General features: G+C 35.0%; 1 protein-coding gene across 1 annotated transcript; it reads left to right on the top strand.

The window, feature by feature from the left end:
- Positions 1-46,972: 46,972 nt before the first annotated feature.
- CALB1 (calbindin 1) lies at positions 46,973-71,868 on the top strand. Its single transcript, XM_010353851.2, has 11 exons — positions 46,973-47,241; positions 47,771-47,847; positions 51,473-51,547; positions 60,944-61,027; positions 61,126-61,182; positions 64,195-64,272; positions 66,687-66,742; positions 66,828-66,867; positions 66,994-67,047; positions 69,767-69,838; positions 70,170-71,868. Exons 1-11 carry the CDS (start codon positions 47,163-47,165, stop codon positions 70,281-70,283), a joined length of 786 nt encoding a protein of 261 aa, XP_010352153.1. The 5' UTR covers positions 46,973-47,162; the 3' UTR covers positions 70,284-71,868.
- Positions 71,869-72,089: the final 221 nt, after the last annotated feature.

Below are 72,089 nucleotides of genomic sequence, written 5' to 3'. Positions count from 1 at the left end.
TCATTAGAGTAACCACACACCTCTCTATTTATTTTACACCACTTCCCTCACAAGAACTTCATGTTTTAATCCATTGGTGTTCTCCTTTGTTCCCAGAAATGTCATGCACTTTCATGCCTTCTTGACTTCAGGCAGGTTTCTCGCCTTATACCTCACAGTGCTCCCTTCTGCACTGGAATATTATCTGCTCACAAATAAAAAGTACCTATTTTCAAAAGTTAACTCAGATGACATCTCCTCTGAGAAGCCTTTCCTGCAAAACACATAGAAGGAAGATCTTTGTCTCCTCTCACTTACTTTGTTCATAAGTTGTAGTAGTAACTTCAATGTGGAGGGTAACCCTGGCATTCTTGGCAGAACCAGTACAGTGATTCATAACTAGAAATGAGTTACACAGAGCCTACTTCCAAAGAACTTATTTCAGGGCAGAAAGAGGAAACGTCTAGAACAAAAGAGGGATAATATATCAGAATTTACTTCTGGGTCCACTTTTGATGGGACCCAGAAGAAGATGGGCCCACCCATCTTCTTAGCCTTCCACAGGATCTACTACCTGTGTCAGAGACCATTTGCCCATGTGGTACTGTTAATCAAAATGGTTCAAAGAGCCCTCTAGATTACTTTACATTTCATGCTTGTATCAAAACATCTCATGTACCCCATAAATAAATATACCTACTACATACCCATGAAAATTAAAAATTTACAAAACAAAGAGCACTCTAAATTATCACTTTAAACAATGTGACACAACCGTGAATGTTCAGGATACCCTAGTGCATGATGCACATAGCGGTCAGCCCTATAGTCCTTTTAGGGGATGAACTTCTTGTTAGATATGTGGATATTTGTACCAAAGGGTCTGACAACAGTTCTAGCAGGTACATGCAGCAACTGCAGGTAAGAATTAGTTGCCAGTTTGCTTACCACGTTGTGACAGAGATGGTAATCTTCATGAAATATTCTATTTGCTCTCCAACACTCCCCAGCCTGTTTGCATCTAGGTAAAGACATGTAACTACTTTTAGCCAAATAAATAAGTGCAAAATAGGCTATGCATGATTCTCCAGTTTCTCTCTTCCCTTATTACAATGTCTGAGTGGAGACCACTAATCTAAATAATACTGCTACAAGGTCTTAGTCTCCATCAATCCTGGTGCAGAGCCCTCTGTCAACCATGATGACACATTGCAGAGCAAGAAATAAACTTTTGTACATTAAGTCACTAAAATTTGGAGGTCGGTTGTTACCAACAACACAACTTACCCTAGCATGACTAATATATATTACTCAAACATTGGATTTTGCTTCAGTCATCCTTGAAATAATATTTCAACAGACATTTATTGAGTGGCTATTATGTACCAGGCCCTCTATTAGGTATTTGAAGTCAATTAATGTTTTTAAAAATGCTGTCTTCTGGAGTTTATATTCTAATCAAGAAAATCATAATTGCTATCAATAATTGTGACAAGCACAAACAACTTTGACAGTTGATATTTTCATAATATTAAGAACATGACTATATGCACTTTTTTATAAAACACAAAATTAGAATATGCTTATCTTAGCTGGGAACATAATACTTATTTACATTTTATTCAAGTCTTGCTCTAAATTATTTAAAATGAGTAGCCTCTTGAAAGGAGCACCAACAATTTTAGAAGTCTGAGAAAAGGTGAATGAAAAAATAAATAGTCCCTACCTAGCCAAAGGCTATTGTCATGCCAAATATAGTAATCAGTCCATAGCCAGCCAGAGAAGTCAGTCGTCATCAGCTTCCACTCATTATTTTAAAAGCACGTAGAGAGCAAAGCCAGATTTCTTCCTGTCATTTGCTAAGGCAAGTCACTGAGTTGAGGGTCTCAAATCCAAATGCCTATAGTACAGGAATGAAGTAGAAAAGGAAAGTAAACCAGGTGTTTGTTTTTAAAGTATCAGCTGCTAAAACAATAACCATTTTTTAATTTTTACTAAATTATGGCTCAAAAATATAATAATGCAAACGTGTTATAGTGTAGATTATATTTTAAATTGTGCATTAGACATGCACATGAAAAGACAGAAGTTGCTAAGTATTAATTTTCTTTTTTCTAAATCTTGCTCCTTTCTTTCATACCAAGATGACCATACCTGCTTGCATATTTTATGTGGTACATGCAGTACAGAATTTAGCCTTGAATCTTTTAGTAGAGAGTTTGATTGAGTTTTATTCAACAAATAGCTATTCACAAACATAAATATATCTCAACATGTATGACATCTTTGTACAATGTCTTTTACCATTAAGAAAACTGCTGCACAGAGATATTTGTAGAATTTTAATATTTTAGGCCTTCTATTTAGTTTTCAGTGACATATTTCTGCAATTCAGAAGATCCTTTGTTTGCATGATTAAAATTAATTGAGAAAACTTAATTGAAACTAAGTGTTAGCTTATTTTTATAAACTTTGAAAACAGAGAGTATTTTCTAGAATTCAGTCTCAACTTCAATATCAGAGGGAATGTAGTTTAAGCCATAACTTTCACCTGTGGAAACCACTTTCATCAGAAGAATATAGACCAATATTCCTCGTCAGATGGGTTTCCCTAAGATTCAATTTTCCCTAAAAGGGGCACATTAAGTCATTTGTAAACACTTGTGAAGGTCCTTTCATGGCATATATATACATTTTAACATCAACCCAAAAGCCTGAGATGTATCCATTAGTCTCTGAAGATGAAGCAAGGATTTTCCCCAGATGGCATGAGTCAGTCAATTTCTTTCACTCTTAAAAACACAAAAGTATCTTCAACAGGCACAACTAAAGTGGTACAACTGAGTCACTAGCCTCTGCATAATACAACAGAAGACTTAAGTGAATGCTGCTTCTAGCACATAAAGTAAGACATTGAGTTATCTACATTTCAAGTCACAGAAGCATTTCCAGCTTGAGTGTCACTTACCCCAACCAAGGCAAGCTCTTCCCCCCCCCCCCCCCATTTAGTACAAAGTAATTCCCGGCAAATTGGAATGTATTCCTCCAAAGTTTCCCCACTGAGATTTTTATCCCAGGAGTTTGATGTTAACATAGATTTCCACAGAGGTTCCAGCTAGAGTCACTCCCTGGTATTTCTTGCCTAATCTTCATTAAGCATTGCAAGACTTGTTTCAACAAGTCTTCTGTTTTCTGATGTTGTGTCTCTCATGGGCTTTATTTCCAAAAGTTACTAAGTTTCATTTATATTCTCATTTATAATACATATAAATGTATCTAACCAGGTGATATTTGTTTTATCTGGGTTTTCATTGGCTGCAATAAAACATGACAAAAATATTTTAACTTCTTCCCTCAACTTATCCATTAGCTTCTTAGCTGTTTCTTCAACACCTTGAGCTCATATTTCAAGTTGGAATGAACTTGCCAATTTAAACAATTATTTATGTTTAAGACACACAATTTCCTGTGTCTTTATACTCTTTGATAAACTCCCCATCTATAAAAGGAATTTCTGATGGCCAAGGCAGTTTTTGTAGGTAATACTAGAAAAATTTATAGCAACATTACTCAGATATTTTAAAATTCAAAAGCAAACCAAGTAAAAAAATTTCAGAACCTTTTCTCAAATCATTATGTTTCTCATCAAACAAGGTTTCCATTAATCAATCATATTTCTTATTGTGATTGCTTACGTAATAGTATAAGAGCTGTATTTAAAAAAAAAAAACACATTTTGCATATTGAACAGATAGGAATAATCTCACTTTTGGAAAGAAATATGCTCTATGCCATATGCTCTCCTCTTAGATTATTATTTGTTTTCTCTCTTTTGATAAGGTATTTGTAAAAGAAATCATCTTTCCTTCTGCAAAAGAACATGACAATACAAATGCAATAATATATGGCAACTGAAATTCAGTCTCTTTATTAGGAGGGCAAAAAGGAAACTACAGTTCACTCTACTGCTGAATTTGAGCCTAGTGATGTCAGATCTTCTGATTCTCCAATGAAAGGCAAACCCTGAATTTTCTATAAAATCACCCAACTTTTACAGGTTGAGAACTAATTCCTATTATGTTTAAAATACTGTTCAGTCTAAACAAAAGTCAGAACAACATTCAGCCCATGGTTGGCTTATGGTGGGTCATGTTTTTACGTCACATAAATTCAGCCCCTTGTCCAACTTCCCTACATCTCACCTCAGATTGGGCCGCAGAGCCTGATTTCATAAATTCTTAAGTAAATCAGTTATGTGTGGCCATTTTCCGTCAAAAGTACTACATGACATTCAAAGAAATAGTGAAAAAAATGAATTTATCCAATAATTTATCAATGTTACATTAACATACTATCATTAGCATACACTGAAATATTTCAATGTGTTAAAGGAATTTTAATCAAGAACAATCTGTCAATCATGGCCTATACAACCTGCCTCACAAATTAATAGAACCAAGATCAAAACATTATTCTTGTCCATTAAAATGAATAATTTTTTTCATCACATAGCCAAAAACAGTCTGAAGAGAACTTGTTTTACAAATCCTACACAATAGTTTTTACAAATCCAGATACATGCACAAAAAATATCAGACTATTTCATTCTACAAGAAACAATGTGCAAGGACTGGTTTTCTGACATTCTTCTCCAAATAGGGAGACAAACTAGAAAACAAATTATTGAATCATAATGAACTATCTGTAAGGTCTTCAAATTCAACTACCATTGAACATGTAAACATTCAGGGCCAATAAGGCCCAGGAGATAAAGCCTTAAGGAAAGGCCAGTTATTCAGCTTGGAGAACCCAAAGGTAGAGAGTAAAAAAATACATTTGATGAAATATTATAAATATATAACATATCAAAAATGTTTTACACACATACACAGTTTGTCTCCAAAAGACAGAGCATATTATGTACTGTACTTTAAAAAAATAAAAAAGAAAGAAAAAAGAAAAAAAAAGGTCTTGAAAGTTACATTTCCTGTTAGCTACCAGGATCCAAGAATATCTTCTCTTAAATTCAGAGAGAGCCTTGTATATCGTTAAACATTTAGTCTCAAGGATGATATTGTATCATACAAAAAAACTGACCAAATGTGATCATCCCTTTCTTCTAAAACAAGACTTTATCCTGGGATGCATTGACAGACATCCTGAATTCCTGAAGTCCCTGAAAGTATGGATAAAATTTTGTGTATATGTAAATTTTTCTAAGGACAGAGCTTACAGTTCCCATGATTTTTTTTAAATAATTGAAAACATCCAATTGGTTTTAAATCATTATTGTGCTAGGAGCTGTAATGAAAGAAAGAATTTGATCAGTATTTCTGATTAAGAACCTAAGATAACCAAACCTTATTTTAAAAATAGCTTTCAAGTAAGTCATTAATAATTATTTGGCCAGGTCCTCATTAAATGTGCAGTAAAGAATTAGGGCTGTTCAATAAATTCATTAGAAAAAGTAGTGAAGTATTGAAAAAATACATGGATTGAGGAGCAAGAGAGACCTATGTTCTATCCAAGTTCTGCCTCTAATTAACTACATGACAAACAAGGTACTTACACATTCTGAGCCACTATTTCTCCCTCTGTCAAAGGTAATAATTCCTACCTCAACAATGACTACCTTACAGAGTTTCAGAGAAATAAAAATTCTAACAGTTCCTGTGCCCAGTAGTAATTCAATAACAGTAAGTTTCCTTTCTCCTTTCTTTCCTATTGAATAAATGCTCCTCATGATTACCTAAAATATTTACCACACTCATTCCTGGTAACCGTGAAAGCCAAAGCTAGGTAACTTGTAAAAGTGGCTACAGGATGTAAAACATCTCAACAATATCCACCAAAATAAACAAAGGGAACTTAATATTCTTTCAACAATGCTAAAGCCACGGAAGGCCCCATTCATGTGACAACTCTAAAAACTATTAACAAATAGCAATAAATATTTGACCGAACCTAGAGAGTAAACTGTCATTTATAAGCCTAAGGTTGAGTCACAAAAGGGAAATGGAAAACATTTTCAAGGGTAGTATTCCCTACCTGGTGGAAAAGACTGAAGAACAAAATTATGAAGTCAAGAGAGTACTTTTCCTGACCAAAACTGGCTTTGGGATGCAACTGGAGAGAGTAAATTGAAGGATTTCAGGACACTCACCAGGGCACCTTAGATAAAGGGTGTGGCCACAGTGTTTGCACCCAGGGGTCCCTTGGTATGGGCAGCACACAAAATAAAGTGGAGTTTTGCCACCTGAAAACATCCATAACTATTCATGAAGTGGGCAAGTGTAAGATGAGACCTGAGGGCAAAAATTAGACTACATTGGCTCCCAATGCCCACCAGAGAAAAAGCTGCCATTAATCTGTATGGAAGCAAGAAAATAAAGATCAATGCCCTTACGTATGTATACTGCCAAATTTCTATTTGAGACTGTACTTTATATTTTCCTACTTCAGAGAAATTAAAATGTTCTTTCTTTCATAAATCTATGATAATAGTAGACAGAAGTTTCTCAATTAACTTATACTGCAAATTTAAAAATTGACAATATTATGTCTTTCCACAATTTTGAAAAATCTTATTCTCTTTGAAAACACAGTCTATAACTACTAATCCACATAGCTACCAAAGGAGAGCATGCCTGCTAACATTTACTATCAATTAATCTAAATTCATCACTTTAATCATTATTAATATGACTAGACAACAGCAGTTTCCCAAAAATGTGGGGGAAAAAAAACAGAAGGCAAAAAAGAAGTTGAGCACACTGGGTGATCAGAATTAATAACTACTAGTGAATATGCTAATTCTGGAAACAGGACAGAACTTTAAAAAAGTTCTAATTAGAATTCTCAATGAGATTTGAAATATATATATATTGCTTTTTTGAGAGTAAACTGCTAAAAAAATAGAGCGCAAAAGGAGAACAAACACTTTTTAATAATTAGAAAATCGATTGACAGATTAATTAATAGAAGCAATGATTAAGAGTATTGCTCTGAAAGCCAAGTCTATGAATCACACCTTGAGAAATTCTACAAGAAAAGGATTATGATCCTAGAATTATGTATGATATGTCAAACTATCACTCTTGTGTGAAAGTGAACATTTACTCAAGAAACGAATGAATGAATTATAGGTATACAAAGCATTACAAACCTATTACGATTGCGAAAGCTGGTAGCAGATATTGTTTCTCCCCTATGTTGGCCTGACTTCAGCTGAAATTAAAAAAAAAAAAAAAAAAAATTAATGCTATCTTTCCCTGCCAGAGCCCATTCTGACTACAGATGAACCAGGCCCTACCCCTGGTAGCCTTCAACAAGTTAACTAATAAGAGAAGGTCCATAAATCCACCAGCTCTCTCATTCTTTGGACAGTACAACTCTGAAATGTGTTTTCTACACTGGCTCCCACAACTGACCCAGAGAGATTAAGCTGCAGTTACTCAAAATGACAAATGCTTGCTAAGGCATCCTTTACTGGCTTTCCTACTTCTCTTTACCAATTCCCCATTCCCCTATCTACCTACAGTTCCTAGAAACGACTTGCCCTTGAAATCCTGGAAGCCAAGCTGAGATTACACTTCTGCTCCAAACAATTAGTTAAAATGTATAAGAAAAAACTATTGTCAATGCAAGAAAGAAAAACCACAAGCACAACTGGAAATTTTAGCAGATCTACCTGAGAATTTGAGAGAAAAAGGAGACGTAAGTAACAAATGGCAAGTTTGATATAATGACTTGAATATAGGAGAATATTATCAAAGATTTGCCTTTCCCATACAGCAGCAAACCAAGACGACTTCAGAAAAATTCAAAGAACAGATCATTTCTACCTTATTTAAACCATTACAGAGAAGAAGGAAGTTTTAACTGTTAATTTTATGACGCACCTATAACCTTAATTCTAAAAACTAGTCAAATTTGCATGTCTACCTGTGAGCATGCACCCACTCACACACTAACTATAAAGCGGTATCATTTGAGAGTGCAATGAAAAACATTCTAATGAAAATACTAGAAAATCAAATCCAGAATTATATCAAGAATATATTACCACATGACCAAGCTGGCTTTATTCCAAGAAAACAAGGATTAAACAATTTAGGAAATCTAATACTGTAGTTTTTTATGTTGATATGTCAATAAATTAAAACCATACATTTGTTTCTATGGATGATAGAAAGCCATAAAATACATCTATCCCTGTATTATGAATAGAGCTTCCTTAATGTGATTCAGACTAACAGAAAAAAAGAAAGCATCATCATTTCTAATGGTGAAAATGAGGCACTTCTATTCAAGTCAAAGAGAAAATATTTGCTGTCACTTCCATTACGTGACATTGCTCTGAAGTTTCCAGTCAACACAATGAGTCAAGAAAAAGAAGAGAGGTAAACATAGGAAAGCAAGTAAGCAAATTATCAGGATTTGCAAATGATATAATTATCTATCCAAGAAAGGTGAGAGCACCAAATGAAGAACTTAGCAATAACAAGTGTAGTAGATGACTAAATTACAATATTAATACACAAAATTAGTAAATCCTGTTAGCAATAATGTTTGAATGGAACAGCCCTATTCATAGTCCTATAAAAATAAAAACTATAGTATTCCTAAACATGAACCTAAAAAAAAACTATACCACTATAAAATATCGTGAAAAACACTATAAAAGTTTACTGAAAGGCATAAAAAGACTTTCTAAATAAAGTTCATGATATGCAGATTCTTAGATGGGAAGACTCAATTTTGTAAAGATGTCAGATTTTTCCCAACATAATTTATAAATTTAATGCACTGTAGTTCCCTATAGAAATAATGGGGAGAATGGAACTTACCAAACTGATTATTAATTTCCTAAGGAAGAATATATTTATGAGAATAACCAAGACTGTAAACAAAGAAAAATAAGTGAGAATTTGTTCTAATGAACAGCAAGATTTATAAAAAGCTGTAGTAATTAAAACAATATGTCATTGGCATAAAAAAAGACAAATAGATGAAAAAGATAAAATAGAGATCCATAAATATATGAAAACATTTTTATTATAAATGCGCACTTCAAATCAGTGGGGGGAAAAGGATAGATATGTATAACAATTTTGAAACAGCTGGCTGAACGCTTGGAATTAAAGTTTTGTGTGTCTCAGATAAAATCCAGGTATATGAATATTTAAATGATTTTTAACATAAAATTATTATAATAAAACAAAGGAGAATAGTATTTTTAATATTGAAGAAGAAAAGCAAAAAGTTATTTCTTAGTTAATAAAAAATACAGAAACTATAAAGTAATGTAACTAGGTATTTGAACTTTTATAAGACAAAAACATTATGAATAAAATTTAAAAACAAGTAAACAGAAAAATATCACAATATATACAATAGATAACATTCATAGTATATAATGAATGAATAACGTCCTATAACAAAACCCTAATATTATATTATTTAGCAATATGATGATAATATATAATATCCTATTAGGAAAATAGGCAGAGATTAAAAACAAGCAATTTACCAAGTAAGAAAAACAAATGACTGTAGGAAAAATTGTTCACTAGTTATTATAAAAATATCAAGATTCTATTGTTTTTCAACCTGACAAATATGCAGTTTTAAAAAGTTTTAAAATGTTTTAATATATTTTAAGGTAAAGTGCTAGCAAGGATGCAAGAAAACAGACACATATATTTTTGATAGAAATGTAGTTTGAAAATAACTTTCAGGACAGCCATCTCAATATCTTTCAAAATTACATACTATTTAATTGAGCAGTTTATTTCTGAAAATACACTACAAAAATAATCGGACAAAAGTATATGCACAAAGATGTTTATTGAGACATAATAGCAAAGAACATTAACTGCGATGTTGTTTGTGGAAAAACATGAAATGAGTTCTCAAAAAGATCAAGCACCCTTTTGTTTTAACATGGTAAGCAGTCTACAAAATGCCTTTAAGTCGAAGAAGCATCTTACATTCATTTTGTATCATTGTGATTATATACACATAAAAATATACGAATAATTTTAAAGGATGGAAGTAAGTACCCTAAAAAATTAACAGTAAATAACTTGATGAAGTGGAATTACAAGGGGATTTTAAATTTTTATGTTTTTAATTTTTACCATAATTTGTATTACAAAAAAAATTCCATTTTGAAACAAAAATGAATAAGAAATTCCAAATTTTATATATTTGTTTCTTTTTCTTTTTTTTGAGACAGAGGCTCACTCTGTCACCCAAGCTGGAGTGCAATGGTGCAATCTAGGCTCAAGGCAGCCTCTGCCTCCCGAGTACAAGCAATTTTGGTGCCTCAGCCTCCTGAGTAGCTGAGACTACAGGTGACCACCACCACACCCATCTAATTTTTGTGTTTTCTTAGCAGAGATGGGTTTTCGCCATGTTGGCCAGGCTAGTCTCGAAATCCTGGCCTCAAGTGATCTGCCCCCTCGGCCTCCCAAAATGCTGGGGTTACAGGCTTAAGCCACCATACTGGGTCTAAAATTGTAATTTTTTTAAAAAGCCATCTGACTGGCATCTTTATTCCCAACTGTCCTTCCAATGAAATAGCTGGTCTGAATAAATGTTTACATTATCCATAAGCAGTTTAAAATAGGGGAATTTTTTTTTAGAGCTTGTGAATACAGTTGTGACTTAAAAGAAAGCACATATTTGATACTGATCCAGAATATAGCTGAGTTTTAACCGTTTTGAGAAACAATATCTACTAACAAAACATCTATAATTCCAAGATATTTGAAATTCTTAGCAAAGAGACTATGCATACAATAGAAAAATAATCAAGGTTACTATTTTTTTCATTTTTAAAGGTTAATGTTTAGTAAAAGTCAGCAGATGATACAATAAATGACAATATTTTATAGATAAGAGAATGACTGATTTTAATATTAGGCGTTTCAACCAGTTTGGACATAGCAACTCATTGGCCCACTTGCATTTCCTAGCTACCCAAGGAGGTCATTTACAAGATCAAAGGATCTGAGTTTCATTAGATTGATCAAAGATGCCGTGTATGTACGTTCTTTCACAGACACCCATTAGCTTGAATGAGAAGAACACGCTTATGCCAAATAAATGTATTTTCTTTGTTAGTCTGATAGAACTAACATGAAAGTACAATATTTTTACTTGTACTAAAATTTTACTGACACCACAAAAAGACATGCAGAATATTTTTTCATACACAAAGGAGTACTTCTAACACAGTGCATATTAGCCTAGACACAATGTAATTCTATGAAATCAAATCAGCCAGCCAACCAAGTGAACTTTTAAAATAAATATTCTAAGTCTAGAGGTGTAAAAGCTTTTTATGTTTCAAACATATATTTACCCCCCCAAACGCAATAGTTTGTAAAAACAGCACTCTCTGCTGTGTAAATAATGTGCATAGTCTTTGAAAGTTCATAGTTATATAATTATCCTTTAAAGCAATCTCAGGTTTTGTCATTGTAGTCTAACAAAGGAGTTTGTATGAAAAATATAAGAAATGTTTATTTAACACTGTTTATTTATAACAAGTTCTCCAAGAGCAGAAATACTGAGTGGAATATTTTTATCTGGAAGATACAGGACTATATGTTGGAATTCATTTTGAATTATAAACAATTAAATTGTATAAACAAATTCTTTGTTGATGGTTTTCCTTTATTTAGTAAATTAATTTGTGGATGTAACCCAGTCACAATATAATTTTCATAAACAATGTTTTTTGCACCTAAGCCTACCAAATAGCCAAGGTGCCCATCTATTATTCCGATTAAATAATGAAAAAAGCAGCCAATTTGATTTTTATAAAATAGGTTAAACATTTATTTGATTTTAAAAGCAAAAGCAAGTGGATGATTGAGTACATTTCCACTGTCAAATTCTCTGACATCGGTTAACTCTCTCTAATCGTTTCAGGATAAAGTTGTTACTTAAGTTGGGTGTATTGAAAGGTATTGTGGAAGAGTAGATGCACACAATAAATGTGAGGTTAGTCAATTATGACAAAACAAATAGCCGAAGAAGCAAGAGAATACCAAGAGAGCACATGCACCTTTTCATTTAAGCCATTCAATGATAGAGATAAGTCTTACTATTCTGTACTACAAAGGAGGAAACCAGCATATGAAAAATGGAATAATTTTTCCAAACTCACAAACGTGATAAATGTTAGATTCAATTTTAAAACCACAACCCCAAACCTCTTCATGCTGCCTCCACAAGACTCAAGCCAGTAGGTAATGTAGATGTTTTTGACGATATGAATTTATTTTATCTTTATATTTATTTGACTATTACATATGAATAATTGTATTTACAAACCGGTACAAGTAGATGGAGCCCAAGTTTCCTTGGTTAACAAGCAACAGGGTTCAGACTGGAATTGAAAATATGAAAACATTAGTCTACCTCTTCCATGCACTTAGCTAATCTTTTTAATTCTGTACAGTGATGGAAAAATAACAAAATATTAAAAGAATGAAACTCTCTTTCCAGGGTCAGGTAGTTTATTCAAATTCAGAGTACCCTGGGGAGAATTGCTTTGCCTATCCCAGACTAAGTTTCCTAAACAGGAAAGGATGCTAGATAATGAATATTTTATTGCTATCTCTGTTTTTGCTAAGGAGATAATAAAAGGAAAATTGACTTAATTTAGACATTCAGAAGAAATTATGACATTGTAAATAAAATCTCTTCCTCTCAAGAGTTAAAAAATAAATAAACATAGTTATTATGTTGCTCCAAAGTTACCATAACTTGATAGAATAAAAGGAAAGAAGGTACAATGACTGGCTAAACCTACCTGATTCTCTCCTGGGATTTAACAGCTGTTCTGGGATTCTAAACAGTTGCTTCTTTCCCCCTAATATCAATACCGTAGTGGCATAAAAGAGTTACTGCATCTTCTTACAGAGAACAATTTTTCCATCATCCTGATTACTCTAGTACATTGGTTTGTTTTGAACTCCCTGAATAAAGCATGGTATTCTATAGTATTCTAGCTTCCTATTGGTTGTGCTACCCTGCCTAGATTTTATTAAGCAATGCAATCTCGACTTTTTTCTATCAATAAGAAATCACAGACCGGAGAAACTTACTTGCTAATTTACACTAATCATGATGAGGACCATTGAAAATTATCACATTTTGTAGATTAGAAGGTAAATAAACATGATAAAAATTAAAGATACTGCCCAACTAAACATACATTTTCTCAACAATTGCTTGGTTAGGAATTATTTACATAAACATCATTTGATCTAAACTGTACCAAGATAGTCAAATATCACCAAGTGTTAGTATGTAACACTTTCAACCATTAAATCCTTTCTAAGCAATGGGAGGAGACACTCCAATTTTTCTGAGAAAAAAAATCCAAGTCTGCACATTTCTCCAGCAGAGCAAAAACAAGAGGAAGAGGCTTAAATTCTATTAATAAGGAAAAACTCATTTTAAATGGTTATTAAATGCTGGAATAAGGATAGAGAAAGGTCAAAAAACAACAACAACAACAACAAAGATGGGTTTTAAGTAGAGAATAGACTTTCTGTTTCCTGGAAGGATTCAGTTACCATTCAAAGACATCAATTCCTACAAATCTAAGAAGGCTTAGTCTACATTAACACATTAAAAGATGGGCCTTACCTATCTCTTCAATTTACAGGCAAGGAAAAGACACAGAAGGATAAAATGGCTGCTCAACACCATACCATGAATTTGGGAATCACTAAAATCGGAATTTCAGGAGTCAGACCTATATTTTTCCACCTTGGAAAACGTACTTTTCACTATCACCGTTGTCTAACTAAATAAATAAATGGTGCTTGTGGTTTGGGGAACATGGGTAGCAGAGCTGATGAAAACTCAAATCACAATGCTGTACCACTCCAAAAAATATTGGAGCTATGGTTTTGTTTTCACCCTTTTCTCTTTACATATATTTTATGTCACTCGAAGACTCTTTCCTCTTCAGAGGCCTAATTATACAGTCACTGGCACAGCTTGCTTGGATTTGTGAGTTTGTACTAAAGAAAAAGGACTTTGAGCTCCAAATGTAAAGATAATATGAAAGAATATGAAAGAAGCACAAGTTTCCAATTTGTACAACATCAAGTTTTGAAAGTACTATGACTTTTAAAACTACGATCAAGGAGTTAATTTTGTCTCCAATTTGATAAACAGGTTTCTCAAAGAGTTAGCAATCATATTCACCTAATATAAATTTGAATTCCCGCTATTATTTGGAACAAAGATAATTGAAGTTGCTATCAAGGGATTCACCCAAAAAGGCCTTTTTTTTTTTTTTTTTTTTTTTGAGACAGTATCGCTCTGTTGCCCAGGCTGGAGTGCAATGGCGCAATCTCGGCTCACTGCACGCTCCGCCTCCCGGGTTCACGTCATTCTCCTGCCTCAGTCTCCCAAGTAGCTGGGACTACAGGAGCACGCCGCCATGCCTGGCTAATTTTTTGTATTTTTAGTAGAGATGGAGTTTCACCGTGTTAGCCAGGATGGTCTCAATCTCCTGACCTCGTGATCCGCCCGCCTTGGCCTCCCAAAGTGCTGGGACTACAGGCGTGAGCCACCGCGCTGGGCCAGGACTTTTTAAGTAAGTGTTAAAGTTTAGCCTCCTTTCCTATGTTAAGTCCAGCCTGAAGGTTTCACACAGTGAACTGTAACCTAATTGGATGTGTAAAACGTCTGTAATTTATTCTGGTAACATGTAGCTGAGTCCCAACCTATCACAGCAGTCATACTTCAACCACTGACAGGCCGCCAACTGTTCAAATCCTATTTAAATATGGCAAATGTAACCAATCCAGCTGCTTCCGTGCCTCACTTCTGTTTTCTGGACATCACTTTCCTTTTCCTGTCCCCAAGTCCTTCTCAACTATGCAACAGCACTAGAGTTGCTCTGAACCCATCTAGTTCAGCAGGCTGCCCGATTCAAGAATCATTCTTTGTTCATTTAAACTCTGTTAAACTTAATTTGTCTTAAGTTTTTCTTTTAACATAAGTAAAGTTCACAGCAATAAAAATGGGAAAATATATAATGGAGAAATAAAATCTAAAAACAGGCACTTATTTTATGGCAAACTTTAGAAAGAGAAACTTGAAGGTATTTTAAGGCGCAAGAGAACAATAATAATCACGGTAGTAATAATAATAATAGCAAGGTAAGAAAATAGTGCCTTCACTTAAAAAGAAAGACGTTAACAAGAAGTAAACTGGCTAAAAAGTTTATATATACATCAATTCATATATGTATACACACATATGTATGCATGTAGATATATGGGTACACATATATACGTAGACTATATATGTATACATACATACATTTTTGTACATAAATACACATGGTTTATGTATGTGTATGCATACAGACTAAATAGGTAAATCAATCCTCTTCATTCTAATTCTCATCACATGTCAATCCTTTCTCACTACATCCTGAATTTTACATTTTTAAGACTGTTAGCCAACAAAGTTCCTAACCACACTATGACTTTCAGTTGCTTAATCTTTGCCTGCATAAAACATTATTAATAAAAATCATATAAGGATCACAATTTGAACATAAAAGAATATTGAAAAATCTAATCTTCTGGCCATTAACAAACAAAAAGCCCTGCAGTGATATTGCTCAGTAAATCCTTAAATGTAAAAAATAAATAAATAAATAAAAATCCACTGCTTTGCCACTTCTATCATTCTGCAATTCATGATAACTGCAAAGGGAAATAATTTTTCCTTCACTGTTTATACTTTACATCCACCAATGTTAATGAAAATGACACTTGGGAACAAATGCCAAACTGGTCTTTAGGGCTGCAGAGCCGCCAAAGTGACTAGCTGAAAATATGCATAGCTGATGACATGGCAAATAAGTCTCATTGGGGTAATTCCACAGCTCAATAACAACAAATTTGCATTAGCAAATTCTAATTACACTGACTAATTTCCTTATCATCCCCTATGGCAATACAGACCTTTTTCAAGTTCACAGGAATCAAGAGATGAACTAGTTAACCTTTTAAGGGTGTGCACCTTAGTTTTTGGGGGTTTTTCCATATAACACTTTATTGAGATGCCCATCATATAATGTATTTGCTTTTGAATCATATTATATTATTTCTATAATAAAGAGCATTTGGAATTACACAATCTAGAATCTCCAATATTTAAGAATGCTACTACCTATGGATCTCCCTAGTTCCAACATGTGGCTAAAATGAATATATTCTCAAAGGATAATTATGACCTCTCAGATACAGACAAGGGCATAATGGAATATTGTTTTACACACATGTAGGCAAAAATTTATATTTCATTAATTGAGATCCAAATGTTCATAAATCACTCCAAATAATTTGTTATAAATTCACACACACACTTATTTTACATAAAGGCCAATGCTTTCTTTTTTCCTGTCCAGGATACAGAAAAATTATGTGCGCTAAATATTAGAAACATTTTTATAACTGATCATGAAGTTTTTAGCAGGCCAAACACAATATAAACATCGTGAAAACACAGTCCAGCCTCCTAGACTCTTATAAGCTACTTCACACTTCTTTACAACCCCACATCCTCCCTCTGCTATTCTTAATGTTTACTGTGTAGATAAGAAAACACTGCATAATAGAAGGATCATGGAATGCATCTTCAACTTGTGATGCCTCAATGTCACAACTCTCTTCATTAGGGAAGACTTTCTGAAGCTGCTGGTTTCCAAATATCACAGATATTTAGAGTTGAAGGAGACCTTTTAAATGTTACTGCAATTCCTATTCTGATTTTTTAATTTCATGTACAACAGCTAATGATACAGAATATCCCACCTACTAAGATTCCATTTCTGGACAGTTCTGACTTTCACTCTTTTTCTCAAATTTTGAAATTAAAATCTCTAAATGTTTATCCATTGGCCTTCAAGATAACTTTTTAATAAAAGGTAAAAAGACATACAGATTTTTTAGAACATTTCAAGTGCTAAAGAAGCCAACAACCCAGAAAGCCCGTAACAGGTAAAAACAAAAAACAAAAAACAAAAACAAGAACAGCCAACTTTTTGTAGCCAAAGGATCAAAAACAATGGCAGCCTAACAAAACAGAAGACTTGCTACAACCAAAGAGAGAAAACTATGGCACACCCCAGGCCTGCCAACAAAAGCTAAGTGAGGAACATAGACTTCCACTCTCACCCAGCTATAACAAGGTTCCCCTCCCGCTGGGGGTGGGAGGTTAATCAGAGAAGCTGGAGTTGGGGAGCAGGACTTTCATCCCACCTGACAGCAACTCCCACCCCCATGATGTCAGTGGAAGCCACATGTGGGCAGTTAACAGCCTCCCCTTCCCTCCCAACCAGAGTGGTGTCAATGCAGCCTGCGAGGAGCTTTGATTCCCACCCATAGCCACCAAAGTGAGACACGCTACTCCTACTCTAGGGTTTCAGTGGAGGCTTAGGGGAAACTTGCACTTCTACCTTCCAGTGATAGTAATGAGGCTGCAGCCATGTTTGCCCACAGGTACAGTGTCAGAAAAGACCTACTACATCATAAGATTTAAATAAAATCCACAGTGTCTCTACATCATGCCAAAAATATGCAGGATACAATAAAAAATCTCCCATCATACCAAGAATCAGGAAAATCACAACTTGAATGAGAAAAGACTATCAACAACACCAACACAAAGATGACACAGAGGGTAAAGTTATCTAGCAAAGATTTTTAAAGCAGCCATCACAAAAATGCAAAGAAATAGGTCTTAGCAAAGAAATAGGAAGTATAAAACATAAAGTATAAAATAGAACCAAGTGAAATCTCGTAAGGACAAAAAAAATTTTTTTAAATCTCAGCAACAGCCATAATATCAGAATGGAGAGAACAGAGGAAAGTATTGGTGAACTTGAAAATAGAATAATTAAAATTACCCAAATTAAGAAATGGAGAGAAAATAGACTGAAAAAATGTTAAACAGGGTTTCAAATGGTACTATAACAAAAGATTCAACATTCGTGCCATTGAAGTCCCAGAAGCTGAGGAGAAAAAAGGTAGGCCTAGAAAAATAATGAACGAAACAATATTATAGTTGAAAACTTCTCAAATTTGGCAAAAGATATAAACCTACATATTTAAAAAGTTAAATAAAATCACAAACGAGATAAACCCAAAGTAATTTACGCCAACACATATCATACTTAAGCTTTTAACAACAAAAAGACAAAACAGTTAAGAACAGCCAGACACAATATCTTATCTATAGTGGAAAAATAATTAGAATGAACATCTGCAATGTTAAAATAAGGGAACTCTAAGTCTGAAACCAGCAAAGTATGATCTTGCAGCTTAGTTGAATCAAAAATATTTAGATAGGGAGCAAAGAACTAAAATTAAGTGACTAATAGTGTAAAGAAATTGTAGGGTTAGGGAGATTATGAGTATGGCTAATGGCTGAGGTGGGAAAGGCTGGAAAAGTCATAAAGGATATATACCTGGCTCTGCAAATATTAGCTGTAACATGAGCTTCTGTTTCCTAAACTCTAAAAGAGTCGTGCTAGAAAATTTCAAAGATCTCTTCTATAGTAATACTAAGATTCTAAGTTCTACTCACACAAGACTGAAAGTATCCCATAGTAAAATGAGCTGCAGATTGTGTGAGTATAGAAGCATGCATTGGAGTTGAGGAGGTAAGGTTCAGTTGCAACCTACAAAAGGAAAGGTTATAAAAAGTTAGTGGTGGGTTACAATAACCAGTACATCTGCTTGTCTTTTTATCTGTATCTCCATCCCAGTATCAGATCTATGTTGATCTAGTCTCCAGTAGTGAGTTCTGGGATGAATGGAACCAGCTCGAACTGGCTCTCAAAAGCCACTTGTTTAATATTCAGAAAAAAAATTTGCAAGCCAGTTGTTCAACGATTGGTAGCATACAGCCATGGTGGGAGTATTTACACCACAGAAATGGGCAAGTACTACAAAATAGAGCATTTTATTCCAAGAGCAGTTTACTAGTATACTCCTGAACAGCAAGTCTTCTTCCACAGGCTATAGATTTATTCATATTTTGTCCCCTGCCTACCTCTCCAAATTCATATCTCACCATCAACCTCTCTCCATTCCCCCACATTAAATTCTCTCAGCAATACTTAAAAGATGCAGGCCCAGAAGCACTTTATGCTCCCTCTAGGCTCTGTGCTTTTGTACCTGTTGTTCCCTTTACCACCACCACCATCATCACTATATCCACCATCAGCACTAACCCCAAAACCTACCTTAGACTCTACTTTTGCCTAGATAATTCCTAATTGTGCTTAGATACCATCACATCCAGGAACCTCTTCCTGCCATGGTTGACTGGATTAGGTACCCTCTGTGTTCTCCCATAGGACTCTATATTATCTTCCTATAACACATATCACATTGTGTTGAAATTCCTTGTTTACTTCTCTGTTTCCAGCTAAAGAAAAAAATCCTTGAAAACAGGGAGCACCTGATTTAGTATCGCATCCCCAACTTATACACAGTGGAGGGCACATAGTGATTGTTGCAAAACTGTTGCTGAATAAAAACTTTATTAACAAATTCCAGACCAGTATTTGCTTTTCAGTTTCATTATTGCCCATGAGAAACATTTCCAATTATGTAAGTGGAATGGGTTAGAAAATATGATTTGCTTTTGGAAAGTCAGTTTGAAATTCAACTTCATTAACATAAATATACTTCATAAAGTGAAAAATGGCTCTACAAATGCTTGCATATCTACATATATACTTAGTGCATGTTTATCTACTTATAGATAACACTCTGCTTATCGTCCAATAATTTTTAAACAATGCTTATCATCATTAGCATTATAATTATTGGTGCTTTAGTCAATTTGCATTTCCATGACACCAAACACCACGATGCTGAGTGCTGTGCATGTAAGAACATTCTAATTGCTTTCCATCTAACTATCAAGTTATTTGTTTAGGGCTCATCAAGGCTCTCCCTGGGCACATATGTGATAAAAAGAAAAAACAATGAAAAACAACATTTTCCTAGAGGAATTAAATCTTTCAATTTGATTCAGCTCTGAGTATACCAAAACTTTATTATTCCCAGAAACAAAATAGAGAAGAATCCAACTTTCCAATGCTTCCTAATGGCCAGGGAACATTCTTAATGTTTTGTTTCCTGAAAACGCACATACAAAGATCTTGGAATAAAATTTTTTTGTGTCAGATGGATTTTCTTTGTTTCTCTCTTTTTTAAATTTGTTACTGATTAGCATATTTTACCCTCATTTTTGTTGGGACCTTAAAATACTCCTTTTTTCATCTCCCTTGAAGACATTTTTCCCTGGATATTTATTGATTTTATGCCATGGCTAATTGAAAGGGGTTTTGATAACCTAAGAGTCACTGAGACTGCACTCAGCTTTAGCAATCACAAAGTACCTCAAAAATGTACTTATCTCTTATGATCAACAGACCTCACTTTGCTTCATGCTGGCATTGTTTGCAAAGTGGAAGTCAAAAGGTCATTCAAAATGGCACCTGTGGTTAATGAATTATGACCCATGAATGGAAATTAACAATAACCATCCAATAATCATGCACCAGTAAAATCGCCATGGAATTTTTCTAACATAAAGGGCATGGGAATGGTTACCCTAGTCAATTATAATGTATCAGGATTAGATGCATCTTAAGATAAGAATCTTAAGTCTAAACTGAGCACTTTAATATGTTAACCTTAATAGATGCTTATTATAACTGCATGAATCACCAACTACATGAACTGGCTAGCATCCCACCAAGCACTTTACATATGGTTCTTTTTTAATTCTTAGAACAAAATGAGGTAGAAACTACCATTTTTCAGATTTTAGAACTACTCTTGACCAAGGTCACACAATTAGCAAGTAGCAAAATCAAGATTTTAAGTAGGTTTTCCTAATTGCAAAGCCTGTGCTTTTCCTATTACCCTGTAGTGCTTAATCGGGAATAAAAATTATCTTTTAATGCATAATAAGATAACATTTAAAAATGCTGAATTGTTTAAACTCCCCAAACTCTCAAAAAAAGATGTAAGTCCACTATTGATATTGTTACAAATTTTACCCATGTATGCTGTTCTGTCTCCCTTTCTACATATTCAACTTCAACCCACATCCTCTCTGACACTAGGTAAACCAGAAATAAATGCATTTGGAATCTACTATTTTTCTTTCCCTAAACAAAACAAAAACAAGATGACATTTTGGGCTGGATGACTAAAAAATTTATTTTAAAGAAAACTGAAAGTCAAAAAATATACAAAATATTTTTTATATTGTGATATCCTCGCTTTCTCATGTACAAGAGCAGTTAGTTGGCATACCAGCCTGCTTCATGCCCACATTTACAGACTGTCATCCCTAGTAAAAAAATTTGTAATCATGAAAACGGATGAATTGTCTGTTAGCATAAGTGACAGTAAGATGTCAGCATTTTTTTCTTTTATTAACACAGCTATAAACTCTTTTCTCTTACAGGGTTCGTGGGAAAATGTAAAAAGAAGGCAGAGTTAAATGTCCACTAACATGTAAACCAAAAGTACATTCATAAAATACAACAGCATAAACAGGCTCATTAAATTTTTTTACACAGGAGAATCTGATTGGATGCAGCGACTGGGAAACTTGACTTAAAACTTGACTGAATAGCAAGCACACTAAGAATTAGGTACTGGGGGTTGTTAAAGCCCCAGAAACTTGATTATAGTTACTGAAGAAATTTAAAAGTAAAAATAAAGTTTCCTCTCTTTCAAAATTCTAACAATGGGTTTTCTGGTTTTGCATGTAATGAGCTTGGAAATGACCACTCCATCCAAACAACACGTAAAAAGTTAAACAGATTGAACAAACAACTCTTTTTGGATATGTAAGAGCAGTAAGGTCACTAGATTAAACTGCTGCTCCCAAAACTGGAGAAACAGACAGGCTAAAACAGGAAGTCACAAGTTTCTGGAGCAGAGAATCACAAATAGAAACTGTGGAAAGGCAGGAAAACCTGAATTGTAATTGACAAGTTGCTGGAGACTCAGTGCAGACAAGTCTGAGGGTTAAAAACTCCAGAGAGACACCATCAATGGGAACCCCCTACAACACACACACACACACACACACACACACACACACACACACACACACAATATTGTCAGATTCACCTCTAAGAGCTCCCAGATTTCTAAGTAAATATCTGAGAAAAATCCCTTCTTGCTTTTGGCAGGGGTGGGGGAAATTGAACCATTCTGAAATATGCCAGAGCACTCTGTTCTTCTTAACAAAACCTGCCCTCAGGGGAAACTAGTTAACCAGACATTAACTTGCTGGGTTGACCTGGGGAAAAACGAATCTCTAACTCCAACCCACTCTAGCCTTCTATGTGAAGGAAGAGAAACACCCAACTTCTCCAGCCCACTCTAACCATCCTATCCAACCTAAGGGAGGAGGAAAAAACCTGAGAAACATTTGTGAAGTTCACAGGCACAGGCTCACTAAAAGACTGAGACATATTCATGGAATTATAGAATGCTTCCCCTCACCACACACCTTGCCACCACATTATTAAAGGCCTATTTATAGCAGTTTTTTCTACCCACTACATCATGTCCAGCTATCAAAAAAAAATTATAGGGCACACCAAAAGGTAAAAAACATAATTCAAAGAGACAGAGCAAGTACCAAAGCCAGACATGACTGGGATATTGGAATTATCAGACCAGTTATCTAAAACAACATAAATGAATATGTATAAGTTCTAATGGATAGACGGCTTGCAAAAACTGATGGACAACATAAGCAGAGAAATAGAACTCCTAAGAAGAAACAAAAAGAAATGATATAGATCAAAAACACTGTGACAGAATTAAAGTATGCCTTTGGCAGGCTTATCAAATAGACACGACTGAGAAAAGTATCTCTGAGTTTGAGGATATATCAACAGAAACTTTTAAAATTGAAAAGCAAAGAGAAAAAAAGTGAAAAAACAAATAGACTATCCCAGGACTATGGGACGATCATAAAAGACGTAATGTACTCATAATGGGAATAGAGAAAAAGAAACAGAGAAAAGAACATAAGAAATATTTGAAACAACAATGTTTGGGAATTTCCTCCAAATTAATGTCAGACATAAAACCACAGATTCAGGAAGATCAGAGAACACTAGGCAGGCTAAATGCCAAAAAACAAGCATACAAACCAAAAAACAAACTACACCTAGGTATATCATTTTCAAATTACAGAAAATCAAAGATAAAGAAAAAAATCCTGAAAGAAGCCACAGGAAAAAAGCACCTTACCTGTAAAAGGAACAAAAATAAAACTTGTACTCAGCTTTTCCTCAGACATCATGCAAGCATGGAAAAATTTGAATGAAGTATTTAAAGTGTTGAGAGAAAAAACACCAACCTAGAATTTTGTGTCCTTTGAAATTATCCTTTAAAAGTGAAGGAGAAAAGACTTTCTCTGACAACCAAAAAATGAGGAAATTTGTTGCCAGTACATCTGCCTTGCAAAAAATGTTAAGTTCTTCAGAGGGAAGGAAAATGATACAAGTCAGAAACTCAGATCGACATATAGAATAGAAGAGCATTGAAGAAGGAATAAGTAATGTAAAATAAATATGTTATTTTCTTAATCTAACAAATGTTTGTTCAAAATAACAATGGCAACAATGTGTTCAATTATATATGCTTTATATATATATATATATATACTTATGCATGCTAATATATGTGAACTGAATAACTACAATGAATCTGGGGATCAAATGGAGGAATTAGGATTATTTTGTTACTATAAAGTACTCACACTATCTATAAAGCACTATGGTGTTATTTGAAAGTGGATGTGGATTAGTTGTCAATGTATATTGAAGCTGGATGTGGATTAGTTGTCAATATATATTGAAAACTCTAGGGCAACCACTAAAAAAAAAGTTTAAAAAGAAGTATAACTAACATGCTAAGGAAGGAGAGAAAATGAAGTCATATAAAATTCTCAAAATTATAGAAGGCAGAAAAAGAATGGAAGGCAAAGAAGGAACAAATAACAAGGGCAACAAATAGAAAACAATAACAAATATATTAATCCAACTATATCAATAATCACTTTAACATCAATGGTTTAAGAGACAGATGCTGTCAGAGTGGATTAAAAAAATAAAAAGGCCCAACTCTATGTTGTCTGGAAGAAACCCACTTTGAATATAAAGACACATATAGATTAAAAGTGGATGAAGAAAAATATATCATGTAACACTATCAAAAGAAATCAGGAATAGCTGTATTAATTTAAGACAGAACAAACTTCAAAGCAAGGACAATTACCATGGATAAAGAGCAGTACACAATGATCAACGGGTCATTCTGCAAGCAATCTTAAATATGTATGGACCAAACAATATAGCATCAAACTACATAAGGCAAAAAATGATGAAAATGCAAGGAAAGGAAAACTAAATGAATCTACTATTATAGTTGGAAACTTCAACATTCCTCTATTTGAAGTGGACAGATTCAGCAGACAAAAAATTATTAAGGACATAGTGGAACTCAACACCATCATCAATTAATTGATATAATCAACATTTATAGACGACTTCATTTAACAGTAGCAAAATACACATTCCTCTGAAGCTCACGTGGAACATTCACCAAGATAAAGCACATTCTGCACCATGAAACATATCTTAACAAACGTAAAGGAACAGAAATCATGAAATGTCTGCTCTCAGACCACAGTAAAATTAAATTAGAAATCAATAACAGAAAGATAACAGGAAAATAAAAAAGTGTGGAAATTAACATACTCTTCTTTTATTAAGTATTTATTTATTTATGAGACAGGATCTCACTCAGTGCCCCAGGCTGGAGTGCACTGGTGCAATCATGGCTCATTGCAGCCTTGACCTCTTGGGCTCAAGCAATTCTCTCACTTCAGCCTCCCAAGCAGTTGGAACAACTGGTGCACACCACCATGCCCAGCTAATTTTTTTGTGTTTTTTGTACAGACAGGGTTTTACCATGTTGCTTAAGCTGGTCCTGAACTCCTGAGTTCAAGCAATCCTTCTGCCTTGGCCTACCAAATTGCTGGGATTACAGGTGTGTGCTATTATGCCTGAGCTACTGTACTTTTTAATAACACATAGGTCACAGATGAAATCTCAAGAAAAATCTAAATATTTGGAACTAAATAAAAATGAAAACACAACAAAAATTTTAAGATGCAATGAAAGTAGTGCTTAGAGGGAAATTTATAGTATTCAATGCATATAGTAAAAAGCAAGAAAGATATAAAATAAATAATCTAAGTTTTCACCCTATGAAATTAGGAAAAGAAGAGCAAATTAGATCTAAAGTGGGAGAAAATAAACAATAAGAATGAGAGCAGAAATCAATGAACTGAAAAGAGGAAATCTATAAAGAAGCTCAATGAAACCAAAAGCTATCTTTGAAAAGATCAATATGACTCTTGCCAGGTTAACTAAGAAACAAAAATAGAGAACACAAACTACTAATATCAGAAATAAAAGAGGGGACATGACAACAGATCCTGTGGACAGTAAAAGGATAATAAGGGAATTCTTTTTTTTCTTTTTTTTTTTTTCTGCGTCTCGGTCTGTCACCCAGGCTGGAGTGCAGTGGCGCGATCTCGGCTCACTGCAACCTCCGCCTACCTGGTTGATGCCATTCTCCTGCCTCAGCCTCCCGAGTAGCTGGGACTACAGGCATCCATCACCTCACCTGGCTAACTTTTTGTATTTTTAGTGGAGACTGAGTTTCACTGTGTTATCCAGGATGGTGTCCATCTGCTGACCTCATGAGCCGCCCGCCTCAGCCTCCCCAAGTGCTGGGATTACAGGCGTGAGCCACCGCACCCGGCCAATAATAAAGGAATTCTATGAACAACTGTATGCTCATAAATTTGTAATCTAGATTGAGCCAATGAACCAATTCCTTAAAAGACACAATTTCACAAAACTCATGCAGGAAAAAGACAATCTGAATTGACTTTTATTAAAGAAATTGAACCAATAATTAATAACCTTCCAAAGCAAAAAGCACCAAGCCCAGATGAGTTCACTGGTGAATTCTGTGGAACATTAAGGGAAAAAAAAAATGTATGAATTCTCTACAATCTCTTTCAGAGGATTGAAGCAAAAAGAGTATTTCTTAACTCCTTTTATGAGACCAGCATTACCCTAACACCAAAAACAGACAACAACATTATAAGAGAAGAAAACTACAGACCAATATATCTGGTGAACATGGATGCAAAAATTCTCAATAAAATACCAGCAAACTGAATTTAAGAACACATCAGGCGGGGCGTGGTGGCTCACGTCTGTAATCCCAGCACTTTGGGAGGCCAAGGTGGGCGGATCACGAGGTCAGGAGATGGAGACCATCCTGGCTAACACAGTGAAACCCCGTCTCCACTAAAAATACAAAAAATTAGCTGGGCCTGGTGGCCTGCGCCTGTGGTCCCAGGTACTTAGGAAGCTGAGGCAGGAGAATGGCATGAACCCTGGAGGCGGAGCTTGCAGTGAGTGGAAATAGCCTCACTGCACTCCAGCCAGGGCGACAGAGCAAAGATTCCGCCTCAAAAAAAAAAAAAAAAAAGGAACACATCAAAAAGATAATACTCCACAACCAAGTCGGATTCATCCCTAAGGTGCAAGTTTGGTTGAACATACACAAATTAATCAAAGTGATACACTGCATTAACAGAATGAAACATAAAAACCACATGATTATCTTTATAGATAATAGAAAAACATTTGACAAAGTTGAACACCCATTTGTAACAAAAACTCTAAACAAAATAAATGTAGAAGGGAACTTCTGCAACACAATAAATGCTATTTATGAAAAGGCCAGCGATGTCATATCAATGAGGAAAAACTTAAAAGCTTTTCCTCCAATATCTGGTAAAAGGCAAGGATGCCTACTATCACCACTTCTAGTCAACACAGTAATGAATTGTAAGAGCAATCAGTGTCAAAAGATAAAGGCATCCGAATCAGAAAGGAAGAAGTAAAATTACCCATTTGCAGATGATCTTATATGTAGAAAATGCTAAAGACTCTACAAAAAAAAAAAAAAAACTATAGAAACTAATAAACAAATTCAGTAAAGTTGCAAAATGCAAAATCAGTATACAAAAATTAGTTGCTTTTCTTTACACCAATAATGATCTAATCAAAAAAGAAATCCAGAAAACAATTCCACTTAAAATACATTAAAAATAAAATGTTTTGAAATAAATTAAATCAAAGCAGTGAAATATCTGTACACTGAAAACTATAAAACCTTGATAAAAGAAATTAAGGAAGGCACAAGTAAATGGAAACATATCCCAGGTTTATGGATTGGAAGAATGAATATTGTTAAAATATCCACACAACTCAAAGCAATATACAGATAAAACATAATCTCTATCAAAATTCCAATGGTATTTTTAAACAAAAATAGAAAAAGAATTCTAAAATTAATATGAACTATAAAATATCTTTTTAGTCAAAATAATCTTGAGAAAGAACTAAGAATCATCACACTTTCTCATTTCAAATTATATGACAAAGCTTTAAGTAATCAAAACAATATAGAAACAGACACTTAGATCAATGAAACAGAAAAGAAGTCTAAAAAAAACCCAACCATATGGGTTGATGTATGCAGCAAATCACCAAGGCACACGTTTACCAAGGTAACACAAATCTGCACATCCTGCACATCTACCCCAGAACCTAAAAGTTGAAAGATAAATACATTTTTTTAATGGGCAAAAGATCTGACTGGACATTTCTCTAAAGAAGGTCAAGAGGTATATAAAAAAGTCATCAACATCACTAATCATCAGGGAAATGCAAATCAAAACCACAATGAGATATCATCTCTTACCTGTTAGAATGGCAATTATCAAAAAAAAAAAAAAAGAATGGTGATTATGAAAAAGTCAAATGATAAGTATTGATAAGGATGTGAACAAAAGGACACCTTTGTAAACTGGATGGTGGGAATGTGAATTGGCACAGACATTATGGAAAACAGTATGGAAGTTTTTCAAAAAACTAAAAATAGAACTACCCCCATGATCCAGCAATCCCTATTCTGGGTGTATATCCAAAGAAATTAAAACTGGGATCTCAAAGAGACCTCTGCACTCCCATGTTCATTGCAGCATTATTCACAGTAGCCAAGATATGGAAACAACCTAAGTGTCCTTCAATGAATGAATGAAAAAGAAAATTGTGAATATTTTTCAGACATAAAAAAGAATGAAATCCCATCATGTGCAGCAACATGGATGAAACTGGAAGATATTATGCTAAGTGAAATAAATCAGGCACAGAAAGACAAAAAAAAAAAAACTCAACCATATATGTTTAGCTAATTTTCAACAAGGGCACCACACATAAGCAATGGGGAAAGGATAATCTTTCAAAGAATGATGTTGGTTACATTGAATAGCCACATGCAAAAGAATGAATTTGAACCTTTATCTTATACCATACACAAAAATTAACTCAAAATGAATTAAAAACTTAAACATAAGACCTAAAACTGTAAAACTTCCAGAAGAAAGCATAGGAATAAAGCTTCCAGACATTGGTCTCAGCAATGATTTTTTAGATATCACAAAAAACCCTAAGGCCACGAAAGCAAAAAATAAGTAAGTGGGACTATGTCAAACTAAAAATCTTCTGCTCATCAAAGAAAAAAACTGACAAAATGAAAAGGCAACCTACATATTTAAAGAAAATATTTACAAACCACACATCCAGCAAAAGAATAATATCCAGGATAATATAAGGACCACATACAACTCAACAACAAAAAATAAATAAATAATTCAATTAAAAAATACACAACCTGAATAGACGGAAGAAATACAAATGGCCCAGAGGTATATGAGAAGATTCCCATCACCACTAATCATGAAGAAAATGCAAATAAAAACCACACTGAAATACCACCTCATACCTATTAGAATGAATATTATCAGACAAGAGATAAGTGTTAGAAAGGGTGTGAATATATAACCAAAAGAAATGAAATTTTCTGTAGAGATATTTGCACTTGCACGTTTATTGAAGTATTATTCACAATAGCCAGGATATGGAAACAACCTAAGTGTCCACTGATGGGTGAATGGATAAATAAATTGTTGAATGTAACAAAATATAATATAACATATACACATACAATGGAATATTATTCAGACAAAAAAAAAAAAGAAGATCCTGCCCTTTGCAACAACGTGAGTGAAACTGAAAGACATTATGTTAAGGGATGTAAGTCAGACACAGAAAGAAAACTACTGCATGATCTCACTTATATGTGGAATCTAAAAATGTTGAATACATAGAATAGAGTATAATGGTGGTTATAGGTGGAAGGGGATGGGGAGATGTTGGTCAAAGGGTCCAAAGTTACAGTTATGTTGGATAAATAAGTCTAGAAATCTAATGTAAACTATGATTACTATAATTAATAAATACTGTGTTGTGTAATAAAATTTACCAAAAGAGTAAATTTCAGGTGTTCTTACCACACATATATACACACAACAAGGTAATCATGTAAGAAAAATGATATGTTAATTTGTTTCACTGTAGTAATCATTTTAGTATGTATAGGCATATCTTGTTTTATTGCATTTATTGCATGCCTCAGATCCTGCACTTTTTACTAATTAAATGTTTGTGACAACTTTGCTCCAAGCAAGTCTATTGGCACCATTTTTCTAATAGCATGTGCTAGCCTTGTGTCTCTGTGTCACATTTTGATAACTCTTGCTGTGTTTCAAACTTTATTATTATTATGTCCGTTATGGTGATCCGTGATCTTTACTGTTACTAGCATAATTGTTTGGGGGCACCATAAACCATAGCATATGAGATGGTAAACTTGATCTTAGCCAAAAGGCCAAGAAGCGATTGAGATGGCAAACTTAATCAACAAATGTGTGACTTCTGACTGCTCTACCAACCAGCTATTTCTCCATCTCTCTACCTCTCCTCATACTTTCATATTCACTGAGACGCAAGAATATTGAAATCAGGCCAATTAAAATACCCCTATAATGGCCTCTAAGTGTTCAAGTGAAAGAAAAAGTTGCACATCTCTCACTTTAAAACACAATCTAAAAATCAGTGAGACTAGTGAGGAAGGCACTTCAAAAGCTAAGACAGGATGAAAGGCAGGCCACTTGCGCCAGGTAGTCAAGTAGTGAATACAAAGGAAAAGCCTTTGAAGAAAACTGAAAGAGGTACTCCCATGGAAAACACAAACAATGAGAAATCTAAATAGCCTTGTTGCTGATATGGGAAAAATTTTGGTGGTCAGGATAAAAAGATCAAACCAGCCACAACATTTCCTCAAGCCAAGGCCTAATCCAGAGGAAAGCCTTCACTCTCTTCATTTCTACGAAGTCTGATAGAGGTGAGGAAGCTGCAGAAGAAATGACTGAGGATAACAGAGGTTGGTTCATAAGGTTTAAGGAAAGAAGCTATCATCATAACATAAAAGTATAAGGTGAAGCAGCAAGTGCTGATATAGAAGCTGCAGAATGTCATCCAGAAGATCTGACTAAAATAATTGATAAAGGTGGCTACACTAAACAACAGAATTTTTTTTTTTTTTTTTTTTTTTTTTGAGACAGAGTCTTGCTCTTTTGCCCAGGCTGCAGTGCAGTGGCATGATCTCGGCTCACTGCAACCTCCACCTACCTGGTTCAAGCAATTCCCCTGCCTCAGCCTCCCGAGTAGCTGGGATTACAGGTACACACCACCACACCCTGCTAATTTTTTTTTGTATTTTTAGTAGAGATGGGGTTTCACCATGTTGGCCAGACTGGTCACGAACTCCTGACCTCAGGCAATCCTCTCACCTCAGCCTCCCAAAGTGCTGGGATTACAGGCTCACGTGAGGCACCATGTCCAGCCAACAACAGATTTTTTAAATGTAGACAAAATGGCCTAGTATTGGGAGAAAATTCCATCTAGGACTTTCATAGCTAGAGAAGTCAATGACTGGCTTCAAATCTTTAAAGAACAGTCTGAATCTCTTGTTGAGGGCTAATGCATCTGGTGGCTTTAAACTGAAGTTTACATCTTTTATGATTTCAAAAATCCTAGAGCCCTCAAGAATTGCCCTAAATCTACTCTGCCTATGCTCAATAAATGAAAAACAAAGCTGGATGACAGCACATCTGTTTACAGCATGGTTTACTGAATATTTTAAGCCCATTGTTGAGACCAACTCCTTTGGAAAAAAAATGATTCTATCAAAATTCCTGCTCATTGGCAATGAATGCATCTGGTCTCTCAAGAGCTCTGATGGAGATGTACCTGGAGATTAATTTTGTTTTCATATCTGCTAACACAACAACAATTCTGTAGCCCATGGATGAAGGAGTAATTTCTAATTTCAAGTCTTATTATTTAAGAAATACATTTCATGATACTATAACTACCAAAGACAGTAACTCGTCTGATGAATCTCGGCAAAGTAAATTGAAATTTTCTGGAAAGAATTCATCATTCTAAATGCCATTAAAAACATTTGTGATTCATGGTAGAAGGTCAAAATATCCACATTAACAGGATTTTGAAAGAAGTTGATTCCCACCTCTGTGGATGACTTTGAGGGATTCAAGACTAGTGCAGGAAGTAACCGCAGACATAATGACAATAACAAGAGAACTAGAATTAGAAGTGGAGCCCAGCCAGATGCAGTGGCTCACACCTATAATCCCAGCACTTTGGGAGGCCTAGGCAGGAGGATTGCTTGAGGACAGGAGTTCAAGACCAGCTTGAGCAACATAGTGAGACCCTATCTCCACAAAAATCAAAAACTTAGGCATGCATAATGGCACATGCCTATGGTACCAGCTGCTCAGGAGGCTGAGGCAGAAGGATTGTTTGAGCCCAGGAGGCTGAGGCTGCAGTGAGCTGTATTCATGTCACTGCACTCCAGTCTGGGTGACAGAGTAAGATCCTGTCTCAAAAAAAAAAAAAGAAGTAGAACCTGAAGATGTGACTAAATTGCTACAATCTCATGATTCAACTGTAATAGACGTGGTGTTGCTTCTTATGGGTGAGCAAAGAAAGTAGTTTCTTGAGATCAGTCTACTCCTGGCAACAATGCTGTGAACATTGTTGAAATGACACCAAAGAATTTAGAAGATTACATCAACTTAGTTGACAAGTTGCAGGGTTTGAGAGGATTGCCTCCAATTTTGATAGAAGTTCTACTGTGCATAAGATGCTATCAAATAGCATCTCGTGCTATAGAGAAATCTTTTATGAAAGAAATGGTCAATAAATATAGCAAACTTAATAGTTGTCTTATTTTAAGAAATTGCCACAGTCATCCTAAACTTCAGCAACCACCACCCTGATCAGTCAGCAGTCATCAACATCAAGGCAAAACCCCTCCACTGGCAAAAAGGTGATGACTCACTAAAGGCTCAGGTGATCATTGGCATCTTTAACAATAAAGTATTTTTAAATTAAGGCACACACACTGTTTTTTTTTTGTACATAGTGCTATTGCGTACAACAGACTACAGTATATTGGAAATATAATTTTGTATGTGTTGGAAAAACAAAAACTTTGCATGACTTTATTGTGAGATTGGCTGTATTACTGTAGTCTGGAACTGACTCGTATCTCTGATGTATGCCTGCATATACATAGCAAAACATGCTATTTACCATATATAAAATAAATGTGCTTATAAAAATAATCTTAGAGAGATAGAAATTATTTTTAAAAAGGAAAGAATGAAATAGAAATTTGGGGTTGAAAATTACAATAACTAATATGAAAAATTCACTCAAGAGGCTCAACAGCAAATATGAGATGACAGAAGGGAGAATCAATGACTTGACAATAGAATTGTAGTTATAATCCAGTCTGAATAGCAAAGAAAAAAAGATTGAAGAAAAGTCAACAGAACTTCAAAGGCCTTTGGAGCAACACGAACCATACTAACCATGTGTAATTAGAGTCCAAGGTAGAGAGCAAAAAGAGAAAAAAATGGAAAAAAAAATTTAATAATGACCAAAAATTCCAGTTTAATGAAAAATATTAATCTGCATATTCAAGAAGCTCAGTGAACTTTAAGCAGGATAAAGTTTCTACACCCAGATGTGTCATAGTTAAACTGATGAAAGATAAAGACAAAGAAAAAATCTTGAAAGTAGTAAGAGTAAAATTATTCATCATATGCAGTTAGAAAGAAGAAAAGAAAAGAAAAAAAAAGGCAGAACAATCAATTGCTAACTTCTCACCAAAAACAATAGAGGCCAGAAGGCAATGGAATGACATATTCAAAGGGTTAAAATAAAAATGTAGTCATCAGGAATTCCATATGCAGCAAAACTCCTCTAAAAATTAACATGAAATTAAGACATTCCCACAAAAACAAAGCCCGGCAGAATTCATTGCTAGCAGACCTGTCTTACAAAAAAAAATTAAAGGATGTTCATCAGACTAAAAGGAAGTGAAACCGAATGAAAATTTGAATCAAAATATGGAAATATAAAGAGTGATAGATGGTAAATATATATATAAATATAAAAACTATAAATATATTTTCTCATTTTCGCTTCTTTAAAAGAATAAGAATGTATAATATAGTAATTTTGACACTTCTTGAGTGTATAAAATATATACATTATATGATATTAAATAATATAATGTATAATTATATAACACACACATGTACACACATATAAAAGTGAAGAGAAAGAAAAGACAGTGAAAGCAAAACTCAGGAGAATTATTCTAGAGTAGATTGAGGGGTTTAAATGTATATTTAACACCTACAACAATGACTAGAAAGATGACTCAAAAGTAGTAAAAAATTAAAAGAGTTACTAAAATAGTTTGCTAAAAATATTTATTTTGTCTTACTGGACAAAAGTAAGAAAGAGAGGAAGAGATAAACTAAAGAGACATGGGACAAATAAAAAATAAAGAACAAAATGATAGCTGTAAATACAACCATATCAATAATTACATTAAACATAAATGAACTAAATATCTCATTCAAAAAAGCAGATGTTGTTGAACAAGAAGGAAAAACCCCAACAGCATGCTATCCAGAAGATATACTCCTTAGATTCAAAAACTACAAATAGGTTCAAAGAAAAAGGATGGAAAAACACATGAAATGTTAAAAGTAACCATAAGAGAGCTAGAGTGGGTATGTAAATGTTGAACAAATAGATATTAAAACAAGAAATATTACAAGAAACAAAGAGTGATCATTTCTAATGATAAAAGCATCAATGCATCAGGAATGTATAAAACCATTATAAATGTATAAACAGTTAAAAACAGATTGAATACATGAAGCAAAAACTGACACAATTGAAAGAAGAAATAAATAATTGAAAACAATAATTGAATATTTTAATAACTCACTCTCAATAATTGAGAGACCATCTTGACAGAAATTCAGCTAAGTATACTGAAGATAAGAACAACTGTATCTACCTACTCGACTAACTTTACAATCCTAAAACAGACCACCCAAAGACTGCAGAATATACATTTTTTTTCAAATGCAGAAGAAACATTATTCACAACCAACTATAGAATGGGCCATTAAATTAGTCTCAATAAATGTAAAATGTCTGAAATCACAGAATATACATACTATGTCCTCAAGAAAATTAAATTAAATATCACAAAATAAATAAATTAGGTTACACGGATAATTTTAAATAAAACAATACACTTCTAAGTAATGCATGGGATAGAAAGGCATCTCAAAGAAGATTTTCTAAATATTTTGAACTTAATGAAAACAAAAGTATAATATATAAGAATGCATGTAATGCAGCTAAAGCAATGCTTAGAGGGAAATGTATAGCTTTAACACATGTATCAGGAAAGATAAAAAATCTCAAACCAAAAACCTAAACTTATGCCATAAGAACCAGAAAAAGGTCAAACTAAACTCAAAGCAAGCAGAAGGTGGAAAATAATAAAGATTAAATTAGAAATGAATAAACTAGAAACTGAAAAACCAAAAGAGAAAAAACAATAAATTGCAAGGTTGGTCCTTCGAGAATATCAACAAAATTCACAAACTCTTAGCCAGACTAACCTGGAAAAAGGTAGGAAAGTTCAGGGATAAAAAGAGAACATTACTTACATCCCCACCTAAATTTAAAGCACTATAATAGACTATTATGGGCAATTTTATGCCAGCATATTAGACAACTTAGATAAAGTACACAAATTCCCAGAAAGACGCAAATTACAAGAAACGTATTCAAGAAGAAGTAAAAAATCTGAATTGGCCTGTAACAAGTAACAAAATTCAACAAATAATTTAAAATCTTCCCAGAAAGGAATGCCCAGTCCTAAGTAGCTTTACCAGTGAATTCTATCAAATATTTCAATAAGAAATAATAATTCACATACTCTTTCAGGAAACAGAGGAGATAACACGTTCCAATTTATCCTATGAAGTTAGTATTATCCTGATACTTCCATCAGACAAAGACGTAATAAGAAAACTAGACACCAATATCCCTTATGAATACAGATGCAAAAAATTAACAAAAAAGCAAATAAATATTAAATATTAAAATTTAATAAAATATTGACAACCTGAACTCAACAATATATTAAAAGATCAAACCATATGACCAAGTGAATTTGATCCCAGGAACGCAAGATGGTTTAACATTCAAAAATCAAGTAATGTAATACACTGTATTAACAGAATAAAGGACAACAAACCACATATATGATCTGTGTATCTGTGTGTCACTTCAAGTGATACACAGAAAGGGTTTGATAATTTCAAAAACTCTTAAACTGGGAAAAGAACCTACCTAAACTGATAAAGGACAGCTATGAAAAAAAAAAAAAAAAAAAGACAGTTAATATCACACTTAACGAGAACTCCAAATGTTTGTGATGGCTGTGGCCATCAAGGGGGCTGCAGCAAGGAGGCATGCCTCAGGCTGCACACACCATGGAGCCGGCGGCAGCCCCGCCCCTTCTGAGTTGGAGCGGGACCTCTTCCGGTGCCACTGCCAGCTGCCCAAACCCAGCTGCAGACCCAGGCCTCCTGCTCTATGGAGTAGGCAGAAGCCCCTTTCTCCTGGAAGGGACTACGGCTGCCCAAACTGCAGCCCTGGATGGGAGCCTCCCTGTGCTCTTGGGGAGGGCCTGGAGCAGGCCGAATCTGCCTTACCAGGTGCTGCCGCGGCCACGATCTTTGGCTCAGGACCTGGGCGTCTCTGCAGCCTGCAGCCTGCACCGTCGGGGGCTGCAGGAAGGACCCTACCCCACGGCCATTTCTTCAGGTTCGGGGGTGTCCGCTCCCACTGCCTGGCCTTTCTTTGCTTCTGGTGCCAGCTCCGATCTCTAAGTGGGGTTGGGGCCGAGACCTGGGGCCTTGAATGGCAGTGGGAGGCAGAAAGAGTCCTGGATGGAAGGGGGCAGGACCCCAGTAAGGCCCCACCTTCAGGACACTGAGAGCCTGAAGGCTGAGTCCGGCACCGGAGCGGGAACTCTTGGTGCCTCTTCCGGGCCCGCCCATGGCCACCCATGGGCCAATCCCCACGCACTTCCTCCCCTATGAGGTCTATAAAAGCCCTGGGCTCAAGCAGAGCAGTGCAGAGGATGGCCAGAGAACCAAGAGGGTGGACAGGGTTGGTGGGACTGGGTGACCAGCTGCAGTGAGACGTACCTTCTCTGCTGATAGCTGGAGACAATGGGATGACCAACTGCAGAGAAGAAGCACCCTCTCCGCTGAGAGCTGCAGAGACGACCTGCAGGCAGAGAGGCGGTACCCTTTCCTCTGAGAGCTTCACAGACCCAGAGAGACGCCCGCGGAGAGGAGCCACCTCTCTAGGACCTCCTCTCTGCTGAGAGAGGAGTACCCTCTGGGACGAGAGCTGCAGAAATCACCTGCCGACAGACAGGATCTACCCTCTCTACTGAGAGCTTCAGAGACCTCTAGAGACACCTGTGGAGAGAAGCCATCCTCTCCAGGGTCTTCTCTCTGCTGAGAGCTGCGGAGACAACCTCTCCAGGGCCGCCTCAGCTGAGAGAGGAGTGCCTTCTCCGCCAAGAGCTGCAGGGACGACTTGCTGGCAGAGAGGAGCTACCCTGTCGACTGAGAGCTTCGGAGACCTGCAGAGATGCCTGCGGAGAGGAGCCACCCTCTCCAGAACCTCCTCTCTGCTGGGAGATGAACATTCGACGGGATGACCTGTTCACAGAGAGGAGCTACCCACTCCTCAGAGCTGTTCTAACACTAAGTAAAACTCTTATTCTTCACTCCTCACTTGTCCGCACACCTCATTCTTCCTGGGTGCAGGACAAGAACTTAGGCAAAGGCGGAGTGGCCACAGAGGTTTCTGGCCAGAAAAACTGACACCCCAGAGATCCCGGAACATTTTCTTCCTAAGAACAAGAACAAGGCAGAGATGTCCCCTCCCACCTCTTCTATTCAAATTGTCCCGGAGGAGTCTGAGGAAAACTAGGGGCAGGAAATGGAGGATAAGGAAAAGAAGAGGAAGGGGAATAAGAAGAAGGAGGAGGAGGAGGCAGTAAAGGGTGGGAGGAGGAAGAGGAAAAAGAGGAAGAAGAGGAAAAGAAGAAAAGAAATTCTGGTTTAAAATGAAGAAGTCAAAATGTCTTTATTGCAGGTAAAATGATCCAATATGTAGAAAATCCTAAGGAAGCCACACACACAAGAAAAATTACTAAGAATTCGAATGAGTTTTGCAATGTCACAGAATAGGAAGTCAACATAAAAATCAGTTGTACTTCTACCATACTGCCAGTCTAAACGTGAGATTTAAAGATAATTTTATTTAAAATAGCATCAAATTAATTCAATATTCAGAAATAAATTTAACAAAAGAATGCAAGATTTATAGACTAAAAACTGCAAAATATTTCTGAGAGAAATTAAAGGTCTAAATAAATGAAAATATATTTCATAATCACATATAGATTAAATTTTTTTAAGATGGAAATTCTCTAACAAATTGATCTACAGATTCAACACAAACCCTGTCGAATTATTGCAGGCTTTTGTGTGGAACTGCCAACGTGACCCAAAATTTTAAGGAAATGGAAAGGACCTAACAATGTCAAAGAAATTTTTGAAAAAGAAGAAGAATGGAAAATGCACACTACTCAAGGTCAAAACATACAATAAAGTTAATCAGGACCGTGTAGTATCATTATAAGGATAGGCATTAACATCAATAGGACAGGAATGAGTGTCCAGAAATAAATCCTTGTATTTATAATCAATTAATTTTCAACAAATATATCAAGAAGAATAAGTATAAAGAGAACAATCTTTTCAACAAATGATGGTAGGAAATTTTGAGATCCATATGCAAATGAGTAATCTTAGACCCTTACTTCACATCATACACAAAAATTAACTCAAAATGGATTGTAGACCTAAAAGTAAGAACTAGAATGTGAAAACTAAAAAATAATTTAGAAAAACAAATTTATGGCATGGAATTAAAGATCTCTTAGATGCAGCACTAAAACATAAGCCATAAAAAGAAGAAAAAAGATAAATTTTATTAAAACAAAACTTTTGCACTTTAAAAGACACCTCTGTTAACAAAATTAAAAGACTAGTAACAGACTGGGGTGAAATATTTGCACATCATATATTTGGTGGAATACTTACCTACATTATAAATAAAGAGCTCTTAATAGTCACAAGAAGAAAAACAACCCGATTTACAAAGGAACCAAGACTTGAATAGACATTTCACAAAGTAGGCATATGATTGACTAATAAGAACATGAGAAGTGCTCAAAATCATTAATCATAAGAGAAATGTTAATTAGAGCCATCATGAGATACCACTGAACATCGACTGCAATGGCTATACTCAAAAACACCGAAAATAACAACTGCTGGTGAGAATGTGGAGAAACTAACATTTCCAAGAATTGTTAGTGGGATTGTAAATCATAAAGCCACAGTGGCAAAAAGTTTGAAAAATTTTTTGAAAGTTAAATCTAAATGTGTCTTGAGGTTTAACCATTCTATTTCTAATAATTAGAACATTTGCCCACAGTTTTGTATGTGAATGTTCATAGCTGCATTATTTATAATAATGCATAACAGGAAACAATCCAAATGTCTACTAACTGATAAATGAATAAACAAAATGTTCTGTATCTATAAAATGGAATACTATTGTATAGATACAGCACATAAATAGTAGTAAAAATGTAAGGGATATACGATACAATACTGCACAGCCATAAAAAGGAATGCGTTAACAGCATTTGCAGTGACTTGGATGAGATTGGAGACTATTATTCTAAGTGAAGTAACTCAGAATGGAAAACCAAACATCATATGTTCTCACTGATATGTGGGAGCTAAGCTATGAGGACGTAAAGACTTAAGAATGATACAGTGGACTTTGGGAGAAGAGTAGGGGGTGGTGAGGGATAGAAAACTACAAATATGGTGCAGTGTATACTGCTTGGGTGATGGATGCACCAAAGACTCACAAATCACCACTAAAGAACTTACTCATGTAACCAAATACCACCTGTACCACAATAACTTATGGAAAAATTTTTTTTAAAGTAAAGAAATGTTGATACATGTTACATTGTGGATAAACCTTAACAACATTAGAAGCTAAATGCAAAAGACTACACAATGGATGATTCCATTTATATAGAATGTCCAGAAAAGTAAAATTTATAGAAACAAGTGAATCAGTGGATGCCTGGGGCTGGAGGAGTGTAAACAGAGATTCACAAGCAGCAGGCCTAATATAAATGCAGGAGGTGAAGGAAAAGTTCTAAACTATATTTTGGTGGTGGTTTCCCACCCTTTAAACTTATTAAAAATCAAAGAATTATACACTTAAAATGGGTGAACTTTCAATAAATCTATTAAAACTACTAAGTATTTAAACAGTATTTCTCAATGATGTTGGCACATTTGGACCATGTGGATGATTTTAAAATTTGTCTGTGTCCCATTCTTTGATATTTTGATTTAATATTCTCACAATCTGGCATTGAGTTTTTTTTAAGCTGAGTGTCTCTAAAACGCAGCCATATTGGAGAACCACTGCAATAAAGTCTTGTCCTTCCTTGAAGTCATTAATATATGGTATGTTAATCTTACTATTCTAACTCCCCATTAATTTATTCAACATCTTGTTAAACATTCATTATGTACTAGGCACAATATTTGACACAAAGGAGACAAAAAATTAGGAACACCTCAATTTCTGTCTTTATGGACTCATGGACAACGGAGAAGCACAGTCCAAAAGGCATATCAATACAATACATTTTATAATAAAAGTAAGTACAGGGTTAGTGGAAGTACAAATAAAGGAATGATCAGTTTTGAGCAACAAAAGAAAAGGTCAAGAAAAGCTTAAGATGTAGTGATTCTTTATCCTGGAAGATTAGAGGGAGAGGAAATGGCAGACAAAAATATTCAAAGAACTGAATATTTGGAGAAAAGCAAGTAATTCAGCACAGCTTTAAAAAAATTGAGGTGGGGGAGAATATTGAGAAACCTAATGTCAGAGGGCAAAGTGAAATTAGAGGGCATTTCATATGCCATACCATGGGAAACAACTGAATGAAAGGACATGGTCATGTATGTATTTTAGAAAGAGCACACTCGGGCCGGGCGCGGTGGCTCAAGCCTGTAATCCCAGCACTTTGGGAGGCCGAGACGGGCGGATCATGAGGTCAGGAGATCGAGACCATCCTGGCTAATACGGTGAAACCCCGTCTCTACTAAAAAATACAAAAAACTAGCCGGGCGACGAGGTGGGCGCCTGTAGTCCCAGCTACTCGGGAGGCTGAGACAGGAGAATGGCGGGAACCCGGGAGGCGGAGCTTGCAGTGAGCTGAGATCCGGCCACTGCACTCCAGCCTGGGCGGCAGAGCAAGACTCCGTCTCAAAAAAAAAAAAAAAAAAAAGAAAGAGCACACTCACCAGGTGTGTTGGCATGTGCTGGTAGTCACAGCTACTTGGGAGTCTAAGACAGAGAATCATTTCAGCTCAAGAGTTCTGGGCGATAGTGTGCTATGCTAACTGGGTGTCTGCACTAAATTCAGTGTCAGTATGGTTACCTCCCAGAGCAGGGGACCAACCGGTTGTCTAAGGAAGGGTTTAAAGTTGGGCCTTTGAAGCCACTTTATAAATAACTGTCCAATAGTTGAGAGGCCAGGCAGGCAAGACAGAGAATAGCAAACTACTCAAAGATAATCTGCAGACAGAAGTATTACCCTTGACGAGAGGCCAAGAGAGAACAAGCTGGCACAGTCTATACCTGTACAAGGCTGCTGAAGGATAATACTCCAACAGAAAAATGCTGAAGGAGGAAGGAAAGGAAATTTCCCAAAAAAGAGAAAAACATAAGCAAAGACATTCTCAAAATATATAGTTTTTTAAATTTTATTTTTTGTGACTAGAGAGTTGGATATTACAGAACAGTGTTGCAAATAAGGCAGAAAATATATTGCAGAGTTCTTTGGAGTCTAGGCTTATGGACTTAAAATCTATTCTTCATGCAAGTGGTACCCACTGAAATTTTTGAAGGAGATTAACAAATTTGCTCAAGTTTAAAATACAATTGATTTAAGATGCATGATTATCGTTTATCAATTTGCCAATTATAGAGCATTAGCTATAAGATGCATCACATATCAGAGATGAAATATAAAAAGTGGAGTTTGAAACTGATGAAAATCGGTATCAATGGCAGAAGCCTGATGACTTTAGATAACTATATAAAAATTTTATAAAATCTCATTTTTGTATCCTTTTTTTTAATATATCAGGAGATTCTCTATATTGAAAAGTGAAAATACAATTAATGTAAATTAAAATATTTGTAACACTATTTGCTGGCTTTTGTAATTCAAGTGGTTAGATGAATTTAATGAGGCCAAGGACTTCAAAATTATCCCAAATGTGCCAGTTAATAACTAGGAAAATCATTTTTGCTCAAGGCAACAGTCTACATTCCTTTCTAGAAATCAATTTTGCAAATGCATACTACTTATCACAAAACTACCAGAGTAGGCACAGTCACAAAATTATAGAATTAAAGAGGTGGAAGAGATCACAACATTTATAAAGTCAAAACACCCTCAGTGCACATATCCCCTCCAAGACACTCCCAGTAGAAGCTGGCCATTCAGCTTCTACTCTACATTCTTCCCTGCAAACTGTAATCCCATGAGGTCCGAGACTCTGTCTTGCTTACTATGGTAGCATTCTGAATAATATACTGTAGTCATTAAATATTTCTGAGTGACTGGATGAGTGTTCTTATGGGGGAATTGTACCATTCATGCAGTATCCATTCCCGTAGAAGAGCTCAAATTTGAGAAGTATTTTTAAAGGGCAGCAAAAGTCACCTCTGGTGTCTCTGAGAAAATCTGTCCCCTCTTCTTATGTTAGCCTTGCAAATACTTGCAGGCAGCAGCTCCAAGCCATACTTTCCTGTTTCAGTCCACAGTTTGACACATATCACTCTTTCCAAGACTTTCTACTGTGCCCTATATGAGCTACATTTGGTCAGTTTAAAAACAAAAACAAAACAAAAAAACTTCTGATGCCCAGAATGAAATAATTATTTACCTAGCCAGCCCAGGGGATGGAATTCTCTGACTAAATGTATGCAAATCCCTTGCTTTGGGGGAAAAGTTCTTCAAATGGCAGTATCATGCTGATGAGGGATCTTTCAGAGAACACTAACAGGTAAAACTGCAAACTCCCCCAGCAGGCTTCATTCATCTATTAACAACACCTCAGTGAGGGACTAGGACGCCAAGAGAGAGTGATGTACTATACTCCTCATGCAATTAAACCCATAGTAAAATATTTTGGGGAGTTTTCTTTCCTGAATGGAGGCTAAGAAAGCATTCATTAAACCTGGGAAGTTCTGAGTCTTCCAGTTTGCATAGTGAATTGGAACTGTGGTAGCCTGAATATGAATGGAGATGTGGTGATTCAGTAACATGAAATGGGAAATGCAGTTTAATTACCCCAGAGATTTTTTTTGGAACATAAATTGCTTCTACTTTTGTGACAGTATTGGATTATGAACCCATTCACCTTAATGTTGTGTAATGAAGCCTATAAAGCAAGTCATAAAAATGCTTTGTTTGCAATGCTGTTTTTAGAAACTCCAATCTTATGGAAAAATCTTCTCATTATTGAAAGCATTTGTAGTTCCCCCAGAATCCTAGAAATTAAAAAATTCCTGAGTGCAAGGTCCTTACTACCTAGTTAATGAATAAGGGAAGAAGCATTCCTCAAGTTACCTCAAATCTGTAGATCTGGATCATACAGTTCTTTACTAGCACCATAAAGTATAATTTAATCTAGAAATGGCCCAAAATATACATCTGAAAAGAGATATTGATTTGAAGTGACAGTCTAGGACCAACAACAATTTTAAGGAAAAACAGTTTTTATGAAATTATGTTTCTGCCATTAGAAAAAATTTCTGAAGAATAACAAGTTCACCTTAGAAAACCAAAAGGTAAATTTAAAAAAATTAATATTGAATGAAAATTAAAGGAAGAATAACAATCTATTTTTTACTTATTACGTTAGCATAAAGTTTAAAAAGCAATCACATTCATAGTTAATGAGGATAAGTCATCCTCAGACTTTGGACATTTGAGTATAAATTGCTACAAATTGGAGCAAATAATTTGGAAATGTGTATTAAAATCTAAAATATGCATTCTATTAACTAAAAATACTACTTTTGGGACTCTGCCCTGTTGTAATCAGAAATATGTATAGCTAATATAAATGTATAAAGGTGTTTATTGCAGCATTGTGTGTCACAGTGTACTACTATAAATAAATCTGCATATCTATAATTATAGTTAATAAAATATTAAACTGTAAAAAGTATACATTAGATGTTGATGTTAATACTGGAGGGATGCCCTTGAATTAATTATAAAAAGTTGAAGGATAATACACAAAACATAGTCCCTTTTCTGTAAAACCAAATAACAACAACAACAAAAAAACCTTTAGATATGGACTTGTATATTTCCATAAACATGGATCTTTTAATGTTGATTACCTCATGGTAGGGGCAGCACTAAGCGATGCTTTAGATCTCCATAATCTACATTAGTTCCCTCAAAAGTCACTTCATATAAACATAAAAAGAATACACACAAAAAAGTGTGCTTGCTGTTTGGACATAGTTCCAAGGAAGTCTCCCATTTATTTCTCACTCTCTCTCAAGTCACAACACCTATACATTCCTAAATGGAAATTTGGAAGTTGCCATAGCTTCAGGAAAGTGAATAAGAAAAAAGATTACTTTCATATAAATATTTTTAACTTTTATAAATTGTCTTGTAATAATTTTGGAAGTTAAGATAAAATTCTAAAAACCAAACAGATTATGGTGAAAATGTTTAGGAATTTATACCACAGTGTGTGGTCTCTTTTTAAGAAAAGAAAATAATAATAATTTTAATTAATTTTTTAAAATAGTAGAAATGTTGCTCTTTTTTCATCAATTTGTTCAGTCCATACTCTTACATACTTTTTCTAGCATTTTTCTTTGTCTCAGAACTATATCCAAAGTCTAGGCATTGTTAGCTCTGTCAAGACTTGCAATGATCAGAGTGCTTCCTCAAGTAATTCCTTAGTCACTGCGTTCTCACCCTCTCTTCAAAGTTTATTCTCTAGCACTGGTCTCCAAGTTCACACACTATATTTTTCACACAGCGACCCTGGTCACTAATATAATGACCAATAGGACCATCAGTGAGAATCAGATGAGGTGTCAGAAGTAAAAATAATGTATGAACTGGAAAGTACTATGAAAGTGAGGATTTCATTGAGAAGATTATTGAAATAGGCTAGCTACAAATTGATGGGTCTCTGAAAAGGATACTTATTTAAAAACTCCACAAATATAGTACTGGATAGCGCCATAATCTCAAAAAAATAAATCTAGGCCAGGCACGGTGGCTCAAACCTGTAATCCTAGCACTTTGGGAGGCCGAGGCGGGTGGATCACGAGGTCAGGAGATCAAGACCATCCTGGCTAACATGGTGAAACCCCGTCTCTACTAAAAATACAAAAAATTAGCCGGGCGTGGTGGCGGGCGCCTGTAGTCTCAGCTACTCGGAGGCTGAGGCGGGAGAATGGCGAGAACCCGGGAGGCGGAGCTTGCAGTGAGCCGAGATGGCGCGCCACTGCACTCCAGCCTGGGCGACACAGCAAGACTCCATCTCAAAATAAATAAATAAATAAATAAATAAATAAATAAATAAATAAATAAATCTGAGGGGTCCCAAACTCAATTACACAAGGTTAAGAATATAGAGCTTGGTAAAATCTTTTTTTTTTTTTTTTTTTTTTTTTTTTGAGACAGAGTCTTGCTCTGTCACCAGGCTGGAGTTCTGTGGTGTGATCTCGGCTCACTGCAACCTCCGCCTCCTGGGTTCAAGTCATTCTCCTGCCTCAGCCTCCCGAGTAGCTGGGGTTACAGGTGCCCACCACCATGCCCAGCTAATTTTTGTATTTTTAGTAGAGAGGAGTTTCACCATGTTGGCCAGGATAGTCTGGATCTCCTGAACTCGTGATCCACCCGCCTCAGCCTCCCAGAATGCTGGGATTACAGGCGTGAGCCATCGCGCCCGGCCGGTAAATTCATTTTAATTCACTTTAAGCTTATATGGGCTATGTGTAGATTTTCTCTTGTTCTTTCATTTTGTTTTAGTTCAATTGTAATTAGACATTTGGAATACATTTCTAGCGGACTTCAAGGTTCAAAAGACTCAAAGCCAAATACTCCAGAAGTATTTATGTAAATAAGAAATAATCTAAATATATCATCATTAATTATATTAAAATACATAACACATATACATATGTGTATATAATACAGAACATATATACATATGTGTATACACACACATATATTACACATATATATACATGTAACATAGCATACATTTAGTTAGATAGTTTTTCCAGCTCTGATGGTGACTTCCAATTTCTGAAAAATTCTCCAGTATGGGTTGCTCGGCATAGAAAGAAGGAGATGTATGTGTGTTAAGGCCACTCAATGGGGCTGTGGTTGTTGCACTAACGTACTTGCTTATGAACCTGGGTAAGATCCTTCCTTTCTCTTTGTTTTAGTTTACTCACTGTTTCTAAACTGAAAGGCAGTAAACTCTAGTATCTGTAAGATGACTTCCTTCTCTAAGATTTTAAGGTTTTATAATTTAACTATGTTACTTTCCAATTACAATTCTACGTCATGCTGAAAAGAAAATCATAATCTCGCTTTTCCATACTGGCAAGGTTAGTTCATAGAAACCATCTTAAGAAACATTGATATGATGGCACAAAATAGAGTGATTATTGATAGCACTCAACTCGTTGTATATATTAATCAAATTATTCTAATGTGTGCCAAGTTTTCACGTGCTTTTTTTTTTTTTTTTTTTCAAACAAATACTGAAAAGTCTTGGAGAAATCACACATAAATATAATAATCATTTATGTGATTCTACCCGTCATCAGCTTTCCCCTTCTATCTGAACAGTAAAACCTCTCTAGGTAACAAGAGTTTTGCTATAATATTCAGGAATAAGATTCTTCCTGGACTAGGAGGATGTAGGGGGAAATGAGCCTCTGTTTTCAGCATCCAATCTCCGAGCAAAGGATCTCCCACCACCTGCTGCTTCCAACAAGCCCAAACTCCCGCTCCACTAGCTTTCCTGGGAACCGAGCAGAAAACTGGAAGGGAGGGGAAGAAGGTTGGTGAGAGCAAGAGGCGGGGAGTGAGGAATGGGAGGCTGGAGGAGGCGTGGCTCGGCTTTGGGCCGTTGGGATAAATACTGAGAACTGGGTGCGGGGTGTAGGGAGAGAAGTCTGGAGGAACGCTGAGCTGAGCAGCACCGAGGACAGCGCCCGGCAGCGCCCGCGCCCAGGTCTCCCTCCGCAGCACTGACTCGCGCACACGCTGAGCTTTTGCTTACCCCCCTCTCGCGCGGACACAGACACACACGCATTTCACACACCCAGACACACACCCCGCTGTACAATGGCAGAATTCCACCTGCAATCGTCCCTCATCACAGCCTCACAGTTTTTCGAGATCTGGCTTCATTTCGACGCTGACGGTGATTATCTTCTCTTTTTAACTGTTTCAAGACCCGTTTCCATGCCCCTTCCCATTCTTTGCCCTTTTCTGAGCCTCCTGATCCCATTATCCCTCCTTTCTATTCTTTACTTCTTCCCCCTTCTGCCTAATCTTATCTTCTTATCTCCCGACTGGCCGCCAAATCGTCAACCTGAAAGTTTATATTGTTTGCACTGTAATCCCAAAACCTTAAACTGTTGTCTTTCCAGGAACGGTAATGGTAGAAGGAGAGAGAGAGAGAGAGAGCAGGGATTGGGGGACACTGCTCCCCCAAAGTTTCTGTGGCTGCGCTCAGCACCCCAACCATCCTCCTTTGTCCTCCTCAGTGGATCTAAAGTTTGATACCCCAGGAGGGGAGCGCTGCCGCGTCTGTACGCTTTGCTGGTTAATCAATGTCCAGGCAAGAGAGAGCCTCTCGGGTCGCCAGAAAGATAACTGTCTTGGAAAGTGAACGGAGAAGACACTCGGAATGAGATATCTGACACCAGAGTGCCTCTTTGTCTTTGCAGGAAGTGGTTACCTGGAAGGAAAGGAGCTGCAGAACTTGATCCAGGAGCTCCAGCAGGCGCGAAAGAAGGCTGGATTGGTAGGTTCAAGTTTGCGAAAAAGAAAAAAAAAAGACTTTCAACCCCCAAATTAAAACATTGTTGTGTTTTCACAAAAAGCCAGCAGGGTAAAGCGCTTTCTGGGTAATGTAAACTTTTATTGACTGCGAAAGGCAAGAAAGAACACTTTTCCAATTCGCATACAGAGAAAGGGGAAAGAGACAGACTGAGAAAGAGAGACACAGAGAGAGGGGAGAAAGAGAGAGAGAGAGGAAGAGGGGGAAGGGAGGGACAGAGAAGGGAGGGAAGAAAGGAGAAGGGGAGACAGAGAGAGAGAGAGAGATTTTCTAAAGGGAAAAACCTTGCTATCTGAAATCGCAGTTTTAAATATATATATATATATATATATATATATATTCTATACTAGTCCTTGCTTTAATAGGTCTTAAAAGGAAACTGGGTGCATGAGATTCTTTAGCGGATCACCACTTCTACCACTGAGTTTGATTAGGTAATTTTTAACTTCTGTTTTATTGTGTGAGAAATAAGGGGGTGGAAATGCATTTCTGCCCCTTGGTGGTCAAGAAACAGATCTGCAGATTATGGATCTCTTACTCTATCACCAATTATTATTGTTGTGATGTTGATGTCGTTGGGGAGATGAGAAAACATCTTGTCCTCATTAAGGGAAAGTTGCCCAACTTGCAACCTAATAGTGAGCAAGAATTTAGCAAGAAAAGGTCTTCATTTCTGTTGAAAGCAATAAACCTAAAAGGTAGAGAAGTAAAAAGTAAAACAATTTTAAGAATGTCATGTATTGTAAAAAAAAGCAAAGTGATACTCTGATGGGCAGCAATTGATGGTGTTTTGAAAATGGCTATGTTTGTTATTTAAGCCATTAGTTAATTAAATAAATGACAATTCTTATTAATTATAAATGGCTCCCTTTGGGCATAAATTAACCTGTTAAGAAAGTATGTTGTCAGCACAAATATAAAATATAATCAGCTTTTAAACATAGATGAGATGGTTTTCCAGAGGAAAACGGGTTAAAAATTGTACTACTCTATTGAGGTTTATGTAACACTGTCTTTCAGAAGGCGGTGTTGAATTGGGATGAGTTACACGTTAATGGTCTTTGGCCTTCTTGACTCTGTTTAGAAAGAGATTTTACACTACCAATGATGTATGTATTATATAGCAGATCACCACCTCTAATATTGAGTGATATATATAAAATTTAATAATAGAACTCTTTTTGCCCTATCTAAATTGAAAATTGTGTAATATACATCTCTGTATAGCATATTCAAAAGAATCCCAGAGGGTTCTAAATGTGTTATAATGCATTACAGAACTATCAGTTACGAAAATCATTGACTAAATTGATTTTAAACCAGATTGTGCTCTAGGGATTGTTTTACCCAGATTTAATATTATATAATCTAAAAGTATAATACAACGGAATAAAATAGCATAAAAATGTTTTATATACTCTTCACCCTCCCCAGATCTTATATATTGCCATGTAAATAAATTTATGCAATACTGTCATTATAGCTCTATGTATCTTTGGCTAATCTAATAAAAGCAATTATCTTCCTAGTTTAAAAATACATATTTTAAAATCCGGTTGGAAAAGTCTTACTTTCCATAAAATTTAGAATTAAAATCTTGGAAGATGCTTCTGGCAGCTAAATGATTATATTTTAATTTGTCCAGAAGTAATTTTAATATTGAAATCTATTTTCAGTTTGGAAATTTAAATATTCATGAAATTTAAAATATATTTTTCTTCCTCTGATTTTAATATTTGTACCTTTTTGTAAGCGATATCTTCATGTTGGAGATTTAGAATTTAATTATTTTTCTCTGTTTTGGAATAGTCAAAGCTCCAATTATTAGACTATAACATAATGATACTAAACAAGCATAGTTATAGGATTATATCAAGTTGCTTAATACCTTGATTCTTGACCATTTTTCTGGAATGTAAATACAATCTGGATTTTTCTGAATTGAGTATTTTTCTTGATTTGGGTAGTTAAAATCTAAATCAAGATCTGGATTCAGAGTTTCATATAATAGATACATGTTTCACTATACTACCAACTTCACTGCATTAAACTTACTTGTATATATTTCTTCTCTTTCTTTAGAACACAAAAATTGCCCTTATAAACCAGGCTTTTTGCATTTCTAGCCATAGGATAACAAATTTCATTGCATTAATGGAAACATTGTTTGGCTTTTCATGTTAATAACATGAAATTTCAAAATTTTCACTAGGTGAATATAACATTAATGAAATATAACAGTGCAATATATTTTCAAAAACTATCCTTTTATACTAAACATAGTGCTTGGTCTTTGTATTTGCACTCATTTTTATACATTTTTAATTGGTGGTGATGATGAGTATATCTTTTGCACTGTTTAAAAAATAGATTTTGACATACTTGTCAGAAACTTAACGAAGTAAATGTCAAGTCTGCTAGTTAAAGTAGTGATATTACACCATTTTAAAATTTAAGGACAGATGCTTTGGTTTTTGTTTATGCTAAGGTATATGTAAAAATAAAAAAAAAACTGTAGGACCTCATATTCCCACTATTGCTGTGGTTGGACACTTTCATTTTCTTACAATTGTTTCTATAACAAAATGAAATAAATACAAATTGTAATTTATCCATAGTAAGTTTTATAAAGACTGAAATATAATTATATTGCTTTGTTATTATTTATTATCTTAGTTCTACTAAAGATGTCTACACTGGTTCCAAACAGATTTTGTAAATACTAGTAAAAATGATATTTAGTCTTAACATAAACCTTAAATTATATTAACCTATCTATCCCCAGAGAAAACTTGTGTGGTAGATAATACCACCATCTTGTTAGCTATGATGAAAACTGAGACCTTAATTTGCTTTCCCAAGGACGTAGAATAGAACATTAGTAAGGGCTGACCTATTTTAAATAGGCTTCAGCTAATGCAACAGGGCTATTTTAAATGGGCTATGTTGGAGACCCAAGGGTAAAAATTAAACCTCCTGAATACCAGTTCTATGTTTAGATCACTAGTTTATAGTTCATAGATCTCTAATATATTTAATTTTAAAATTTATTTAATTGATAAATGCCTCTTTTATGCTTAAAACAATCTTTGCTTACAAAGTGAGTTACTCTTTAACATTCATAATTTTTGTTTATTCATACTGAAAGCATATATTACTTTCCATAGATAAAACATTATGTTAGAATGAGAAAAATGTTGTAAGACAAAATAGTGTATCAATATAAGGTAATCTTTAGTGAAGCAAGCCATGTTTAAAGTATATTGACAGTGATGATTATGTTAAAATTCACTAAAAGTTATGAATGGAATGTTTCTGACTACACTTTCAAAGGATAGCATATTCTCAAAATTAATAATAAGATAAATCATATTGAGAAATAATCATCATGATTATAACTCTTTCATTTGGACCTAATAAATACTGTGTATCAGTTATGCCTTTAATTTTTATGAGAATAATTAATCATTATGCATATTTCTATATGGTTCTAATTTTGTTTTTTCTTTGCAGTAAGTTATTAACACCGTCACAAGCATAACTGGCTATTTTTTTTACAAACCTCTTACCTGCTTTTATATAATTTTAGGAGTTATCACCTGAAATGAAGACTTTTGTGGATCAGTATGGGCAAAGAGATGATGGGAAAATAGGAATTGTAGAGGTAAGGAATTTATGCATTTTTCTGATTTAATTTTAATAAATGAGTTTCAATTTTGAAATTGTATTCAAGTCAAGTGTGATATAGCAAGACCCATTCAGAGAGGTTTATTTTACCTAAGTAATACATTGTCTTCTGTTCAGAAGCACAAAGTTAAAAAATGTTCACAAATGAAAAACATCTAAGAGTATTCCTAACCCAGGGCCTAAATTTCATATATTACAAAATTGAGACCCTGGAGAAATAAAATGGTTTGTCTCTGGTCATACAGTTGTCTGCTGGCACAGGTACAGTTAGAGGAACAAGTCCCTGACTTCTAGATGAATATCAATCACATTCCATTACCCAGCCTCACTTCAATGCAGTATCTAAGCATATGGTCCATCAGTATTTCTTATCACTTAACAGTGTAGACTTGACTTTTAAAATATAAAATAAAATGTTTGTAGCCCCTGTGAAATATTTACAGTCCCTATTTTTCATGGCAAAAAGCTGCATCCTGTTTGACAATTGGCCTTAGTAAAAACAGAAGAATTTAACTAGAGTGAGTGAATATTTTATGATCTGTTATAGGTACAGATTTCGTGTGAGTCTCTGAAAGTTAAAACTGTGGGTGTCAAATTTTATCCTTTCACACTGACTTTTCCTATTAAGGGCAACTTATTTTTGTCTGTGAATCAAGGAAGCAAAACCGATTATGCATCAATTCTTCTGTATTCTCAGATTTGTGAAAGAGCTGTTGCTTGCCTTATGTCTACGTTTCCAGCCTGTGGTGTCTTAGCCTCTTTCTTTATCTCAGCAGCCTATTAGAGAAATTGGGTGGAAGCCTTTGTCCTGAAAAATTAATAAGGTCGTAATTTAAAGTATGCCAAATCATAACATAATTATGTTATTTATATAGTGTTTCTCAGTGTATTAGATTGCCAAGTATTCTGGCTCTCAACAACATTTAGTAATAATTTACCTTTGATTCAGAGAAATAACCTGGTTTTCAAATAATTGATCTTATAGGACACTTGTGATGCCAATATGAAATACACTTATTTTTAAACAGCTGATACAAATAGAGTTAAGAGAGGACACCCTATTATTATCTTTATAATTAAAATTTTTCCCTGGAGTACATACTTCCCCCTTTACCTATGTGTAACTCATTACTATATAAATAGATAATAGTAATGGGACTTACAGATTGACATATAGGCCAACTAATCAAGATATGAAACCATCAAGGATAAGAAAATAACTTTTAAATTAAACATAAATGAGATGAGGTAATCTAATTATTCAAAACTAGTTTGGAAATATGACATCAGTGAAATTACGAATTGCCTCTTTTAGAGTTTGACATACTTTATAATCCTAGTAAAGGAAAGCCTGTCACCTTACATTTAACATACTTCACCTTGAAGGACTCCAATGGACTCAGCTATTTATTCAATTTCATTTCTTCAGTGATACTAGATTGTGCAGTAAAAAGCATTGGTCTGATTCACATGGATTTTACATTTTTAAAAGGATAAAATGGATGAGCATGTTTTGAATCCAGGTTTTACTTTATGTGATACAATCTAATCATTGTGACTTATTATTTAAGCTTTATTTTGAACGAGAGGTTAGAGGCCATTTAGCAGATGCATTGTCCTAGAGGTTTAATGAAGGAAATTTCCTCAGAAGTTTTAGATAAGAAACTGTTACAGGAAATAAAAAGCTTTCTGTGTAAGGAAAGATATAGAAATATACATAACAGAAGAGGATGGAGAAGGCAATGAAGTCTGAAATAAAGAAGTGGCAAGCTTTTATAGCAATAAAAATAAAAGAATTCACATTTGTATAAAATAAAATTGACAAAGTGTTTTCAAATGTGTTATCTCATTTGATCCTTGTAACAAGAAAATTAAGTAAATTTAAATATAAAATGAAGACCTATTTTATAGTTGTGGAATGTGAAGCTTCAATAGAATTTGCCTAAGGTCACAGAAAAAGTAAGAAATAAATGGTAGAACAGTAGAACCCAGACATGTTCCCCCAAACTATTCTGCCTTTTTTTAAATAATAAATAATCTGTACATTTTCTGCATTAAAAGGAAAGGTTTTCAAGCTTCAGTTGGTTGATTACTTATGGCAAGTTTCTAAGTTTAGCCAGGTTGAATAGGGATGCAGAAAGTGTTCTGCAGAGAATTTATTTGGGCAAAGCCCTCGAAACATGATTTCAGCAGAACTTTTGATCAGCTGGAGAAGAAATAATTTAAAGGGAGACAAATGAGATACATATAAACTGATCGGAAGATTTTAGTGTTCCAGGACATGGAACTTTTTGCTAGATGGGACTCTTGGGAAGAACTAGCCAACATTCCTCATTTTAAGGATGAAGAAACTGAAGCCCGAAAAGGTCGAATAATGTATCCAAGGTCCCACTTGCAGGGAGTGACAAAGTCTATACACAGACTTAGATCTCACTCTGATTTTGGAACTCTTTTCATTAACCTCAGTTATCAGCCAAGACATAGGAGTAAGGGATCTGGAAGAGGGCATTAGGTTGAGAGAAGAGAATTGAAGAATGGGAGGAAAAATAGGAGATTGCTTCAATAGTTCATATGCATGTTGGTTCACTCTGTGATGGGTAAGAGTGAAGAAAAGAGAAATTCTGAAAATAATTGGGAAATAGAAATTAAAAGTTACAGGTTATATGTAGGAAATGGGGAGAGGGAAAGTAGGAAATGCCTGAACTTATATTTTGCTCTCTAGTGTAACCAGAAAGCTGTATTAAATGAAGTTCATCCTTTCTTTTTCCTATTTGACATACATCACTTGCTTAGAAATCCTATAAATAATACAGAACATAAAAATTCTAGCCAGCTATAAAGGAATGCAAAATCCTATGTTTTCTATAATTTATAATAATCTACCTACTGACATCAAGCACACATTAACTCTGGTGTTCAAAGGGAAAGGAAGATGGATTTACTTATATGTTATGCTCACTTAATAGTTATACTCACAAACTCATCAAAATCTAATCAAAGTAAACTAAATGATACTCATGCAGTGGTCTGCTTCCCTGATGGAATAGGCCAAATTGGTTTGTCTCTGAAAGATGTCATTCAAAAGATTAGAAAATGTAATGATTAACTTTCAAAGTTCTGACCTGATAAAGTTAACTGACACTTTCTAACAACACGCATTTGCTAACTAGAAACAAATATGTTTCTTTCTTAACTTTCTAATTTCTTGCCTTAAAATAGATTTAAAAATTCACACAAATACAGTTTAGAAATAAAGAGATTGGTAACACAAACTCAAGACAGGAGCATCGAAATTCTGAGATAATTTAACAAAAAATGTGACGGTCAAAAAAAGTTCCAAATTTATTCAGATAACAACTCCACTGCAAAGAAGGCTGATTAAAATAATTTTTAAAAAGGAAGACTGAATGATTTAGCAGATAATAGAGCTTTCTTGTCTGGTGTTCACATGAAATACAGGTATTTCTCTTGAGTGGATGTCAAATCTGTAAGTTTTTCACCTCATCCTTTTGGCAATGTGTGAGAACCTACCATCCTCTCCATTCTTACTGTTTCTATCCATCCAGGTCAGTGCATCCACTGAAAAATACACCTAAAAGCTATTTTAATCCTAAAACTATAACAACCCTCCCAGGGAAGCAAACTGTTCTCCAGCATTTCCCTCTTTTCATCTGCAGTGGGATTTGAGCCTGTGAGTTTAGCCATAGTGAATATACTTTTTAATGGAAGACTACTTTTCCACCACAGAATTTTGGGAAATGACTGACAATGAAATCTGATTTTAAAATTCCCTCTGCATATATTTTTCTAAATGATTTATTAGGAATACTTTTTTGATTGAGGATTTTAATGGAGGGTGATGAAGGTAAGGGACAGAGTCTCAAAGCCAAGAAAGTCAGACTCTGCCTTCAAATCTGGCTCCAACTATAATCTATGTGAGAGCAGGCCATTTACCCTCTTTGAACCTCTGTTTCCTTGGCAGTGAACAGGAATGACAATGTATTAACTTCATAAGGTTATTATGATCATCAGTATCAAATAATACATGTTGAACAAATAGATCGACCCTGGCACACTGTAAAAACTCAACAAATGTATTTGCAGTTATTGATACATATAAAAATAACTTACTACAAAATCTACCCCATCTTCTGAATGCCAAGCCTTTCCCCCGACTTATTATATCATTTGTCAAATTCAAATTATTAAACTGAAAGAGCTTTACATTTTTGATAAAGTTATTTACCTTTCAAATTTCCTGGACTCACTTCTCACTGGCTAGGGAAAACATTTTTCTGGTTCTCAAGTGAAAAAAGAATTGAATGCTTGTCTAATACATGTTCAAGAATGTTAACATACCATGATTGTCTTTAAAAGTTAGGAATTCTGCCTCATACGCACTGTGATATAATTTATATCACTAATGAAGTTGCCTTTCATGTACACTCTCCTCACAACTGGTACTTAGCTTTATTGTTGTTTTTATCTCCTGCTTTAAAATTGTCAGGGGAAAACTTCTTTGAAAGTATCTGCCTCCCTATATGGTTCTCACTAGTGCTGACTGTGGTCACCAGCACAGTGCCTAGTATTTAGTAGCCAAATGAGCCACAGCAAGAGATTTCAACTTACTCCAAAACATCAGGCAAAGGCTCTGTATTATGCTAGAAATAAAAGAGAGAGATAAAGACCCCTGTTATGGGTAGAGTTCCCTGGGAAGCAGATCTGAGTGGAACAGTAGCAATGAGCAGGTTTATTAGGAAGTGCTCTTGGGATCAATATCCCTGGGATGGAAGTGAAGAGAATAGATCTGGGCAGAGGGAGAAGCTAGGCTGTGTCACAGTCTCAACGGGGACATCAGCTGACCCTACAGTGAGTTCTGAAGCTGGGATGACCCTTCAGGAATGTCTCTAGTTTTGAGTGAGACGGTTGGGCCTTTATATCCCCATGTTGATCAGTCATAGGATGCCACCTCCTTGGGGACACAGCTCTCTTCAGCCCAGTTATTCCTTCAATGGGGCCTCACAGGTGAGGCTGCAGCAACACGCCCAGCACTTGAAGGGAGTTCTGGGTAGCATATCACAATGTCTGCCCCAACTCCTATTCACAGCTCAGTAATAGGTTATTGCAATTATCTCCGAAGGAACTTTACCTCCATTTATTTACAGCCTATCCTGACGCTAGACAAATAGTTAATTGCCTTTCTGTATTGCTTCAATAAAATATTTACTACAATTTGTGCAGTTGCTGGCCAAAGAAACAGTAAATAAGACACAGACTCCATCATCAAGGAGCATGTAGACTAGTAGGGGAGACAAGCAAGTAGAAAATTGTTGGGTTTTTTTTCCTACTCTTGATGACAAGCAACCAGTTCTCAGAAATGAAGCTCTGAGGGATTCTACTTATTTCCATAGCTACCTGCGTTCCACTCAACCCCTTGATATTCTTCACTCTCTTCTCCAACTCATAAAAAAAGTTTTGGGAGTCCATAAAAGAGCAGGCAGGCAGCCCAAAGATTACGGAATCACCAATAATACTGGAATAAGTAGTACTGGGTACTTCTATAAACAACAGTGACTTAGCATATCTGAGAATAAAGCAACTCTGCTTAACACCTCCGATATGAAAGACCTTTGGCACCTTGTAGACATGGTCATAAAGGCTATAACTGGAGAATTACTGTGCCCAGCTCTGAAGCTTGAATATTGATTCATACACATTAACAGAAAAACTGAGAGGCAACACGGGACCACCACATTGTGAAACGTGTCTTAAGAAAGATTTCTTTACATTCACTATAGCCACATCCTATATATACATAATAATCTTTTATATGCTTAAGACTCCTTTCTAACATTTATAAAATAGGATGGTATCATGTTGAGTGTAACAACAGTTCAGTGAAATTAAAACAGATTGAATATGTTGCACATAGACACAATCTGTATTTTTTAATAATTTAAGAATAAGACCAAAGCAGTATGGGCAAGAAATACACATTTGTAGTAGACATGAAGAGCATTTTTACTATCTCTGTATCTTACATTTAGGAGACCTCTGAACTTTATGTGAGTTACATGAACTTTTATGTTGAAACAAAGATGACAATTTCCCTAATTTTACATTTTGTGATTGCTTACTAGCTCATTCGTTTGTTTTTTCTGTTTTTATGTATTCAGTGGATTTGGAGATGTAAAATATTTAAAGAAAAATTATTCATTTTTGTTCAAAGCAACACACATTAGTTATAAAAATCCAAATAAAATAGAGAATTATGATGAAGATAAGCAAAAAATATTCTAAATCCTTTTAAGTAGGTGTTTTTAATAAAGTAAAATTACCAACCAATCCACAAGCATTTATTTCAGGCATATAACACACTAGATGCCATGCTGGACATTCAGGGGATGCAGAAAAGTATTATTCCCTGCCGTCTTGAAAGTAATGTTCTAGAGGAACGTCATGCAAAAACTTTAAGAAGTATCTAACAAGTTGCATACCAATAAATAAAGGACGAGTTGGTGTTAGCTATCTCCTTTTTCCTAAATGAATACTTATATTCATGAAAAACCATAATAAAATGTGGCTAGATTTTCTATATCATGCAGAACCCTCCAAAATGTATACATAACATCCATTTCAATGGAAACATTGTTCAATCTTTCCCTTAAAATGTCTGCCTCTGACATATTTTCTTCCTGTTTGATGTGTTTTATTGTCTTCCATCTTTGTTCCCTCTTCTTTCTTGGATTACTTTATCTTCTCTTCCTATCTTCTTTAAAATCCTCAAGAAGACGTTCTTCAGAATCCCTCCAGGGAAGTATTATTATAGAAGAGGCCAGGCTCAACAAAAGACTGGAGGGGCGTGGGTGCTTTTCCCTCCTCCAGAGTCCCTCTCCATGCCTAGCCCACCCACCGCCATTCTCCCTCCCTTCTCCTCTTCCGCATTAGCTCTGGGGGGAGACCTACATTCTAGGTCTAACTTACCAGATATCTGGATACTTTAATAATGAAAATCATTTATATCTACTTTCCACTAGAAGCCCACTTACAGATGAGGAAAAGAAGGGATTTTTATAAGGAAAATGGCGTCCTAGATTTCAATTAGTAGAAACAGCCTATCATATTCAAACTGTCTTATTGTCAAGTGTAAAAATCACCAACAAATTCATTATTTGCAGTCCAAGAGCAAAGAAGCAACCAAACCATTCTATTACTGTCTTCAAAAAGCATGTTGTTGACTTAATCTATTAATAATCACCAAATTAAAGTGATTTTCAGTCTGCCAATCGTCAAGTCAAGTCATTCAACTTCTTTGGGCCTTAGCGTCCTCAATCAAAAAGTTTGGTCTTTGAATAGAATTAAATTACATTATTTCTGAGATATAGAATTTTCTGATTCAAGTATTCAAAGGAATTGAAAGAATGCAAGGGCCACAGAAGTGTGTCCTGCACTTAATAAGGGACCTGGATAACACACACATACACACACACACACTGCAATGATGCAAATGTGTTTGTGTACCAAAAGCTAATTACATTTTTTTAAAAGTACTGGCAGATTATAAACCCCGATTTTTACTTTTTAGATATATTATCATCTATCCACACTAGTGACCTTCCTTTAAAAATAAATAAGAAGGCTGGGCGTGGTGGCTCACGCCTGTAATCCCAGCACTTTGGGAGGCCGAGGCAGGTAGATCACGAGGTCAGGAGTTCGAGACCATCCTGTGAATGGTGAAAGCCCGTCTCTACTAAAAATACAAAAAATTAGCCAGGCGTGGTGGTGGGCGCCTGTAGTCCCAGCTACTCAGGAGGCTGAGGTGGGAGAATGGCGTGAACCCGGGAGGCAGAACTCACAGTGAGCCGAGATTGCACCCCTGCACTCCAGCCTGGGCAACAGAGTGAGACGCCATCTCAAAATAAATAAATAAATAAATAAATAAATAAATAAGAAAACGTTTTATGACTAGGTCATATTAAACATGTTGATATGAGGTTTGACCCTTTCCCTTAGTCTCACCCACACGTGTAGTGCCTATAAACCAAGTGGTTTTAATTTGAAATATTATTTCAAAAATCTAAAAATAAGATAAGCTAAAGGGCATACACAGCCACAAGAAAAATGAGATTCCTTGCATATAAAGTAGAATAGTGCATTTTATATTAAATTTTTAATTTTTAAATGAAACTAAAATGATGAATTTTTTTAAAAAGTTATTATAGTCTTTTCTATAACTTGGTAGACTTTGACTTTAAGGCTGATCTAGACTACAGGCTCTTGGCCTGAAATCCATGGATGAGGGTCCAGGCCTGTGATCTAGGGAATTCATCAAATCTTGAAAATCAGGTGAAATACAGTGTGTGTAGATTCTTTCTCTAACGGTGAAAATGCAGTGCTTCCAACAGAAGGCGTTTTGAACCCAATATATTCAAGAAACACTGGCTTCTATTTCAAGCCCTTGTTTTAGTGATGAGGGTACTGAAGTCCAGAAATGGCTCGGGGTTGCTGGGGACCACAGCTAATTAGCTACTGTGCCAGAAATAGATCTCACATCTGCAGTGGGGCCATCAATCCAGCTCCTTCCTTCTCCGCACCCAATAGATTAGTCATAAAATGGGATATGGAATCCTTTTTTCTTCCAAAAAAAAAAGAGAGGAGGATTGAAGTTATGAAATGAGATCTAAGGGAAAATGTCATAGAGGCATGCCGTGGAGATCAGAAAATAAACCCCAGCCCTGGATTCAAGCAATGGATGTCCTTTCAGTAGAAAGCAACAATTTGAGAACTGGCTTTTCCTATTCCTGTTTAATGCCCCACCATTCCTGATGAATTTCTTTTCCATTGCCTTAAAATTGTCTTTGGTTTATCTTCTCTCGTATCTCATAGTAGGCTTTCTCCTCGGGCTTGGGAATGCATTTTACCCCTTCACTTCCCTCCCCAACATTTATGTTTCTCATGGTTTCTTTCACTTCACATGAAATTTATGGCCCCCATATGTGCCTTTCTGTGTACCCTGAGAGGAGAGAGTCCTAATCTGTGGCATAGAACACATGAAGGGTTCAAGCCAACAGGATGAATCTGCCTGAATGTCCAGCAGACAAGAAGTGGCCGCGCTAGTTCTACCTGAGTACAGGTTTGCTGCAGCCACCTCACTGGCCCAAGAACCAAGCACACAAGGGCACAGGAGCATTGGAGAATCGACAGCACTCCATAGGAAAGTACCAGAAAGGGAAAGCCGACTCTAATGTTTTTCCTCTCCTACTTTTCTAGCCTGTGAGGGGACAGGTTGAAGAGAAACTAAGCAGCAGGTAATGGCAGAGACTTGTTTTTGAGCAACTTACAACACGTTTCTCTCTTTTTACATCTTTTCCAGTTGGCTCACATATTACCCACAGAAGAGAATTTCCTGCTGCTTTTCCGATGCCAGCAGCTGAAGTCCTGTGAAGAATTCATGAAGGTATAAGAAAGCCGCCCCTTTAAGAAAGCTGCTTAAAGTAGGAAATTGTTCCTTTTATTAACAATGTGTTTGTTTTCCTTACCCCAAATTACTTGCAGACATGGAGAAAATATGATACTGACCACAGTGGCTTCATAGAAACTGAGGAGCTTAAGGTAAGCAAATAAAAACTTGTGCTAAGTTTTTCCTTTCAAATGCAATTATGAACTAAGAGTTTCCTAGCTTTTTATAAAACCTCCCACAAAAGAAACTAATGTTGAACAGTGTCACATTTTCACCTACTCTTCGACATTGTTAATGAAGTACCAGATCAAAAAAGCAACTTCAATTGCTTCTTGAAATTCTGTAAAGTAATGCAAGAAATTAACATTTTCCATGGCATACACAAATATAAGACAGACAGACAGATAGAATTATAGATAAGCCGAAAAATCCATTCATTTTATTGAAATTTGTGGTTTTAATTCTCAAAATAAACACATATAAATAAATTTCCTTACAAAAGAAAGAAGAAAAAGTTACTGAATAGCTACTGTATGCTAACTACTTTACACATAATGTCTTATTTAATCTTTGCATAAGTTGTATGAGATTGTATTACCCCATTGAGGAAGAGTTGAGAGAAGTTAAGTGATATACTGAAGGCCACACAGAAATCAGACAGAGCCTTGATGTGCAAATCCAGGCTTGTCTGCCTCGAAGGCCTGTAGACATTCTATACAACCTACTGTCTCTCAACAACGATGGTAAAAAATAAAAATTCTTCTATAATTAAACTTTTGAAAAACTGCAACTTAGAAAATGAATTTATCACTTCAGATATCACAGAGGAGGATATAAAGGAAAAGACAGAGATCTGAAATCAAGTCTTACCTCATTAATTGCTACATCTTTCCAATTTTCTTTAATCTTTAAAATGAGGGTAATAAATCCTTCCTCTCATGCTTATTGTGAAGCTCCAGTAAGATTCTGCACACGAAAGCTTTTGTGACATGCAACATATAATAAATTGTATTATTCATGAACTCAATTTACTAACCTTTCAGGTATATGGAAGTATTCTTCTCATTTTCTCAAACCGACTCCAAAACATCTCCATCTTAAAGACCCTACTTTTTCTATTTTTAGAACATAGAGTGATTAAAATATAAGTGAGTTAATATTTGCCATGTGCCAGGCAGAGTACAAGGTGCTTGGAATGTATTTTAAAATTTAATCCTCACAGAAAAATATGCAAGGCAGGTATTATCACTCCTAATATAAAAACAGTGAGATTGGAATGCAGAGAGATTTGATGATTTTTCAAGATTACACAGCTGCCTAGGAACAGAACCTAGATTTGGACCTAGAATATCTGACAATGCTAAGAATGATTCCCTCCCACCCCCCACAGCACTACATGCTTTCAGACTTCATTTATTAAGAGCTGCTTTTTCGCTATGTGGGGAAATATGAATATCAAACAGTTCTAGTCATAGTTCAACATGGTTTGAGGAGCATACAATTTTAAAGATGAAACTAGGACATTTGGGCCATGGCAAAATGGCTAAAACATATTCAGTTGTATCCTCTTGAAAATGTAAATGTTTTTAATGTGAAGTCACTAAAAACAATGTATTTTCCAAACTTGCAGCTCAACAACCCACAAGGTGACAGTTAAGCTACTGTGTTTTTATTTTATTAGACCAAAAATATTCTTTTAAATATCCTTTTTAGTTCATAATGAAAACTTTAGCTCATTTCCAATACTGACCTCTAAATATTCTAAAAGTCTCCTTCTTTGTTCTAAATTTTATTCTCTGAAAGAGATTCTAAATAGAAGTCCTCTTCCCTGGGGAATTTTGAAGATAAGTTGGCATTCTTTTTTAATGGATCTTTCAAGAAAGCTAATTTTAAGATCCATAATGGAGTAAAACATCACTTGCTCTCAGACACGACTTTGAATCTCTGCGTCCCAAGGTTTCTCCCAGGCTATTTTTGTGACCACCATTTTAGTCTCTGATGAGGCTTTTTAACCCAATTAATCTCTGACAAAAGCCCCATAAGGCTCAAAAATAAAATTCAACCCCAACAGATAACTTTGAATTTTCCATGCTTCACTATTTGAAGTGGAATATTTGCTGTAAAAAAAATTGTCAAACTAAGAGTGTCTTTCCTTTAAAAAGGTGACATCAAATCAGCCCAGAACTGGAACATTTAGGAAGGAGATAAGTCATTGCTGAATCAAAGAAATCTAATCCTTCAATAATATCTGGGCACAGTATCTGCCTAGTTTTTCCTAATTGCATTAATTCATTTTCTGAGAAAATAAAGGAGTTACGAATGAATAGCACTAAACAAAATGAATGACTATTATATGCTTAAGTGCTTACACTGTCACTTATATGGCAAATCTTGTAAAGCTTTTATTTGATTTACGTTTCTGTTAAAAAAAAATAAATTCACTCCTAAGCTCCAGCTGTCAAGATAATAATCATCTTTTTTTCATCTTCCCACATTAATCTCTATTTTAATATGATTCATATATCTTTCAAAGATTCAATGACATCATCTGTGGCCAATTTTGTTAATTTAAATAGTCAGTGGAAGCATTTTAACCAAAGCACTTTGGACTGCATCAAGCCAAAAACTATCCAACTGGCCCTCTGGAGAAACAAGCATCATGCTGGCTATAAACTGATGTGTAAATACAGCCTGGGGGGCAGAAAATGGATTTGAAGTTAGAAATAGATCTCTATCAGGTTTACTGATATTTTTTCACACATATTCCAAAGGTACAAAGGCCCTTGTGTCTCTTGCAGAACAATCCCATGAGTACTTGTGAAGATATCAGCAAGGAGAAATACATCCATTGGGCTGGCTGGTTTTAAAAGGTTTTATTCAGATAAACTGAAATCATAAAAGCATAGTAATGCACAGACAATGACCAATCAAGTCTCAGTAAAAAGCAGGTATTATTCCTGTCAAAGGTAGATTCGTTGCTGGAATGCCAGGAGGACCACCTGGTTTAGTCTTTCTTCTATTATAAGTCCCTCTACTCACCTGCTTCTACCCTCAAAAAGAGACTTTCTTGGCATTCCTGGTATGTCCTGTTCCAAGGCATTCTGAAATGAAAGTAGATGATATATTATTAATGACATTAATCTAAGTGTTCTTTGTTTTAACAGAACTTCCTAAAGGATCTACTAGAAAAAGCAAACAAGACTGTTGATGACACAAAATTAGCCGAGTATACAGACCTAATGGTAAGACTGATCTTGAAAAGATTGTACCCAAGAGCTCATGAAGTAGTATGATGTTCTTGCTAACTCCCAAGGCTACACAGGATGAAATAAATAAATGGTGGTGTGGGCATCATATGCACATAGGTGTCATTTCATTTGAAAAGTGAAATACTTAGGGATGCTTACATCTTGTCATTTTGAGTTCTGCAGGCATTGGCTTTAAGACTCAACATATGAGCATTTTCTTCATTGTAGAGCTATGTAATTTTTATCTATCAAAAGATGACTTGTTTTTCTTCCAAAGCCAGTGTAATTATATCACTAAATTATATAACTTACACATATATAAGGTACACTATATTTATAAATTATATCACCAAAAACTCACTTATTATAGAGGTCCTAAATCCATTTTTATCATAGTTTGGGAAATCACACTTTGTTAAGAGTTTAAAGGACTGTCTAGCTACTTTATTAATTAAGCAACTTAAAATGGGTCTCCTTCTTTCTTTTGATTTTTGTTGTTTTGGGGTTTTGTATGGGTGCTTTGAATGAGGAAATCTAAATATGCCCTGAGGCTGATGCTATGCTAAACAGTGATAACTAAGATCAATTATAGAATGTTGATAATAGAGCCAAGAAAACTGCTTTACACATAGGCACCTACTGTTTCAGAAAAAAAAAAAAAAAAAGCAAATAAATAAGGTTCCAGATAAAATAAACCAATGTCTATGAAGTTAGTTTCTACTGGACGAAGTTTGCTCATTTTGACTCATCACAGAATTTGGATTACCAGGAGATACATATATTTATACATGCTTTCAGTACTGTGAATTCTTACTCCATGGGTTTAAATCAGTAAACCATAAACATAGCTCTATACTATAAAAGCTACTGTTATATTAGATTGAAGGAGTTAGACTTTTTAATTACTCTGAGAAACAATCTAATAAAGTCTTTGATTATACTTGATGTAACCGAGGTTTGCTTTCAGCATCTCAGCTTACTTTTCTGAGTTGGAGTGGGGAACTACTAGAACTTTACTATTGCCTTATTCACCAACTAGTGTTATTTATTATAAAGTGGAGCTAAGCTTTAGTTTCAAAACAACCAAAAAGGTTTTCATGGTCATCTTTAATTCCTCATTACATCTCCACTTACAATAGCATTAGCAAACAAATGGAGGAGAGTTTCTTGCTATGTGTCACAATCAGCAGGTCTAAGCTCTGAATAACTTTTTGGTAATGGACAATAACCTACATTTATCAATTTTCTATTTTGTTCCAATCTTAAGGGATGCCTATTTAAAGAAAGGCTCCTTTCCAGGTACAATATTGAAGCAGCCTTTCAAAACCCACTCAGATGGGAGTTTTCCTCTGTTGGATTGGCCTGACATATCTGATTAAATGTCATAAACCAGTTCAAATCCAGGAAGCAAATTAATCAAGAGCTAATTAAAATTTAAATATATATGTTGGGAAATATTTCCCCATGGGCACAAAACTAAGTGATTGCGCTGTCCAGTATCCTGATAGTGTGACAATATCAGAATTTATGGTCAATGGATAAAATGTTTTGTCAGCATGGGACCCTGAAAAAATCTGCCTCCTACAAAAGATTCTTAGAACATCTCAAACCATAGAATGCCCTTCCTTTCCTCCTTAAAAAGATGTCACTAAATCTGTATCCATTATAGCACTGGACACATTCCGTTCTTTAAAAACAAAAATATTGCTAATTTTTCACATATTTAATGTTCATTTAGTATATACATTTTATATATTTAATGTAATTCATATATACTACTTTGGTATAACATTTTATAGCAATAGTTGCTACTGTCTAAAAAGATGAAAGCTTCCCAAATACGGGTATGAGTGTTTACATCTGGATGTGTCGTTGTGAATGATGTATACATAAGTGCAATGGAGAGTTGGAGAGCTTTATGGAGTTTCTAATGTCCAATAGAAAATAAAACAATTCAAAATTATTCAAAAATTATATTCTCTAAGGATTTATTTGTTATCTGTTTTCTGCTTCTGTTTGTGCTATTCTATGATCTAAAAGGGTGAAATAAATATTTATTTTCTTATTGGAGACACTCCAGAAGTGCAAAAACTGTCAGACACCATCCCTCCCACATCTTGATACACATATAAATGTATTTGCAATAAAAAAATGACAGTATTCTAGAAACATAGCTAAAACCACTATTTCTCTTTTTTGACTATTCTATATTATTCTGATAAACGCTAACAATTGACACATTACAGAATTAGAAATTTGCATTTAAAGTTTTAAAAACGCTAGTTTTTAAATTTTTACTGTATATATACAAGTAGTTGATAACTCAAACAGCTTTATTTTGAAGTTCATCTCCTTCATGCAATAAATTATTCCTCAAATAGCTAGAATAATGGCATTCTCTCTTTCAGCTGAAACTATTTGATTCAAATAATGATGGGAAGCTGGAATTAACTGAGATGGCCAGGTGAGTTTAGGAACCATAATAAATGTTATAAGTAGATCCTTTTCAAAAAATGTAATATATTAATATAATGTTTTTCTCTCAAAAGGTTACTACCAGTGCAGGAGAATTTTCTTCTTAAATTCCAGGTACTTAAATTTTTACTACCTTAAATAATTTTTCCTTGAAAAGCTACACTGTGGGAGACTTGTCAAGGGAAACATACTGAAACATAGTAATAACATTTTAACATTTACTCTCTTCTCTGTCTTTAGGGAATCAAAATGTGTGGGAAAGAGTTCAATAAGGCTTTTGAGCTGTATGATCAGGTAAAAGTTTGTTACTTTTTTCCTTTCTTTTTTATTGCAGTAAGACCTCTTAATATAAGATCTATCCTCTTAACAAATTTTTAAGTATAAAATACAGTACCGTAAACTATAGAGACAATCTTGACAGCAGATCTTTAGAATTTATTAACCTTATATAATTAAGACTTTATGCCCATTCATTAGTAACTCCACATTTCTCCTTCCCCCAGCCCTGGCAATAACACTGTATTTTATGAGTGTGAATATTTTAGATACCTCATACAAGTGGCATCATGCAGTATTTGTCTTGTGCTGAGATTGATCATATGCAGTTCTATTTTTAATTTGTTGAGGACTCTCCACACTGTTTTTCATAGTGGATGCACCATTTTTGCATTCCCACCAATGTACACAAGAGTTCCAATTTTTCTTCACTCTCACTAACACTTGTCTTTTATATTTTTGATAATGGCCATTGTAACAGGTGTGAGGAGATATCTTATTGTTAGTTTAATTTTTATTTCTCTTGATTAGTGATGTTAAGCATTTTTTTCATTTACCTGTTGGCCATTTATATATCTTCTTTGGGTAAGTGTCTACTCAAGTCATTAACCCATTTTTTAAATTGGATTATTCATTTTTTGCTATTGAGTTATAGGCGTTCTTTATAAATTTTGGAAATTAACCCTTTTTGGGATGCGGTTTACAAATATTTCTGTATTCTGTAGGCTGCTTTTGCACTCTGTTGTTTCCTTTGCTGTGCAGCTTTTTAGTTTGATGTAGTCTCGCTTGTCTATTTTTGCTTGTGTTGTCTTTGCTTACGGTTTCATATCCACGATATCATTGCTAAGAACAATGTCATAAAGGTTTTCCTTATGTTTGTTTGCTTCTAGGAGTTTTACAGTTTCAGATCTTATATTTAAGTTTTTAATCTATCTTAAATTTATTTTTTATATAGTGTAAGCTAAGGGTCCAATTTCATTCTTTCGCATGGGGCTGTATAGTTTACCTAACACCATTTGTTGAAAAAAGCTATCCTTGTCCCATTTTGTGTTTTTGGCACCCTTATCAAAGATCAGTTGACCATAACATGTGAAACTGAGAGCTCATTAGTCTACGTTTCTATTTTTGTTTCAGTGCTATACTGTTTTAATCACTGTAGCTTTAAACATTTTGAAATCAAGAAGTATGATGTCTCCAGGTTTGTTCTTCTTTCTCAAGATGGTTTTTGGCTATTTGGGATCTTTTCTGGTTTCACATGAATTTTAGGGTTTTTTATTTCTTTTTTTTTATTTTTTTCTTTTTTTGAGATGGAGTCTTGCTCTCACCCAGGCTGGAGTGCAGTGGTGCAATCTTGGCTCACTGCAAGCTCCACCTCCTGGGTTCACACCATTCTCCTGCCTCAGCCTCCCGAGTAGCTGGGACCACAAGCGCCCACCACCACACCCAGCTAATTTTTGTATTTTTAGTAGAGACGGGGTTTCACTGTGTGGGCCAGGATGGTCTCGATCTCCTGACCTCGTGATCCACCTGCCTCGGCCTCCCAAAGTGCTGGGATTACAGGCATGAGCCACCGTGCCCGGCCAGGGTTTTTTATTTCTACAAAAATTGCCATTGGGATTTTGGAAATGATTGCACTGAATCTGTAGATGTGTTTGAGTAGTATAGACATTTTAACAATATTAAGCCTTCCAATCCATAAACACAGGCTGTCTTTCCATTTGTTTGTGTCTCTGTTAACTTCTTTGATCAGTATTTTGTGATTTTTAGTGTATAAGTTTTTCATCTCAGTTAACTTTATTCCTAAGTATTTTATTCTTTTGGTGCTATCGTAAATGGGGTTTTCTAATTTCCATTTCAGAAGGTTTAACATCATAACTAATTTTTCATTGTTAATTTTGCATCCTACAACTTTATGGAATTTGTTTATTAATTCCAACAGTTTTTGTGAGGTCTTTAGGGTTTTCTCTCTATAAAAATAATATCTGCAAACAGGGATGATTTAACTTCTTTCTTTCCGATTTGGATGCCTTAAAATTGTGTTCTTATCTATAATTTGATTCTTGAGAAGAATTTGGAAAAAATGATTATGAAAGTTACACAACCAACTCATTCTTTTCATAGGAAAGGTATTATGGTATGCCCAAACTACATAAACCCCTGATTCGAATCCCACACTATGATTTACCTGCTTTGAGACTTTGAACAAGATACCAAACTCATGTGAGCCTCAATTTTTTCATTTGTAAACAAGAGATAATAATAACACCACTTTGCAGGATTAAATGAAGATTAAGCTAGGTGAAAATATCCAGCAAGATAAAGGTTATTTGTGATGTCACTAGGTCACATCCTTTGCTTCTAATTTGTTTACTCCTGGACTGTGGGCTCTAGTAGAACTCTGCCACCACCTAGTGTGACACATACCTTCCCCAGCCCTCAGTTTCCTCACTTGTCCTAGAAGAAGATATATTGTTAACATTAAGTGAATTACATGTGTAAGTACTTTGAAAAGTTCAAGATCTTTTACAAATGTAAGGTGTTGAATGAGAGGTAACTAATACCTTGCATATTTTACAACTTTGGAGCAGCTAAAAACTTGGGTGGTCTGACATAACAGATTATCTGCCAAATATGCAGTTGGGAGACTTTCTAAGGATTCCTATTATTTCCATTTTACTTCATTTCCCACTACTGTCGATGGAGTTGGTTGTATAATATTTTATTTCTCCTCTCCCAGGACGGCAATGGATACATAGATGAAAATGAACTGGATGCTTTACTGAAGGATCTGTGCGAGAAGAATAAACAGGTAACTTACTTACCATGGCACTTACTTCTTTAAGCAGACTCTATGGATCCATCCAAAACCAACCGCACATAATCTACTTTAAAAATTTATAGAGGAGCAGAAATAGAATTCAATTCTTAACTCAGTTTGGTTCTGGCCTAAATCAGGGTAACTGTAATAAATAGATTTTAAAAACAACCTTGTGATTATTCACATTTGTATAAGAATTTAATTCAGCTCTTTTGTTAATGGATTGATGTAACAAGTAGTTTCATCTCGAATTTTATCACTTGACAGTGGTTAATTAACTTCCATATTTAACTGGATTACAATGCCATTTATGTTTATACAGGAGCTGGATATTAATAATATTACAACATACAAGAAGAACATAATGGCTTTGTCGGATGGAGGGAAGCTGTACCGAACAGATCTTGCTCTTATTCTCTGTGCTGGGGATAACTAGAGTTGGTGGTCGCAACCACTTGCTAGTGATACACTGTATCTAAAAAATAACTGTGCACTATAAGGGAGTAGGCTGTATTTTCTTTTATATCTGTAAATTTAACTGCATATAGATAATTATCCAGGATGTGTGGCTCATTCTTTTCAGCTTGTTTCTATACTGTTTGTAATATACAGTTTTTGTAACCATATGATTGAAAAGAAGAAAGTCTATGCTTAGGCCAGTCAGTACACCCAATTTTAAAAAATAAAATATTATTGCTTTCATAAATATAGTTGAACAAGATTTCCCTAAAAATTCCACCAGGATTAATGTCTAAAATTCTAGTCTCTGATGTGCAAATGCACATTTGTCACTGAATAATGGAATTATGTATGACAAGCCAAACATTCTTATTTTAGACAATCATAGAACTGTCCCATAAAATATTTCTAAGCTTATTTCCAACTATTAGGAGGAATGTGCTTTTGCATCTAAAATACTCACCAAAATATAAATAGTTAATTGTGGCTTTATGAAGTTAACAGTCTCATTACAGATTTAGTTTACCAATCAACAGCATGTCTACTGCTTGGATCCATACAAAACTATCAGTTCAAGTTGATACGGTGACAAGGAAAGGGAGCACCAGATGACACATAAATCTGTCTGATTCTATGCCTGTATTTCCAACAAGACTACTGTCAGAGAATATGACCTAAATCAATTTTCTAAACTGTTTTCACGTGTTGCAGATAATAATTATTCTAGTCAACTGCTGTTTCATGTCATATTCTGTGTAATCTCTGATTAAATCTAATACACTGCGTATCCTGGTGTCTAGTTTGCATACTTCCTGGATTTTCTTTCTATGTAGAACTGTTCATTTCCACCAAGGGTATCTGCTGCCTCTGAAAATATTTTTTTCTAGCTATAACAACTCTATTTTTTACTACATAATTAAATTTTAATGTAAAATTCATAGCATCCTGATTATTGAATGTTATATCATCAATACTTTTGTGTATTCTGTGGATTCTATATTTCATATTGAGATCAGCATTCAAAATAGTTCTATTTCTATCTGCAAATAGTTTCAAATGAGTTTAAAAAATAACATCTGAAAAGAAATGCTAACGTAATCATTTATCTTATCTAGCAAGAAGATTCTAAAACATTCTTTAACACACATCTAAGTCACAGTTTCACATATTTGTAGCTAGAATATCCTATACTGGTTATAGTTGACATGTAACAGTTGGTGATTTTAGATTTCTTTGATTGTGAAACAGGGAGCTATGAGAGATGTGTCCATGTGAAATTTACAGTTACTGCCTAGGAGTTAATGATCGTTCTGGGTCAGCTTAAATGTCCCCATTCTATAAATACAACACTTATTTTCTGAATTCATAAAAATAACAAAAAAAAAAAAAAGTGAACTATAATGTTTCCCTCAAGAACAAACAGAAACGAGATCTGCCAAAAACTAAAATTCATCAAATGATGTTGAGTGGGAGATTGGCTTTGCCTTTAGCGTGTAAATGGAAGCACTGCCATTAGATTGAGTTTAACTACTAAGAATAAAGAAAGAAGAAAATAACCTTAATCTCTTGTATTTGTTTTTTTCTTCAAAATGTCAGCTGACATGCAATCCATGATGGATCCAGGTGGAAATGTAGGATAAAATTTTTATGGCCTAAGGAATCTAAATAAACATAAATGTGACTCAGTGAACTACTGGATACTTCGTTGAATTGAAGGGTTCCTCTAACATTAAAATTTACAAAGAAATCTCAAAATTTCCAAATATTTGAAGTTTTCTGCCAA

This window comes from Rhinopithecus roxellana, chromosome 9 (genome assembly GCF_007565055.1).
Source record: "Rhinopithecus roxellana isolate Shanxi Qingling chromosome 9, ASM756505v1, whole genome shotgun sequence".
NCBI lineage: Eukaryota > Metazoa > Chordata > Mammalia > Primates > Cercopithecidae > Rhinopithecus > Rhinopithecus roxellana.
This window is presented reverse-complemented; position numbering and strand designations above follow the sequence as displayed.

What these genes read in the sequence shown, in the direction of transcription:
- CALB1 (XM_010353851.2), top strand. Translation starts at nt 47,163, where the DNA reads ATGGCAGAATTCCACCTGCAATCGTCCCTCATCACAGCCTCACAGTTT. An exon ending in TAGAAACTGAGGAGCTTAAG is followed by an intron (nt 61,183 to 64,194) that starts GTAAGCAAATAA and finishes TTGTTTTAACAG; the next exon opens with AACTTCCTAAAGGATCTACT. An exon ending in CCGAGTATACAGACCTAATG is followed by an intron (nt 64,273 to 66,686) that starts GTAAGACTGATC and finishes TCTCTCTTTCAG; the next exon opens with CTGAAACTATTTGATTCAAA.